The sequence below is a fragment of the Lynx canadensis genome, chromosome A3 (assembly GCF_007474595.2).
Source record: "Lynx canadensis isolate LIC74 chromosome A3, mLynCan4.pri.v2, whole genome shotgun sequence".
NCBI classification, from domain to species: Eukaryota; Metazoa; Chordata; class Mammalia; order Carnivora; family Felidae; genus Lynx; species Lynx canadensis.
The window spans coordinates 56,809,806-56,881,894 of NC_044305.1; the positions used below are offsets into that span (position 1 = coordinate 56,809,806).

At 38.7% G+C, this 72,089-nt stretch overlaps 1 protein-coding gene across 1 annotated transcript; it reads right to left on the bottom strand.

The window, feature by feature from the left end:
• Positions 1-3,283: 3,283 nt before the first annotated feature.
• On the bottom strand, positions 3,284-54,049 carry TMEM182 (transmembrane protein 182). Its single transcript, XM_030310316.1, has 5 exons — positions 53,754-54,049; positions 53,416-53,515; positions 51,644-51,742; positions 18,754-18,891; positions 3,284-3,705 (listed from the first exon to the last, which is right to left on the bottom strand). Exons 1-5 carry the CDS (start codon positions 53,883-53,885, stop codon positions 3,485-3,487), a joined length of 690 nt encoding a protein of 229 aa, XP_030166176.1. The 5' UTR covers positions 53,886-54,049; the 3' UTR covers positions 3,284-3,484.
• Positions 54,050-72,089: the final 18,040 nt, after the last annotated feature.

The following is a 72,089-nucleotide window of genomic DNA, read 5'->3' on the forward strand; positions in this document are numbered from 1 at the left end:
TCTAATACACTGTCTTCCCAAGTTTTTTTGGAATTTCTGTACCTACTCTGGGTCATCGCCGAGGAAATGTCTCTATGTATTTAATTCTTTTGGACAATCAACAAAAAATGTAGTTTCTATTTCATCTCTTTTGTATGAGCCCCTTCATTCCTGGTGGCCTTTCACCAAAATCAAATTGGGGACCTATCCTCTTACTCAATATATTTCTTTCCATGTAAGCCCAGTACTACAGGTCTTTCTCCACAATGCTACTTTCTTACAGATGTATGTACAGCTTATGTTTACTGGCACCTCATATCTGTCTAATCCTTATGACATTCTAAGCCTCTTTGTAAGCTTAATCTGGTTGCTTTTCATGAAAATATAAGTCAAATTATGTACTGAACTGAAGAGACCATCATCAATTGAGTAAAACAGTTAAAGTGGTACTCAGGGACATACAGCTATATTACTGTCCCCCGAGAGAAACGGATTTGTAAAATTTTGCTTATCTCAATTATATTGATTTCCATCATTCACTTTATCTCTTTGTATCCAAATTTATAATTCTGGGTAGACACACACACACACACACACACACACACACACACACTTATGTGTTGATGATAGATACACAGATAAGTACCAAATGCTGACACCTCATCCACCATGCACCTTTCTAAGTGGATTTAATATTCAACTTCAATAAATACATTTCATGTATTAGTCAAAACAGTGACTAAATGGCCAGGAATATCACACCTAGTAGCATTTTTTTAAGTCGTACCCTCCACCCCCAAACTGAACACCATCATTCAGCTTCTCTGCACAGTTTTTCCAGCCAGTTCCAGTGCATGTACCACCTGCTGCCCGACCAAACTGAACCCCCAGAGCAAATACAGTATGGAAAGACAACAGCTTTCCCCAAGTCCAAGGGCGTGAGGCACTGCCCTCTTACTTCACTCCTTCCAGGATGGCACCAAAAAGACATCTCATTTGTCACACTGAAACTTTATGATGCAAAATCAACACACTTACAAAGGGTTTTGACATATTATTTGGAAGCTTCTGAAAATTAATCAGTACACCGAATAGAGGCAAACACACTATCCCAAATCACACATGAGGCTGTTACGAGAATATACTGCATATTTCTGCTATTTTAAAGTATATTTTACTTACAGACACAGCACACAGAACTCACCTTCCTTCCTTCTGCAGATTGCTGGTAAGTAGATGGGGAAATGCATCTGAATTAATGTGATTGATGCATTACAACTATGAAATACTTCCAAAGTGTGTATCTGTGTAAAAGTGTCATACACATCAGATATTCAGCCAATTGCCTTGTGATAAATATATGGTAGCCGCATAAGTGTATTAGAAAACGAGGATAACCATCTGAAATTTATAAATATTCAAACCTTTACTGAAAGCAGCTTGTATGTGAAATTTAAATGACATATAATACACTAGAAAAAGGCTCCATTCCAAAGTTCTACAAAAAGGAATTGTATTTACAGATGACATGAACTAATCAAATACATCTAGCATCGTCTGGAAAACTCAATGGCATGCCATAACTTAATATCACAGCAAATATGCATAACAGAACCCATAATTATTTTTCTAATAATCAAGCCAAAAGCAAAGTAAACGGAGCAATATAAAAATGAAAACAGAAAAAGACAAAGGCAAGGATCACAAAAAACATTTATGATATAACTCAGATGGCTTGAGAAACCAGTTAAACCCCTGAAGCTTTTTTTTTTGTCTTGTATTCTTGTATTTGGTTTTTATTGCATGCGAATCCTATCTGTCACTAAACATTAAAATGCCCTCATGATTCTGCAGATACCTCAGACGGTGGCGATCCCTCCAGAAATCCCTCCCACTGAAACAGGTTAGGATATCCTAACGGAATATCCTTTAACGGATATCCAGGTTAGGATATCCTTTAACGGAAAGGATAAATGTGTAAGAAGACAGGCGATCTCTCCCATCAGGGGAACCGAGGAATGGAAAGCAATAGCCCCTCTATCCCACAGCATCTTCTCGGCGGTCACTCTTAATTTGTCTCTGAGTCCTGCCTTAGGTATTCACAACAGCCGCAGAGCAAAATGCTGTGTCCAGAACAAAGCTCTCATACCACACAGGTTCTCTGTTCCCTCACCAACACCAAACTGCTCCTTGGTGGAGGTTTCCAAGATGCAAATTCAACGTGGGCTTCTCAGATGGATTTGATTTCAATGAAAATTAGTGCCAAACAAACATCTTTGATATGCAAAACATCTACATGTCTACACTAGCAAGTAAGAAAGAATTATTCACCAACCAGCACAAAGTTTTCTTCCAGGAGGTTAAAGGAAATAGATCTGTAAATGTTAAAATACCTATTGTAAAGATGAAGGAACTGAGAGACAATAATTAAGGGAATCAAATTATCAGAAGAACTACAACCTAGAAAATCTTGGGGAAAGTTACTATTTCATGGTCTTTAATACAGCAAGGCTATTATTTCATGTGGAAATATTTTGAAAGTTTATAGCTAGTGCATATTAAAAGCACATTTCATCAATAAATTTTCACATGCTGAACATATTAGCCTATAATTTTAAATAGGAATTTTAAAATATCAAACAGAACTCTGAACTAAGCTAAGGTGCTTGGTTGTTACATATTTTCAGCCATGTTACATATAATTAATCCACTGAGCTCGTGAAAACCCAGTCTGCATCATATGTAATTTGGCAGTGCAGATTTGCCACTTTTAAACATAGTTTAAGGTTTATGTAAGCATGCACAATTAAGTAACCTAAGTGATTAAGTAAGTAACCAAACTACTGTTGGGGAGAATGTGGAATAAGCACACATTCTCAGTCTGGTTGTGGCCCATTTCAGCCGATGTGTTTAACTGATAGCACACTGCTATCTATTTTTAAGTCATAAATAATTGGCTCACAGGAGTCAGTGAATGTGTATGGGGATACGCATGTGTGTGGAGAAGAAATGGAGTAAGTTCTCTGACAGCATTTGTATTCCGTTCTTAATTATTCTCCAAAGATTTTTTTTTAATAGCAGCAGAAGTGAACGCCAAGAAGGAAGCTTTCAATCAAAGCTTCATTGGCCCAGGTGGTGGTGTTATGCCATTAACAGGCCTTTGTAACCTGCGTGAGCTTTAACAGGTGCAATGAAAGGGAGGCCCATGTTACCTGCTCCTTACAGAACTAGGTTCTTGATAGCACCTATGTGAGATGGACACATGTGGCTGTCGGGAAAGACTCTAGGACCTTCCTATTAGGGGAAATCACAAGTAAAATATAAAAGTGAACTTCAAATAGCAACTAAATAGCTCACCAACTAATTCTATGCTGGGATCACCAAAACAAAATGAAAAAAAAAAAAATTCTCTCTTCTAAAACCTCTCAAGAAAACATGGGTGGCAACAGGTTGATTAGTGATGTATCTGAATATGCTCAAGAAAACATGGGAAGCAACTGTTTGATTAGTGATGTATCTGAATATGCCGTCCAATAACTAGAAATAGTAATCCTGCTAGCAAAGAAAAAAATATCCCCGCTGGGGCCAGAAAAAATGACCAGCCATAGAGAACAGAAGGGGTGAACTCCAAGCAGTCTCTCATTTTCATGTTTTTGTAGCCTTCCATGTCAGCCACTGCCTGGACCCAGATGACATACAGCATCACCACCAGGGAAAACAGGATGCCTGGGAAGGACAAAACGAAAGACCTTTAGGCTTTATGAAGATGTTTTCCCAAGAATGCTAACCAATCATTTGCCTGATGATATGTCTCTAAAAATACAATCCTAGCCAAGTCACCTACTTTGTGTCAGACTTTTTATTTATGTGTTTTATATGTACATTGTCTATCTTTAATTTTCAAAGCATTGAGATGAGAGCTATGGCAACATAAGAACAATGGCAACAGCTGTCATGCATTTACTGAGTACTTACTGTATGCCAGGCTGTGTATTAGGCGTTTGTGAACATAAGAGTCAAAGATCCTGCCTGGTGGAATTTCTTCTAACATTTCCCATCTGTACTGTATGTCTGGTTTGGGGTGAGCACTGTAATATATTATTTATTGCAGTATACAATAAACTGGTAAAAATAGGTACCATTAACCCTTGGTTTTTAACTAGCAGTTTTCAGAACTGATTTTCAGCTCAGGTCTTTCTGACTGTTGTTATGTTATTATAACACAGCTGACTGGTGCTACGGGTAATTGTGTCAATGAAAACAGAAGCTGAAGTGAGTACCAGACAAGAACGGAGATGAAAGCACTGGACTAATGTAAAAGAATATACATGATTCTTTCGAATTGAAATATATACGGTAAGATGGATCACGGCATAAAGGAAACATTGCCTGGAAAAAGTTCAGTGGACTATAAAACCACAGGTTTAAGAGCAAGAGCCTTACCAAACAAAAGAAAGGAAGTAAAAAGAATGTGGGGATGTGGGGAGGGAGCAATATGACAGGAGAGCTTCACGGATGCTAAAATTTGAGAACACCACAAAGCATATACTTTTCCATGTGGCAGCTACTGAAAAAAAAACAAAAGGGAGCAGCACTTCTGAGCTGCAAACCCAGGTGAGTCAGCTGGCTGACTCACTCACTAGTGACAGATCCGGAGCAGGACGCAGCCTGAGGGATTCAAATCTGTCCCTAAGCAAAATATACTTGAGGTCATTTGCTAGCTGTTCAAAAGTTCAATCGAAACCTGTCAAGGACCTATTAGTTTTTGAATTAAGGAACAGAAGCATCAGGCATCAAATCTCCATATTCTAATTGCCAGTCAGTCTGAAAGGTAAACATAACCCTGGGACTGAGAGCAGAGATGGTGGCATATTGGTAGGACACAGTAGCTTTTAGGAGCCTAGCCATTAATCACCCTTCCCCAGTTGATTGTGCTCCTACAGTATTTAGGATGCCCTCTCTCTCTTGGGCCATCAATTGCATAAAGAATCTTGAGAAGCACTCACAAAAGAAGAAGGGCTCATAAATATGCCGAGGTGAGTCTCAAACTTTCTCATAATCGTGATACAAAGTACAGAGCAATGAAGAATCAACATAGATGCTTCACTAATAGGAAACATCCTTCACACTGTGGTCTGTAATGTAAATGCAAATATGGCAGCACAGAAGAGTGCAATTTAACCACCGAACAACAGCGATGTCAGAGAGAAATAGTAAAGTCATAGCCGGCGAGCAAACTCCTCGCAAAGCCGTACCTCAGATGTTGACAACAATATGGCAAGGCCATGTGTTGTCGAGCAACTCTGTGCATTTCAATACATTTTCCTGCAAATATATAGACACCGTTCTCTCCTAATGTAAAAGTTTGGCTTAGTTATTTGCATACCATTTGCCTTATGCAAACGCACTGCAAACCTTTGTTATTATTTGCGGATATGTTTCTTTATCTCTCTTCCGTCATATGAATCTCTTGTGCTTTCAGGTATTTTTACTAAAAAAAAAAAAAAAAAGAAAAAGAAAAAAAGAAAACTGCCTTTGTGAAAAACTAGAAGCCTTATTTGTATATCCTTTCAAAAGTTACACAACTCATTACTGAATTTAGAGTATTCAAAAAAACACATTGCAGGTAATCATGTGGAGATTTTTTATAAGGAAGAATTAACTTATACTTAAAATATACTTAAATATTAAAAAATATACTTAAAAACTGCTGTTATTCAAGAGCATTTGCATCCTGAAAGCAATGAAAATAGGCATTTCTATCACTGCAGTCTTTAACTTGTTCACCAACTGAGGATACTGTCCATTTAATTCATATCATACCAGCTTCTAATTATATCTTCCCATGGGGTAAGACAGAGTTTCCTTACCTATTAAAATTGCCAGTGTTTTATACCAGTGTGTGTATGTGTGCATGTATACACTTGCACATGGAGACAGAGACAGACAGAAAGAAAATGAACTAACAGACATTGAAAAGTAAGAATTTATGATGGGGAGTCTGCGTGAGACATCTGGCCAACAGAGGAATCAGGAGACTGTTACATAGGGGTAGACTGATGAAACAAATAAATATATTGAGGTTAGTTGGAATCATGTTCTTCACCGCCTGAAAGGGGAGTTACAAATTTGGAAAGGGGGAAAGTTAGAATAAATTCTATTCTATTTGTTTGGAGTTAAATATATCAGTGTGAATTTATGGTTCTAGGTAGATAGATAGATGATGGATAGATAGATAATAGATAGAGAAGTAAAAGTGTGTGTGTGTGTGTGTGTGTGTGTGTATGTGTGTGTGTGTGTGTGTGTTAAAATATACCCGTGTGTATATGCCTACATATATTACCTGGTTCTGTTCCCTGAGAGGGTGTGAGAGCAGTAACACCCCAGTAGCATGGAACATACCAAGTATCCAGATCTTCGCTTCTAAATATCAGACCCAAGCATCTCAAAGAAATAGTTGTATCCAGGCTGGGACAAAAAGTACCAGGTAAGTCAGGAACATCAGATGTGCTCAAGGAATTGTGGGAGTGTCTCAGAAGTGAGCTTCAGGGACTTCCCCAGACAGTTCTGAGGCAATCTGACTATCAAACAACAAATGATAATGGTACATTATACCTCACTGAATAAAATAGAAATCTGAGCCCACAGTGATATAAATAAATGAATAAATAAATTAGCAGGGAGACGGGAAAGCTTTTCCTTACAGAATGCTAACTTATAAATGTAGAAGGAATAGTTGAGTTAGAAATCGCCATTTGGCAATCATTTAAGTAATAATTCAGGCAAGAAACAAAAATGGATGCTAAAACTAGTAAATGAAATGTAGATGAGAAATAAATATTTACACAGGCTCAAAGTCTCTTCCCACAAGACACTTATCAATTTGTAAAGGGGAAAACAGTAATTTTATACTGAAGAAACCTAGCAAATATCACCTTATTCAAATGATCAAAGTGAACATCACCAGTGGCATGACATATTCATGTCACTAACCACCTTGTCAGACACAATGAGAATAGCACAGCATCACTGCTGTGATGCAGCCAAAAATGAAGAGCCTAAATCCAGCCATAGGAAAACATCAGACACGCCAACTCAGGAACACTGTAGAAAATCACAGGCCTGTACTCTTGTAGAGTCAAAGTCATGAAGGTCTACCTAGGATTTATTCTGGTCTGATGGAGATTCGAATGACACAACTACTAAATGCAAAGCCTGTTCCAGGACTGGATCCTTTTGCTGTGAAAGACATTATTGAGATGGTTAGTGAAACGTGAATGGAGTCTCTGGGTGAAGAGACTTTCAAGTTCAATGTAAATGTGAAAATATTTCAAAACAAAAGCCAAAATGAATGAATAAAAAAAAGTGTAGTGGGAATCTGTGGCTATGTGTGTTAGAAAGAACATACATATGCTCTATATATATGGGGGAATGGGAGGAGGGTATGTGTGTTCATATACCCAGCAAGATACATCTTCTTTCCGCAACTTTATTTGTGACTATTACTGAACAGTAATATTACTGATCCGGTTCACCTACCAAGTGGAGAGTCTCATCTGGGAGAATACTAACAGCAAAATACTATGGAGAAATCTTAATTATTATCCCGTGATATCTTAAAGGACTCTCATTCATGAAAATATAACTAATAACTGTCTTGAACAACAAGTGATTTGCATTTCAAGCTCACCTGCCACTATGATTTTAGCAGAACTAGAAAATATTGCTAGTATTTAGGTAATAATTTACTTCTAAAATTAAGCTAGATTTAAGTTTGGTCATATTTTGAAAGCATGATTTATTTCCAATTAAATTTAAAAATACCTAGTTTTTGGAAGACCAACAAAAATTCATAAAACAGCTCACTGGAGGCATAATCAAAGTAAGGTACCAAAACCCATGAAGATTTGTGATAATAAAATCATGGACAAATAAGTCACAAGAACCTGTTGGTTCCCTTATTAATTAGCAGTGTGAGGAAGAGCCATTAAACTTATGATTTCACATGGATTCTCTTACGAAGTTGAAAACTTTTCCCTCTAAATATCAAGAATTCAGGGAATCTGGGTGGCTCAGTCAGTTAAGCATCCAACTTGATTTTGGCTCAGGTCATGATCTCATGGTTCATGGGTTCGAGCTCCACATGGGGCTCTGTGCTGACAGCATGGAGTCTGCTTGGGATTCTCTCTCTCTCTCTCTCTCTCTCTCTCTCTCTCTCTCTCTCTCTCCTGTCTCTCTACCCCTCCCCTGCTCGCTCGCTCACTCTCTCTCTCTAAAAAATAAATAAACAAACATTAAAAAAATTAAAAAATATCAAAAATTCAATTTGGAAAGCATTTTCTCTGAAACAAAAGTCACATAAAATTTAGTCAAAAATGGCCATCAGGAACACAATTGCTAATGATAAATAATATGGAAATGATCACAATGTGGAAAAAAAATACAAAAGAATTTTCCCCAACACCAAGTCACAGACTGAAAAATAAAACTACATGTCCTCAATATTTCATAGAAAAAAGTATGGAAAAATAAGACACACTATGAAGATTTTGTATACTATCTTATAAAAAACAAATTTAAAAATGTAGTCCTAGGGAAAAGTTAGCCACAAGAATGGAAACTCTTCAAAAAGACAGGCAAATGTCAAACCCTTATACCCTTGCCTAGAAATAGACATATTTGTATTAAAAAACAAAAGCCTTTTGGAGTTACTGAAAAACAATAAGCTTGATCTTTAACTGCTTAGATGTAACTGAACTGCCTTGAAATGTGTTTTAAAACTTCTTTTTTTAATGTTTATTTATTTTTGAGAGAGACAGAGACAGAATGCGAGTGGGGAGGGGCAGAGAGAGAGGGAGACACAGAATCCGAAGTAGGCTTCAGGCTCTGAGCTGTCAGCACAGAGCCCGACGGGGGGCTCGAACTCCCGAGCTATGAGATCATGACCTGAGCAGAAGTCGGACGCTCAACCGACTGAGCCACCCACGCACCCCTTGAAATGTGTTTTAACAACTTGAATCACAAGCAGCTATTGGTCACTTGGGAAAGAATCATAAACTCAAGATGCTTCCATTGGCCTCTCTGTGTCATGCTCCCACACAAATTCAGTGGCAACTCATTTCAGCTTTCATTGGGCACTGAAAATGTCACAGAATTCCGTAGTCAAAAAAATGCATTATGTAGAAAGCTGAAGTGAACAATAAATTAGAATTAGAAAAAAATTGCCTTTTCTCTACCTGGAGGATGCATGTACTCTAGAGACAGGGCAATATTCAGCAAGGGAATCTACACAGAACTACAAAGTAAGCTTCAAAAAATTTTAGGATGGGGTGCTTAGTGGCTAAGTCAGTTAAGTGTCTGATTCAGCTCATGTCATGGTCTCATGGTTCGTGGGTTCAAGCGCCGCATTGGGCTCTGTGCTGACAGCTTGAAGCCTGCTTTGGATTCTGTGTCTCCCTCTCTCTCTGCCTACAACCCCCCAACCCCAGCTTCAGCTTGCTTCTTGCATCTATTTTCAGAAGATGAAAATGAGGTCTGCAGTAGTCAACTGCCACAAGGTCAAAGTAGCCTGTGGCATAACACAAACGGACACCCTGATACACCCTGATAGCAGGTATAACACACTAGGCTGAAGACATTCAAAAGACATTCTACAATATAGAGAAAATATTCCAAGGAGGTGGTGGGAGATGAGGTTACTTTTCTAGGTGGAGTTCCCTGGAGGGCAGGGAGAGGGTTCATGCTAATGACAGAAATGAAGAAAAAATCTGGAGTGTGGGTAAGAGTACAAAGGATAGCATGGCAACTGTGGATCTGACATGCCCAGAAGAAAGAACAAAAATGAAACAAAAAGCAATGCATTTACTGTCATTTTCTAAAAGGAAACACAGCAATTAATCAAGAAATACATAACGAATGCCTTCTTTGTTCTGCATAGGGACACAGAGAAGCATGACTGACAAAGTCCCCAAAAGGGGCTTTTGCAGAAGATCCATAAATAGTTTTCATACAAACATGTTTTAACTTATCCCGTACTCATATTTGAAAGTATTATATTAAGCCCCAAAGGTTTGAAGTTTGTTCCAATGTGTAAAAAGCATTCCAGGCTCATTGTTTCTCTTTCTCATTTTTTTAAAACCGAGGTATAATTCACATAGAGAAAAATGTACAAATTTTAAGTGTATGGTTTGATGAGCTTTGATAAATGTAAACATCAGTGTAGCCACAGTCCATTGAAAACAGAACATATTCATCACTGTCACTACAGAAAGGTTCTTCACGCCTCCTCACACCCCTCACCCAAAGCATCTATCACTATAGCAGAGTTTTGCCCTCAGAACTCCATAGGAATGAAAGCACGACCGCATGCAGTTTTTGTCTCTGGCTGTTCATACTCAACATGATGACTGAGAATTCACCCACGTTGTACATGGGCTAGCCATTCCCAGCTTTTTACTGCTGAGCACTGTCCCATTGTAGGAACAGACCACATTTTACTCATCCATTTATCTATGGGTGACCACGTGGGTTCTTTCTAGGTCTTGGGGATAATGAATTAAGCCACCACTATGAATATTTTGGTTTGCGATGCTCCAACTCAAACATAGAATCTTGAAGTGATGGCTACATCTCCTTAGACAAATGGCTTTGTCCCTTCCCTTTCATTATCTGGCCTCATGTTTTTATTTAGTCAACCAAACCGATACAATGTCTATCAGATTTCCCAAATATTTATTACTTTCTTAGATTGGCATGATCATCATAGGCATTAAACATTCTGCATATCCGATAGTCTGTTCTCTCTCGAGAAAGAGTTATTGATACAGAATGATCATGAGGGTTTATCCATCCATACAAGTCATTAGGGATTTCATCCGGAAAGCGGTTTTCGCTTAACTCCACGGAAGTATTTACTCACAGTCACACTCACTAAGCAGCAAGCGGCTGAACAGTACAGGCCTGGATTCTGACTGCCCTGGTTTTAAACCTGACCTCAAAGGTACACAGGTTAGAAAGCTTCACACTTTCCCAGCTGAGCAACCTTGACAAAGTTCTGTACTTCTCTCTGTCTCAGGGTCTTTGCTGGTAAAATAGAGATGGTGCCAGTGCTTCCCACAGAGAGCAGTCATGGAGAATGAATGGAAGTAAAACACTTAGCAAGGTGTCTGGAACAGGACAAGCATATAACAGGCATGGGCTAGTTTGGTTATTATCATTGTTTTTATTGAGCTTTGGCATGAGCTCCTGCTAATAGCTAGCAAATATTATTCTCTGAAATCTTTTAAAGCATCAGAGCTTCTCATATGACTGGGCTATTTCAGGACTGGCCAAGAGGCAAGAAGATAAATTGCCATGGTGCCTTCCAGTTCTGAGATTTCAGAAGTGAGGGAGTGCCCATGTCTTATTAGAATGCTCCACCAGGTGGCACCAGTCACCCCGCAGGCCCATTGCTGAATATTTCAGAAAGGGTAACAGGTGAATCCAGACTTACGCTCACTTCTATATACTAAGGACATTTTCTTTTTCTTTTTTTTCCCTTTTTAAAAAATTTTATTTATTTATTTTTTAGTTTACATCCAAGTTAGCTAGCATACAGTGCAATAATGATTTCAGTAGTAGATTCCAGTGATTTATCCCCTATGTCTAACACCCAGTGCTCATCCCAACAAGTGTCTTCCTTAATTCCCCTTACCCATTTAGCCCATCCCCCCACCCAAAACCCCTCCAGCAGCCCTGAGTTGGTTCTCTTATTTAAGAGTCTCTTATGTTTTGCCCCTTCCTTTTTTTATATATTAATATCTTTTGCTTCCCTTCTATATATTAAGGACATTTTCTGTTTTAAGTATCCAGTGAGCAAACTTCTTGTCCCTCCCCAACAGCACTTTAGTTATAGAAATTTCTATGACAGACTCTTAGCATATGTCAATCTGGTCATTTGGAGGAGTCTGTATCTAATGTGCTTCTCTTTCCTACAAGTAAGTATAAAGGGGGGAAAAGGCCTCAGAAAATACCTAAAAATTTTACTAAAAAAGGCAATATGCCTTTTTCATGCACTACTAGTTATTCTGAGCAATGTGACTATTTGGGGGAAGGATGTTGAACAAAACAGAATATCTGGAAAGAAATTGAGTCCCTCCTAGCTAAATCCCTGCCTCTAAATTGAGTCCCTCCTAGCTACAGATGTTAATGATACACATACTTTAAAAAAGGAGAATGAAGTGATGGAAACTCATTCTGCCTTCCCACCATAGCAAAATCTAACCCCACACCAGAGATGCCATTTATAAACAGGAAAGGATCTTGTCACCCTACACATCTGAAAATTCCCTTTTGGTGTGATTAATTATACTCCCAAAATACAATGACATATGAGTAAAAGCATTCATCTGCCAGGCCTGTAGCTCTAGTTCTCAGAAGGAACCACACAGATGCATTTTTAAAAGGTTATGGAGAGCATTTATTCATGTTTGCAATTCAAGGTTTTCCAGAAAGTCCCAGTAACACTATTACCGAACTGAGCTCTCATACCCTAGGTTTATCTGGGCAGTAGTGGGACCATCACCCTGGAAGTCTCCAATGAGGACACACATACACACCAAGCTCAGGGTGGAGACTCAGGAGCATAAGAGCTCTCTTCCTCACACTCCTCGTCCCTTCCCAGCCTTCAGGTGGCTGGGGTGGTGGAGATTCGCAGACCTGGGTCTCACTCATCCCTTGTGAACTCTCCTCTGGGGACCTGCCCCTTCACTCCAGCATCATATACCTACCACAGTGGTGCCCTGTTTGAAACTGAGCCAGGACACGTCTGGTCCTAACAGCCTGTTACACACATTCCAACTGATAAGGCCATGTGGGAAAAAATAAACTTTCAAAGAAGTATCCAAGAAAGAAAAGTAATAAGGTTTTAAAGTATTCTTGTAAATAAAAATTCTTCAGAGTTCTTTCCTATTTAGTATCGACCAAGGTTGACTTATTCCAGCACTTGACGTTTACATGAAATGTCATAGAGAGGACATTTAAAATTCCACATCAAAATTTGAAGGGAGGCCTTCCCACATTATAATAGTATCAGTATCCAAAACAATACTTTTCCTGAACAAATTCCCAAATATTACAACTGAAGGCACAAATCCTGAGTACAAGGCAAGTACTTCTAGAAAGTTGTCACAGCAAGTACGAAGCAGGTACTTAGAAAGCAGATCTCGTGTACTAAGCATTTTTACTGAGCAAAAGAGAAATCGAAGCTGTCATTCTGTATTTCATAAAAATCAGAGACACTAATTCTACTATAAGAAGTACATCTGGCTGACGTATCAGTATCCTACAGTTTTCATTAGTCCCCCCTTCCTTTCCTCCTCCACTCGCCTCCAACAAAACACAGCTATGAGTAAAATGTTAAGTCCTGGACTTTGGTAAAATATTCTGTTCCCCACTGGGAGGTCATGTTTGTGATCCTCTCCTAAGAGCCTACCTCTGGTGCACTAGGAAAGACCCAGAAGCTCTAGAAAAGCCATTCTGGCAAGCATTTGCCGGTCTTCCAGGTCTGTTATGCTAACACAGAGGCCCCTTTGCTTGTCCAGGGTTAAGTGGCTGTTTATAGCCTGGATCTCTCACTATATAGACATGGAGACAGCAGGTGCAAGCAGGGAGATGCGTATGCCTGTAAGTTTAGAGCGCCTGCCTCTAGACCGTCAGCAATTCTTCCCTAATCCCTTCCTGCCCATGGTCTTCTGTTTCCTCCACATACTCTTCTCTTGCTCTGCTTTATCTGGAGGAAGACGTGAGAAGCAAGGAATGACACTGAGTACTTCCTGGAAGCCACGTGTTCACTATCAGCCAAAAAAAAAAAAAAAAAGAGAGAGAGAGAGAGAGAACATCTGAAATATGCCCGTTGGCTTTATGACCTATTTTTTCTAGGATTCAGGTGAAAAAGTATTCTCAAAATACTTGCAACCATGACATCTATCTTATCTCATATAGAAATAAATGTGCTTAACTGATGAGCTACTACAAATTCCATTGACCTTTTGAAAGAAAAAGGAAAACAAACCACAAATCCGATTTAACTGATTCAGTATTTTATGTTGTATTTTGGATTCCGAATTTTATATTCCCTTCATATCCGCTCACCTTTCTTATGCTACTTTTTAAAAAGGGTTCGCATCACTACGCTTTTAGAAAGCACTGCCCTCCAGATCTGAAGGGAGCAGGGATGAGCTGTGGAGGGATGTGCTTCAGGCAGAGGATTTATACAATTCACCCAACTCACTCAGTTTGTATCCCTGGTGACCAGTAATAGCTTGGGCAACAGCTGTCTAGGTAACTCTGTGGTCACAGAATGGGGTGGGAGTCAAACCACTACTTTGCCTCCAGGGGACTAATTGTTCCAAAGGGCCAATCACACTGCAGAGGTACCATTTACTTCCATTAATACATCCTGGGTCTACTAAAACAAAGGCTGCTATATTCCTGACTTCTAAGAGGTCCCCGTAGTCTCACCAGCCTGAGGGTCCCACAAGGGATTTAGTCAAGATTCAGAAGCTTTTCAGGCACCTCTACCCAGGAGGGACTCAGTCTAGCTCTACAATCAGCAGAAAAACATACTTCCACTTTGTCACTCAGGAAGAGGTGATTTCAATTATGAAATAAAAATCTTTGTACCCTAATATGCTGCTAAGATGCTGATCTCTACATTTTATGGCTTGTCACCCAATGTCAGTGTCCCCGAACTTCCAGATCATGTCATTATTCTTTCCTGTTCACTTAGAAGTCTTACTCAGGCACAACAATTCCTGTATTGATATCACTTTGCCCAGGCACTAGGAATATTCTGTGGTATAATAATTTCCTCCATATAACCTAAATGTTTTGTAATGCGATGCCTACCCATTCTAACTTCTCCTGCATCTTTCCTATAACCTCCAATATCACAGGGTTAGGAGAAGACCAGTGTCAGCCCCCTTTGGATCTGAAAGTTCTCTGGGAGCCAACATTAAAACAAATTTCAGCACTTGTTTAGGCATTGTAGCGTGTATGATTAGACTCACTGAAACAGGTTCTGTAATATAACAATCCTGACAATTACCATGCACTTGGTTCATACCCGAACCTACTTGGGGAGCACATGGCCAGAGACTGCCTGAAGAGGAATCTGCCCAGCTGCAAGGAGTGGCCACATATGTCCTCTAAGTTTTGCTCTGAGCCTGTTGACAGAGCAAGAAGAATACCATGGACCCCACTCCTTACTCACACCAACAACTGTGACATCAGCATGACTCAGCTATGCATGGAATGCCCCAAAGCAATCTTCTTGCTAATGCCAAGGAGTCTTTCTACATGCACACACAGCCAGCAATGGCCATTTGGAATTTGGGTATCCCCTGTCCTAAAGTCATCTGTCCAAATAGAGAGAGTGTGCAATCTTGTTTGTGGCATTGATAAAGCTGCCACGGCAACCCTGGGCCCAAGCTGCACCTGTCACTAACTGCCCAGCAGAGCACAGAGCATTGGCACAGGCCAGCATGGGAGATTCAGGCAAGGAATGATGAGGTCCATAAAAAAAAAAAAAAAAAACAAAACAAAGAGATTGTACAATACCAGATGCATGGAATGAGAGCTCTTCATTTTGAAAATATAAAATCTGACCAAAGAAAGCATTATAAATTCAATTCTATTAAATTCAGTAGATGATCATATGCATGGGTCCATATTAAATGTGGTACACAAAAATCCGGCTGGCCCCAAAACCTAGTGTTTAGTACATATTTTCCTAGTGTTCATATAGCATAGCATGTAAGTTTCCATCTTCAGCTTTGAAAGGATAACTTGCTTATTAACATCACCTGAGAATGTCAATAATAGACAATTAAAAGGTTTTACAAATTCTTCTATCAAAGTACTCAAGCTTCAGGATAATTTATTAGCCCCATAACTGCCTTAACAAAATTGTGCTTCATTGTGGAAATTGCCACTGAACCATAAACTTTAGTTATTCCTGAGAACATCACTTTTTCTGCCCGAGCTAATAAAATGAACAGTAATATTTTGTCCCACCCAACAGAATATCTCTCTGTGTTTTGGGGAAACAAAAAGCCCTATATAAACACTAAAGAATTCTGCCCTTAAGAAAATTAAAAGTCAAATTTGAAAGGATGTGTCCTCATAATTGTCCAGTTCAGTTGTTTTCAGAATGGGTCCCAGAATACCATGGGCACCTCTCAATTCCCAGGGGCTATTGCATGAAGACTTGGCAAGGAGGACCTCAGCCCCATACCCACATACAGCAAAGATTCATTGAAAAGAGAAAACCCACTGGTCATAAGCATAGGAGTATACATCAAATGCTTTACCTTCCTATAGAGTTCTCAGCCAAATATAATTCTCTGAATATACTATTTTCTTGTACAATTTAAAAATGACCAACTTTTTCTTTTTCAAAAGCACTAAACACACACAGAGACACATAATTCTTCGATCAGACTAAACCAAGGATCAGGGCACCTCTGAGTATAAAGCAACTATGCTATCCATAATATGTACTAAACTAACGCTATTACAGTTAACCCTTGAACAATGTAGCATTAGGAGCGCTGACCTTATGCACAGTTGAAAATCTGCCTATATCTTTTAACTCCCCCAAATTTATCTGCAGTTGAAAATTTGCCTATAACTTTTAACTCCCCTAAACTTAATGAATAATAGCCTACTCGACCAGAAGTTTTACTGATAACAGTCGATTAACACATACTTTGTATATGTATTACATGTCGTATTCTTACAATAAATTAAGCTAAGAATAGAAAATGTCACTAATAAAAACATGAGGAAGAAAAAATACATTTATAGAACTGTACTGTATTTATCAAAAAAAGAAATCTGTGTGTAAGTGGACCCAAACAGTTCAAACTATATTGTTCAAGGGTCAACTGTACATAGTTCCCTTATTGGAAAAGATTAAAAAAGAAAAGCAAGGAATGAGAAGAAACAAATATTTACAAACGCTAGCAGACAGCTGCTATTTCTGGGAAGACCATGGAAAAATATAACCCTTCACTAGATCTTTGAATGAAGCAAAGGTAGAATGTGGTTTTCCCTCCCTCCTTGAGGGAGAAAAGAAAATTTTGGCTCAGAAAATGGTCAGTTTTAAGATATATAAGGGGTTTAGTCTTATGGAATTATGAATGAAAGGACATTATAAGTTATGAGACTGAAATGGACCGACACAAAAGGCCACACATTGTCTGAATCCATTTATATGAAATTTCCAGAGGAGGCAAACCCACAGAGACAGAAAGTAGATGATTGTTTACTCAGGGCCAGAAGGAGAAAAAGAGGGGAGATGATGAGGTCTCTTTGTGAGGTGATAAAAATATTCTGGAATCAGAGAGTGGTAATATTTGCACAACTCTGGAAACATATTTAAAAACACTGCATTGTATACCTTAAAATTTTTTTAATGTTTATTTATTTTTGACAGAGAGAGAGAGAGAGAGAGAGAAAGAGAGAGAGAGAGAGAGAGAGAGAGAGCATGAATAGGGGAGGGGCAGAGAGAGAGGGAGACACAGAATCTGAAACAGGCTCCAGGCTCCGAGCTGTCAGCACAGAGCCGACCTGGGGTTCAGACTCACGGACCACGAGATCATGACCTGAGCTGAAGTCGAATGCTCAACCGACTGAGCTACCCAGGAGCCCTGCATTGTATATTTTACAAAGGTAAATTTTGTGAAGAAATCCAGGCCCTTGAAAACAAGGTCCTTGAAAAAACAGTGAGGAAAAGAATTGAATATAAGACAAAAGAATGACAGAATGGGTTAAACAGGACTCTGATTTGATGGGGTTTTTTCTTTCTTTCTTTTTTTTTTTTTTGAGGTCTTTGAATGGAGGATCCGTATCTGATTATTCTTATTTTTATTCCCTCTACAGAATTAAGTACAATATTATGTAAAAAGCGTGCTCAAAGGAACTGTGAATTGACCATCGATTAAATGATGAGGGAACACATGAGGAGCTGTCTCTGAAATGATTTAGAGACAACAAAGCTATCCATCCTGTTTCTTTACTGTCATTACCATTTCTACAGAAACACTCTGTCCTTCTTATCTGACATTATAGTATAGCTTAGTCATGTGCAATTTGGTCTAGTGAAGTTTGTCTAATTTTCTAGAACTGTTATCTTTACCTGTGCGCTTATGTTTTCGGATTAGACTTCTGGCTTTTACTTCCCAATTAAATGAAAAAGATGGAACATTCACAAGACACACCTAGTCGATTATTTTTCTATTTGTGCTATGATCACCATAAGCAGGCATTAAAAACACTAGTTGTAAAGCCGACTAAAACAAACGCAGGTTTTGCCAGGGAGAGAATGTGTTTCGCTAATGCCCATGAACCACAGTTAAGAAAACTGAATGGGGACATTGTAGAAAGAGATGTTTTTTACCTGTGATAAATAAATCATGCCGGTTTGTAATATCATCAGGAGGTTATCTCTTTTAAGATCACCCAGAAAAGTTCACCCACATCCTGGTATTACAGATATGACCCCATTTTACAGAGAGAGTAAACAGGTTAATTTCCCTTCTAGTGCCCTCTTAATACAATATGGATACAGTGAGGAAAGGCTGTGGAGCATGTAGCAGGCACTCAAGAAATACCGTATATAAATATCATTGTATTACCACTACTAGAAGCCTGAAATCTGAAACTAGAAAAGGAGAATATGAAGATATAGAGGAAACCCATGGCTGGAAATCACACCCTTTGCCCAGTGCGTACCTGCAGCAATGTACCCGCCTCCGCCGGCTTTATAGAGAACATGGCTCGCGAAGGGGGCTGCACAGATGATCAGAAAGCTTGCAGTCACCACGGCGACGACCCCCAGAAGCATCAGGACTGCCCAGAAACCACGGTAAACTGGAGACCCGGGGGTAGGGTGAAGGAGAAAAGAAAAACAAACTTAGATTGTGAACACCGCTTAGATTGTACCAGGCAGTTTCTTTTCTCTTTATTGTTCTGTGGGCACAATCCCAAACCACAGATCCTGAATTACAGTCCAAGGGAAACCTTACTAGATAACTCCATACTCAATGATATCAACCTTCAATCAACTCATGCTCAGTGTTTGCACTGCGCACACATGCTCAGTATATTCTAGGAGCTCATTTTCCGGACCAGATTTTCCATTTTAGAAGTGGAGATATTCCAAAATTCTGGAAAGAGTACCTTTGAGTAAGGATCTAATTGGGTCACAGATAGCGTTCCATACCAAACGTACAAAGACATGAAGACGCATTCACATTTACAAACATGGCCTCTTACTACCACTATAATCACTAGAAGGTAATAGTCACCCAATCCCCTAACAAAAAAGTACACTTCTGTTTAGATTGTGATGCCTTTGGAAAGTAGCCTTCAGGTAATAAAAATAGAAAGCAAAAATAAAAATAAACATTTGTACAGACTGAGATTTTAAGTCCGATATATTTAAGGCATACTACTTTCTACCAATATTTTTCTTAGAAAGACTCAAAATGAGAAGTTAGAGTAGTCTCTTATGCATGGACCAGCAAGGCTGAATTAATGGATGCAGCTGGTGATAAATGGGTTGTGCGTTTGGTGATACATAGTAATCAAATACAGAGGAATTCTAATGATCATTTTTGAGCGGGATAATTACCAATCTATTAAACAAATTCATCATTTCCCAAGGGATAAAACACTAAAATAAGTACCTTTTGGTATAAATGAGAGAAAGCTCTGTGAAATAAACACATTAGTCAAGTTACCTTTTTTAAATTTTTTTTTAACGTTTATTTATTTTTGAGACAGAGAGAGACAGAGCATGAACAGGGGAGGGACAGAGAGAGAGGGAGACACAGAATCCGAAACGGGCTCCAGGCTCTGAGCTGTCAGCACAGAGCCCGACGCGGGGCTCGAACTCACGGACCGTGAGATCATGACCTGAGCCGAAGTTGGACGCTTAACCGACCAAGCCACCCAGGCGCCCCCAAGTTACCTTTTTTCATGAAAATATAGACTTTATATAAGAGAGAAAAAAAAAAAAAGATTTTATTTTTCTCCACAAGCCCATTTGGCAAAGAAAAAAACACGTCCATCACCTGCAATCTTACAGAAAAGAGGATGGGAAGGTGGAAACGTACAGGGAGAAGCCACTGCAGTTAAATGGGAAAGGCAGGCTGCACATTTTGTGTGGACACATCTGAAAGCCCAGGTACAAGGCCGACTTGTCCCCCATATGCCGTGCTATCCACCTGACAGTGGCTTCCTGGTCTGTGGTGTAGGAATATTCTGTGGCTGCGTTCAGGCTCCACAGGCAGCCAAGCAGTGGAGAAGTGCTGATCATATCTGAGCGTGGGAAGAGTGGCAGACTGTGAGCCAAACATGTGCCGTCCAGGTCTTACCAGAATTTGCTAGAGAATTGGCAAGCTTCGCGGTTTACATTTTCATTCACACACACACACACACACACACACACACGCACAAATATTCCCTTCACATTGGGGAGCCTCACATTTTACATTTGTATTCACTTCATTTGCTTTATTGTCTATCATGTGACAGGTTCTGAGGCAAGTGCTAGGGGTGAAAACGTGAATTAGAGGCAGTCCAGTGAGTAAGGAGCCCATTCTGTCGTTCCCCTGATCACGACTAAAACGTGGACCCACATGGCAAACAACTATCTGAGGAGTCTGAAATGTAAACAGTAGCAAGTGGATTAAGGAGAGAAGTCTAGCTAGCCTTAAGGAAAGATAAAATTGGCTACAAAGAGTTTTCTGAGTTTTTCCTTTTTTTCTCTTCCTAGATTGGACCTGAAGGCAAGTCAGATTGGGAACTTTGTAAAAGTGTAAAAGGTGCAAACAGAAAACAAAACAAAACAAAACAAAAATCCCCATATGATCATCATTCTCACTAGAGCAGCAGGAAAGGGGGCTGCTGTAAGCCAGAGTATAGGGAAAGTCCCCATGTTGAAGTCTTCTCTTTTTATTCTCCCAGTCCTGCCTTCAAGGCCTCAAAAGTAGATCTGCACTGCTACCCGAGGGGAGGCATGGACACTTAAGATCCCAAATGACGATTTAACCCTTTTGCTACAAGAATGAGAAAAAGGAACCCTCAATTTTCAAAGAGTGAGGGGAAAAAAAAGAGAGGTTTTCTCTTTTCTTTCACTGCTTTGCACTGTGCTACAATTGCATGGAACTGGGCCATGGCTCAGGAGGCCAAAACTCAGAAAACCTAATCTTTCCAGCCAGAAAAACTGGAAATGTGGGCCTTGGAAGCCTGAGGGTGTGGGAGAAACCCCACAGATGAGAGGGAGCCAGAGAAGAGAATCTCTAATTCTGTGTTTGAATCTACACAAGTGATGAGCTTACTCCCCAAGTCGTGCATGCACAGAAAATGCCCAGAGAAGCGCAGTGAAGGCTCTGAGAACAAATTACAGTATCAAAACCACCCAAGTACCAGAGCCCTGAGTGGCACATTACCCCAGGCAGACCCAAACAGCATAGCAAAGGCTTTGAAAACAGAATTGACCTTGCAAAGACTCCCACAGAAGAAAAGGACAGACGTGCAGGCGGATCACTCCTTCAAACAACAAATCAATATTCTCCAGAGAAGTTTTTACAATATGCAAAGTCTAGCAATGTATGTTCAAAATGTCTAGGCTATAACCCAAAATTACTTGATATACTAACATCCATGATAATCTGACCAATTCTCAAAGGAATGAGCAATCAGCAGACGCCAACCCAAAGACAGCTCAGATGTGTGAATTCTCATACAGACTTTAAAGCAGCTACTAGAACCATTTGCTATGAACTAAGGTAAACACTGTTGAAATGAATAGATAGAAATTCTTAGAAGAGAAATAGAGTCTTTAAAAAAAAGAACTAAACTGAAGTGAAAAATATAATATCTGAAATTTAAAATCCATGAAATGAACTCAAGAGCAGAATGGAGATGAAAACGAGCAGGCGAAACATGAGGAGAGAGCAGTAGAAATTATCCCAATCGGAATAACAGGAAGAAAAAAAGTGATTGGAACCAAAAATAGCTAGGGTCTCAGAGACTTGAGAGACAATATCAAAAGATATCACATTTGTGTCAGTGGAGTCCCTAAGGAAGAGGCAAATAATGTTGGTACAGAAAGAACATTCATAGAAGTAATGCCTGAAAACTTCCCAGACTTGCTATAGATGACGGAAACTCAACAAACTCCAAAGGGAATAAACAACAACAACAACAAAAAAATTAGCCCAGAAACATAACAAAATCACTGAAAACCATGGATAAAGAAAAAAGTTTTGAATGTAGTCACAGACAGGTGGGGGGCGGGGAATGACATATTAAATGCAGGAGAACAATAATCCCAAGGACGGAAGTTTCTCATCAGATATGACGGAGGCCAGGAGACAGTAGAACATCTTCAAGGTGCCAAAAGAAAAGAACTATCAACCTCGAATTCTGTTTCTAGTGAAGATATCTTTGAGGGATGAAGGTGAATTTATCAAAGCAGACCTGTTCTGTAAAGACATGTGAAAATGGATTTCTTTAGGTGGAAAGAAATGACGCCAGGGTTCACTTGAAACTTCAGGGAAAAGGAAGTGAAACAGAAAAGGTGGATATCTGCATAAATGCAGTCTAGTATTTTTCTCATCTTAATTTCTTTAAAATATACTTGCCTGTTGAAATGCAAAAATATATTGTCAGCAAAATATGGTAAAGAAGTAGAGCTTTTAGAGTATTTACCACTTCCATGGGATATAACCAGTTACTTAAGTTTCCTGACCAGTTACTTACTTAAGCTTCCTGAACCTCTAACTCTTCTGTAAAATACAGATGTCTGTATCCACCCTTTACAGTTACTGGAGGAATTATTAATAATGCATAGGAAGTGTGCAACACACAATAAGAGATCAATGAATGGCATTTATTTTGTGGTTGCTTTTATTCACATTATTATTTAAACTGTGCTAACACTATGCAGCGGGTAGTACTGTGTTCAATACTAGGAAAAGTGAATTACTTCCCTCAGAGATCCTTACATACTGCTTTTATGTACCATCGATGTTTAGAAATTCCTTTAGATTACTACACAGGATGCAGTAAAGAAGTTGTGTTTGACAAAGGTCTCTCATACCGTCTTCCTTGGGAAGTTTTCTCATCCCCTAACCTCCAAGAAGGCATTGGGCATGTTTTATAACATGTAACTCTATTTCTAAATACCTGAAATACAAACAAATGGGGTCAGACACCGAACAAAAGACAGCTCAGACATGGTGACTTCAGATCCATGCCTTATGACCAACGTTTTGTAAGGATGAGTTGGGCTCATCAGTGTGATCCCTGCAGAACTGGAAAGCTAGAAACATGAGGTGATTAGTAGCAGGGTTGAAGTTGAAGGAAGCATTGGTCATTGGGTCCAAAAGAGCCACATGTGAACAAGAAGGCAGGCATTATGAATTGGGCCACAGACAGAGCGGAAACAGCAGGACATGCCTCCCCACAGAGAAGAGCAGAAGGACTGAAAGAAGGAGAGAAAGTACCTGGTGAGGGAGAGAGAGAAAGAGAGCAAGACAGAAACGCAGATAAATGCTCCCCAGAGTTGCTGTCGTTCCTGAGAGCTGCCAGTTCCTGTCCTGTCATTTGCTCTAACAAAATAGCCTGACTTTTAATTCTGAGTCCCGTGTAAAAGGCAGGAACAACAGATCTGTATTTAAGGGAAGGGGGAACCTTGCGCCTGGAGAGTTGTGAGCATACAGAAATCGCTTCCAAGTGAGTTTCCTTATTGCAGTCACTGTGTGCTTTATTTTTCTGCTTGTGTTTCAGCATTCAAAAGTGCGTAACTTCAGGCCTATTTCAAAATGTTTTGGAACTTCCTGTTCCTTGGCTAATTATATTACCTTGTTTGCATATGTGGCACACTTTGATTCCAGAATTAAAATGTTCACTCGTAATTAAGAATCATCTCATGGAATTGGGTAGGGTTCTTTCACTGTCTGAAGTAAACCTGAGGCAATCAGGCAACCTTCAACATAAAGTGAATTAAGTATATGCGTTTTGGGAGTCAAACATGATATTGGGGCCCTTCCAATTACTAATTGTGTGACTCTGATAGACCACAGTTTTCTAAGATGGAAAATAATATCCTTCACATAAGTTTATAGAAAGAGTTGAGAAAATATAAGTAGCTGCATGCCGTAAGTACTCATATACATTTGCTATTACTAGTATTAATTAATACTCACCCTGTAATAAAATGTCAACAATATAGTTGACACATAAAAGACATCTTACTAACTTCATGGATCTAGGATGGACAAGATTTCAGTTGTAATATATCTATACCTTTTAAATTTTGGCAGGGAGCATGTTTTTGTTTGGTCAGTAGTTTGTATTATTTAAGTCTCCTAGACTGTGTATGTTTCTCAGAGATCACTTCATTTGTTTCCTGGTTCCTTATATGAGCCCGTAAAAACTGTGAAGTTTTGTCTTTGAAAGCTTTGGACTGTGCCGAGTGAAAACATCTCTAAAAATCCATTTGAACCATTAAGGACAATTCAATGCTTAACTTAAACCATATTGGATTTCTATTAATTCCTATTAGAACATGAAGCAAGATGTACAATGTAAATAGATTTACATGTAATCTATATCATCACAATTTGGATTAATTAAAAGAAAGCTTCATCTGAATCTGTGAAAGTCCAGAATTAACAGCTATTTTCAAAGCAATGGAGTTCTGTTGATTCTAAATAAATTGGTGAACTGACCTAACAAAGTGCCCCTTGTTCAGGTGTTGTAATGAGGATGAGTAGTAATTAGTGTGACAACAGATGTTATAGGGATGGTTCTTCTAGAGTATTCAGCTTATTTTCCTCAGTAGATGAAGCTTTTACCCTGACAGTATTACTTGCACCACCAATTTACTTAGTAACTCCATCTTCGTGGGTCTAGATTAAAAATCATCAGTCTCGGGTATGCTGAAATGTCATGTCACTATATCCTGTTTGTCACTTCACATTTTATAATATTTTCACTCACATATGATATTTTGTAGTTTTCTTTTGAGGACTATCCTGTTGCTTTTTTAGTGGAGAAAAGAGACCAGTCATTAGAGACTGTCTAGGGTGTTAAATAAGAGTGTTATTTGGAATGCAAAACTATGTTCACAATGTGTTTTACTCTTAAAAAGTACATAACAGAAAGAGTATTAACTGCATTGCAAATTCAAATTTCAGACTAAAACATGTACCAAGAGGAGCTCATATCCTGGGTATACCTAAAAGTCAAATTCCAAAATGACATTAATTAGAAACTGAAGGGAGACATCTACTAAGCATCCTTCAGGGAGAAAACAGAAAAATCACCCAAAACTGTAGGACAATGAAGGCCATGAAATAAAGTGGACTATTAACTGTGCACATCAGTATGTGTGCATATGTATGAGTGTGTGTGTGTGTGTGTGTACACATTTGCACTATGTGTGCAGGTTCCCACAGACCACAGACAGGAAGCTAATGGCAGAATTGGCATCTGTTCTGAATTCCATCTACATGGTTAGTATTTTTTTCCACTAAGAATGTAATAAAATGCACTAAAACCCATTAATTTTGATGATAGAGCAACCTGAAGTTTTAATTCTGGATTATTTTTTTAAGAAGTTCCATTCCAAGACATTCACATCCATCCAGTAATTCAAGCCGGCGTCTTACAAGGGACCGCAAAGAGAGACCCTGCCAGGCTTGCTTGGCGAATGGGGGTGTTGTTGACAACTATAAGTTACTTAATTTAGCAAACATATTTCTATGGCTCTCTAGGCACCAAAACCTGCTAGAGTAAGACACATTCCTTGCCCTCACAAGTTCAGTCCAGTGATGGAAAAACAAGTAAGTTTCACACTGTGTTGATAGGTGCCTCAGCAGAGGTATGCACAGAATATCATGGAGCCCGATGGACCACAGCCCAGAGAAGCCGCTATTTCAGGGCTGAATGGTAATGAGTAAAGCCCTACAGTTCTGATTCTAGTTGAACTGGGTCTTATTTGAACTGTCAGAAGGCAAGAGGGAAGGTCAGTCTAATCACAGTAGGAAAGAGTTCCACGGATCAGCAAACAGAAAACAGCTCCCTGCAGCTGCTTCCTATATGGATGAAGGGAACAGAAAACGAGGGATAGAAAGGTCGTCAAGGCCTTGTGTGCCACTCAGCAAGACAGTCCTTGTCATACTGGTCCTAGGGAGCCCCTGAAGGTCAGTTATCAGAAATTATAGCCACACCTGTATCAGAATACCGATCCTGTAGCTGTCCAGAGACAAACTGGCAGGAAAAAGAATAGAAGAAGGGAAACCAGTTAGGTAGGTGCCATAGTAATCCAAGTGGGGCCTAAAACGGGCAGTAGGGATAGAGACGAAACAAGCTTTAGTGAGAAGCTGTTGTTACAGGAGCTGAGAACCCAGCAAGAACAAAGTCTATCTTTATGGATTTTTCCTTTGCATGCCGGAATAGCGTGTTCTGTTAAGATAGTAACAAACCTCCTCTTGATTTTGTAATATTACAATGTACACATCAAACCTCCTTCCACACAGAGTGGAGAGGGAAAAGTCAACCCACACGATCACAATTCCAAATTCGTAGTGTTTTGATAGATTATTTTGTTGTGTATACAAAAATGTAAATATTGTATTTGCAGTTTAAAGATAAACTTAAGTGTTATTCATGTTTCAAAACTTGCTATCTTGCCTCAGACACCTCACAAAGCTGGTTCATAAAGCTAATCCTATGTTTCGATACATCCTCAAGCACACAGTGTGAAGTGCTATAAAATGTTTTATAAGAAGCCAAAACAAAACGCGCCACCCCCCGCCCCTCCACCATCGTCAGCAGCAAATGAGAACCTCCAGCATATGTTGCCGTTGCTTTAGGCAAGACGCTTCTGTTACACAGGCCAGCAAGCCTGTCCTGCATCTCCATACACTACTGGTCTTGGCAGCATTGGGCAGGTCTAAAAATACAGTCATCCCTTCACCAAAGCAGAAGGACAGGCTGTACAGTGTGTCCGCGTCTGAGCTCTGCAACTGTGGACGTGCCAAGTCACGTGCTCTACATGGTCCATTGATTTTTTTTTTCCAGAACAAAAAGAACATTGAAAGGCCTGATGGAGTTTATTTACTTCCCTACTGTAAACACAGGCAGTGAAGGAACGGCTGAGAGGGAGGAGTGTCTTGAGCAACCGGGGCAGAGTCCTCACCGTCCATGCCGGCTGTGACCTTGGGACAGTCCCCGAAGCAGGAGAAGCGTGGGTTTCTTCACATGGTTTCGTGGGCTTTCCAGGTTGGAGGGTGCGTCTATGGTCACTATCTTGTTTCTCCTCCTGACCATCTTGGGGGGTGGGAAGGGAGGCTTTGTGGGTGCTGGGCTTGGCGGTAGCAGAGGTAGAAGTGGTGGTGACCGCAGTGACAGGGGTACTAGCACAGTGCGGCTTGACCGCAGAAGCAGCCAGAATACTCAAGTCACAGCCAGGAGGAACTGAGGCACTCAGAAGTGAGGTGAAGGGGAATCAGAATGTGTCACCCCAAAATGCGCCACTTTGGGTAAGGATTATCTGAGCTGGAAGCGAGTAAGAGTCAGTGCACGCAGAAAGAAACCTGGGGGGAGTTTTCATCACCTGGCTTAAAGCAGAAACGTTTGAGACATGAAGTCTGCTCTTCGAGAGGAGTTTTATGGCCATGACAGAGACAGCAAGTCAGTACCAAGATGGGATGGCAAACACATCTACCAACGTACCCTTCCTGTCCATTAGTCTCTCCCGTACAGTTCCTAGTCACCATCCCACCGTTTACCACCTCTAGCCCAAACCCGTTTCCTCTGTCTTGTCACATCACCATGTTCTTTGTTAAAAAGGCATATAAGCTCTCAGGCTTATCTGCTTCTTTGGCCCTTCTTCTTCTTTTTTTTTTTAAGTAAGCTTCATGCCCCGAGCAGAGCCCAACATGGGGCTTGAAATCATGAAAATCACGACCCTGACATTGGGACCTGAGCCAAGATCGAGAGTCAGATGCTTAACCAACTAAGGCACCCAGGCAGCCCAGCTCTTCGTTTTTCCATGAAGGCCTCCATATGCATACAGACTAATAAATCTTTTCTCATCTCCTCTGTCTTTTTATAGTATAATTTGCAGGGCCACAGTCCCTGAACCGAAGGGGATAGAATAAAGTTTCCCTACAGAGGTATTGTATAAAAAGACACTCGGATTCTAATACAAGGGACCAGATTAACCTCCAGCTCCAGGTCTTGCTCTGACCCCTGCTGCCTCCAAGGGCCTAGATTTGCAGCCCCACCCCTGCCGGAGCATCAGAGCCACCTGCAGGTTTCTAATGTCATACCCAGGCCAGGATTCCAAACCAGCCCAATTAGGTGAGAATCTCTCTGGGTGGGCACATGCAATCATATTTCTTCCAGCCTCTAGGAGAATGGAATGTGCACCAGGTTGAGAACCACTGGCCTCTTGGGTCTCTCTGGAGCTGCCAACAGCATTGTGAAGGTGCTATATGCCATGAAGTGGCTCAGCCTTTCCAGATGTCCTTCCCTCTGTCATCAGAGCAATCCCTACTCTGTATTTTACTGATGAGGCTGGGGAGCTTAAGGAAAGTTCCAAAAATTAAAACAGCCACTAAATGATAAGGTCAAGATTTGAACTCAGGGCTGTCTGATCTCAGTCTGAGACACTGTTAGTCTCTGTGTTTCGGGGGTGTGTGTGTGTGTATGTGTGTGTGTGTTGCAAATAAATTTCCACTGCTCCATCAGAACTTCTAGGTTCAAATCCTCCCACTTTGGTTCCTCTCACCTTATCCTCCAGAAATCCTGAAATTATACTGAAGTTTCCTGTTGGGAAGGGGGAATGCTGTTATGCCTCTAGGCTTTTGTTTCCCCTCACTAGAATGATTAAACCTTCCTACTTGTCACTTGAGATCCGTTTAAACTGCTTCCTTCCTTGAAGGGACATAGTAGAGTTACTTCCTCACCTCCACCAAAAGGCAGGAGAGCCCTGAACCAGCTAGACGAAAGAGGTAGAATAATAACCCTAACCAGCTGTATGACCTTCAGCAAGTCACTTAGCTTCTCCGTGCCTTAGTTTCCTTTCCTAGAATGTGATAATAATGATACTTATGGTGTTGTAAGAGGACTGAAAGAGGGAAACACTGAGCAGAGTGCCTGGCCCCCTACTCAGTCAGTGTTCTTAACACACGCCAGTCCCTGGACTTAGCACTCTGTGCAGTCTTCTCACTTCTCACATCCTCCTCCACTGCTAGACTGTGAGTTGCTTCAGGGCAAAGACTCAGTCTTGCTCATTTTTCTAACACTAGGGAAAGCTCAAGTTACGCAGCCAAGGCTAGGGGAATATTTAAGGGCTGGGGGACAGAATGAAGCAAACTCATTCAAAACAGAAAGGAATCCATGGTCTCGTCTCACTACCACAATGGCTGGGGAGCCTTTATTACCTGAATCCCTACTAGGGAGAAAGAGGCCCTTGAAAATGAAGAGCTGAGGAATCAAGTAATGAGACACTAACACCTGGTGGCTAAGTAAAGGTACCAAGGACTATGTGACTGCCCTTCCCATGCTCCTGAATACCCAGTACATAGAAATTAAGAACATCAGGGATTCGTGTAAGTTTTCCCACTCAACTCTAAAGATGACAGAAAAGAGACACATTTCCTTATTCTCTGAGTCCCTTAAAAAAAAAAAAATCTGATCTACACCTGAAAAGTCTTGTTATCCTTTATATTAAGTCACGAAAAGAACATTTTTAGAACCGCTTTACTCATATACTTTTTTTTAGTGTTTATTTTTGAGAGAGATAGAAACAATGCGAGAGAGTGAGGGGCAAAGAGAGAGGGAGACACAGAATCCGAAGCAGGCTCCAGGCTCCAAGCTGTCAGCACAGAGCCCGATGTGGGACTTGAACTCAGGAACCACGAGATCATGACCTGAGCCAAAGTTGGACACTTAACAGACTGAGCAACCCAGGCTTCCCTATTCATATAGTTTTTTAACATTAAATTTGAACCTGCTTGCCCAAATCTTTTGTACAGACAAGAGAAAATAATTGTAGCAAAGACTTGCTTACTTAGCTGTAAGTATTGTATTATTATTATCCTAGGACTCCTGAGTCTTCATGTTCTTATCTTTCAGATGGTTTGACTCCACAAATCTCTAACATCTTAGAACCACATTTCTCCAGGGAATTTTGTGATATTTTATCATATTGACATTATATATCTAAGAACCTTTTCTTAGAGATGTGACTCAAAAGTAGTTTCCACTATTTCCACATCAGGAAAGTTGGTTTAGGAATTCCATAACAATAAAATGACTTGATATGTTCCCTCTATTTTTATCACAAAACACCCAACCAAAGAAGTGATTAACAACTAAACTGAATTCCACTCTTTCGCTTACCTATGCTCAGACATTGATCGAAAAATATCTACCTTGTATCAGGCACTATGCTAGGTAAGCACTTATTGGTGATATTCCATGAATAAAAGTACAATATGTTATCAAGCAGTCTAATAGGAGAGAATTGCACAATCTGATGGTTATTGGCTATGCCAAGTGCAAGGAGAGAATGCAATGAATGGTGTATTACACAAGAATAGAGTAAGGGTATTTGACCCAATCTTGGCATATTGCAGAGGGCTTCCTGGAGGAAGTGATGCTTAGAAGGGAGAGTTGGCATGCAGAAAATGGAGGCAGAAAGCACAAAGGAGACCAAGGCGGAATGCAGGTGTGTGCAAGGAGCTTAGTGTGAAAGCACAGAGAGAGCAAACCTTTGGTGGCAGGGGAAGTGGCTAGAGAAAAAGGTAGGAGGCAGATCACAATGGTCCATGTAGGATACAGTCATTTTCCAGTGGAATATTTTTGGCCCATGTTATGTAAAACTTTCCCTACAAATGACATAAAAAAATCACTGATTAACGTAAATCAAAATAGGCTTTTTGTCCCCACAAAGCTTCTGTCTATCAATAATCAAACCATTGGCAGGAGGTTTACAGTCTGGATTGTGGGGGGCAGTGTGTTCAGTGAGAAAGACAAAGAGAAAAACAGAAAAACACAAACCCCTTTTCTTTCTTATAGAAATTTGTATTTTCCTGGTTTTGTTTTTCTGAAGGAGTAAAATATCATGATGCAACCACCAAAAAAATCTGACCATACTTCTGGGAAACTAGCCTGCCCTGTGGCGAAAATTAAATGGACAAAGAAACCTTTTCAAGGAATTAGGATAAAAGAGAAATGAAGCAACCAAGTTTCTAGGAAGACAATGAAGGGATGAGAGTCACCACCAGCTGCCGGGGTGACAGGACTCAGCAGGCAACTAGTGGCCTGTCCCTGCCAGCAAATGCCTTGGAAAACTACGTGACCAGCTCTGGAGAAGATCATGCGTGGTTCGGGATGGGAACCCCGCACACAAGGAGTGTTAGCACAGTCAGCGAAGGTGAGTGTCACATGGGGACAGACGACATAGCTGGCAAGCCGCCAGCATCTCGGCAGGGCAATGCCTCCATTCCCTCCAGAACAAACGTTTGCACTTTGCTCGTCCATGAACAGACTGACAGTCGTATTTTCTCCACTTAGCAAGAAACACCGCCTTTGGTGTTCAAGGTCGGCATCCAGCAAGTATAGTACATAAGCCCTTCTCGGGCATCTTTCAATGACTCGGCATCCTCTAGGGGTCAATCTGAGGGAACGTGTCAGAAATGCTTACTGGCCTTGAGTTCTCACAGAACTGCCAACTATTTGCTGTGTGTGCCTTAGAACCCAGCCACGTAACCAGCCTCCCTAATTTTCTGTTTGATTCTTAATAAACAGGTAGCCATCTCAAGTCTCATCTCCAGCTCTTCCAGTTAGAGTCCTGGCAAGCATATGGTCGATATTTCCCTTTGATAATGAACTGCATAGATTGAACTTCCAAGTCTCCCCTTGAAAGGACCAGTCTTCCAAAATTGCCCATTTTAAGCAGAAATTCATGGAGAAGATCAAACATAGCATCCCCACAGCTTCTCTGTACATGGTCTAGTGGGGGATTTGGTTTTATTTATTTATTTGCAGTGATAGGATACATCTTTGGAAAACTTCCCTCTCTAGCTACTCAACATAGCAAACTGTTACAGCAAATACCCTTCTTATTGCATAACAACAGCTGTTGCTCTGGAAACAAGTTAACCCTTTGCTTTCCATAAAACGTATCTATATCTTCCCTTAAAAATACTGAATCAATGCTCCGTGGGTGTGAAGAATAGCCTTGGCCACGCACAGCCCTGAAGCAATGAATTTGTGGACTAGGAAAAACACTCTAAAGATCAATCATATTTTAAAATAAATATATTTTAAAAAGTCACTTTGGTTTTACTTCTGTACCCCTAGACTTGTTTGTAAAGAGTAATAAGTAGTAAAAGAAAAACCGACATTGGCTCACCACACCAAAACTAAAAAGTGAAAGAACAGATTATGTAATTAAGCAATGGATTTTGTTTCAAAGTATGTATTGCTTGCTAGGTAAATGAAACATAATTTCTCCTACAATGTTATCAAGAAGGTGGTTATGGAGAAGCAGGCAGCTCATTGCAGAGCCTGATCTTTGGGGTGAGAAACTTAAACACTCTCAGTTTCCTTGGCTTTGAGATGGCAGCAATAAATCCTACCTCGTAGTGCTGTCACCAGATCCAGGGAGCTATCTATGTAATGTCAAGTAAGTGGGCGAGCACCAGGATGGGCTCCCCTCAATCCATTTAACTTGTAATCAGAAATGAAATACGCCATTCTGTTGTGATAAGAATGATTTTGATAAAATAAATAAAATTAATTATTATCTATTATACATTAATATTTATTAAGAAATCAATATTTTATTGACGTAATAAATAAAAATAACAAAATGTTCCTTTAACATCTGTTAATAGTCTAGTGGGTTTAAATAAGCAGAAATAAGGAGAGAAACAAATAGCTTTGAAGGAATTATGATGGTGTCTCTGGGAAATGTATGGCCTCAATGACTGACAAATTCATTTGTTCTCATTCATGCCAGCACTGGAATTTATCAAGTAGTATTTGTGTTCATCATTCATACATCATCATTTACAGATGGAAGAAAGAAAAAAAAGAGTGCAAAAAAATATATAATCTGTGAAAAGGGAAATAAGAGTAGTGAGCCTCAGAAGAAGGAAGTCCAGGTTGTGAAACAGGAGGTGAAGTTGCTGAGGACAGCCTGTTCAACCCAAGGGTCGGACCACACTCCATACCTGCCTCTACCCCCTGGCAGCATTTAACAAAACTTATCACTTCCTCCTCTGAGGAAAACTTAACCATGGAACATCCTTGGCCTCAGTCCTTGGACTGACCTTCTTTCTCACTACACTCACTCCCCCAAATGGTCTCATCTTGTCTCATGACTTTAAATACACCGCCACACAATGACTCCCAAAGGTACACTTCCTGCCCAGACTTCCACCTTTAACTCTGGACTCTGTGATCCAAGAGCCCACATAATGTCTGCACTAGGCAGCCTCAATTTAACACATCCGAAAACTTCCAAAGCTTCCTCTTAAAGATCAGCTCCACCTCAGCCCTCTGCATCTCTAGTAATAGCAACATCATCCCTCCAGTTGGCAAAGACAAAAGAGGGTCACGATCAACTCTGCTCTTTCCCTCACACCCCACACCCAATCCATTAGTCAATTATTCCTCCATTATACAATCAGATATAGTGACCTTCTGCTTTTTTTTTCAGCCAGGACTAAAATCTCTGGAGATTATCTATGAAACAGAAGAGGATTCAGAAAGATAAATATAAGATGCAGATGTCAACAAGGTGGCTTAGAGCCCAAGTAATGGCACAGTGAGGGGGGGGGGGTTCCCTGGGTTTTCTTTTTGCCTCATTTCTCTCATACTTGACACTAGAGAAGTAGAGAGCCAGAAAATGGCAAAAGCACAGGTCAACCTGGACAAAGTGCCAGGAAGGGGGCTATCTATCATGACAGAAAACGTTTAGACGATAACTGTTCTACTGCACTCAAACACCACAGAAGATTTCAACACAGTCTGAATGAAGAGCCTACATTCCCCCTCATCAGACTACATGGACCACTTCAATACAGTGCTGGGTTGGTTTCAGGGAAGAAAGGGAGGTGAGACTTTCATCACCACCAGGTGGGAACATCCAGCCCCTATCCTGTGGTATTTGAGGAGATGGAAAAGCCGGACACCCAGAAATGGCAACTATCATAGGCAAAAAACAAACAAACAAACAAACAAACAAAAAACCCTAACAAAAACTGTTTATCTAAAGGACAAGGTAAGGGGCTGCCTAGTAAGGCAGGAAACTTTCAGGAAATAAGCATACTACAGTAGTAGAACTTGGGCTCCCAACCTTACTCTGATCAGCAAAGACCAAGAAAGGAGCCTAGACTTTGCCCCTTGATAGGCTGTAACAAGGTGCTCCAAACACTACTGCCTCTGTAATACACAAACACACACACACACACACACACACACACACACACAAGGATGGATCAAAGAAGGCTAAATAAGGAGTCAGGACTTTCATCTTTGCAGGGGTAATGAGGTTACCAATCACAGTGACAGGAGAGACCGTGTGTGGAGCCTGGACTTCCACCCCTAAAAGGTGAAAATAAGACATTCCTTCCACCTAGGGTGGTATCAGAGAAGGTAGAGTGGAGAGTCAGGACCACCCCTGCCTACTCTCCATGTCAGTGGAAGCCATTGTAGAGGCTGCAATGACTGAATCCTGCCCCTTCTGGATAGGATGGCATCAGGGAAAGCACAGTAGAAAGCCAGAACTCTCATTACTGCCCAGCAGTAGCACAGCATCTCCTCCCGTCAACACATACTAAGTGGGGAACCTGGAATTCTGCTCCTGCCTGACTTTCCCTGAGACAGTACTCATCCCTTCTCCTGCAGAAGCTGTGCCAAAAAAGCCAACCAAAACAAAACATCTAGAGTTTCATAACATAATACCCCCAAACTCCAGCTTTAGTTGAAAAAAAAAATGTCTAGTCATACCAAGAACCAGGAGAATCACCACTTAAATGAAGAACATCAGTCAATAGATGCCAACAGACAGAGTGGAGATGGTAGTATTTGCTAATGAATATTTTTAATGAGCCATGATAAAAATGTCTTGGGGTGCCTGGGTGGCTCAGTCGATTAAGCATCTGACTTCGATGCAGGTCATGATCTCACGGTTTGTGAGTTCAAGCCCTGCACTGCATTCTGTGCTGACAGCTCAGAGCCTGGAGCCTGTTTCGTATTCTGTGTCTCCTCCTCTCTCTGTCCCTCCCATGCTCATGCTCTGTCTTTCTCTATCTCTCAATAATAAATAAGTGTTACAAATTTTTTTTAATGTCTTAAAGAAAATAGGGATTAAATTGAAGAGAAAATTAAATCTTGGCAAAGAAATAGAAGATATAAAGAAGAAACAAAAGAAAATCTTAAGAATGAAAAAATATAGTAGCCAAAAATAAAAACTCAATGGATGGTCTGGAAAGTGGGATAAAGTAGAAAAAGGGGATATACTCAAAAACACTATAGATAAATCAACATGGAATGAAATTCTAAAAAAATTTAAATAACCCATAGTAAGGCAGGAACAAGAAAACAGAGAAATTAAAACAAAACAAAACAAAAAACAGAACTGAGATGCCTGGGTAGCTCAGTCGGTTGAGCGACTGACTCTTCATTTTGGCTCAGGTCATGATCTCACAGTTGTGAGATGGAGGCCCACACCAGGCTCCACACTGAGCGTGGAGCCTGCTTGAGATTCTCACTCTCTCTCCCTCTGCCCCTCTCCCCTGCTTGCGCTCTCTCTGGGGCGGGGGGTGGGGATCAAAGGTAAGAGAAAATAAAAATTTAAATGGCAGGGTTAATTCCTAACATATCAATAATGGCATTAAATATAAAGAGCATAAATACACTAATTAAAGAACAGCTTTACCTTAATGTGTATGTGCTTAACAAGAGAGTGCCAAATTACTTGAGGCAGAAACTGACAGAACTGAAAGAGAAAAGAATGGATCCACTGTTACAGTTGGAGACTTCAACTCTTCTCCATAAGAAATGGACAGCTCCAACAGGTAGAAAATCAGTAAGGTCATAGCTGGGCTCAGCAACACCATCAATTAACTGGATATAATTGACATCTATAGACAACTTCACCAAACAAGAGCAGAATACACATTTTCTCAAGCTTACATGAAACACTCACTAAGATAGATCACATTCCAGACCATAATGCACTCCTTAACAAATTTAAAATAGAGATCAAACAATGTCTTCTCTCAGACCATAGCAGAGTTAAATTAGAACCAATAACAAAGATAACTGGAAAATCCCAAAATATATAGAGATTAAAAACACACTTCTAAATAACACAAGGGTCAAAGAATAATATCAAGAGAAATGTAAAACATTTTCAACTAAATGAAAATGAAAACACAACTTGCCAAAATATGTGGGATTCGGAGAAAACAGTGCCTAAGGGAAATTTAAAGCACTAAATGCATATGTTAAAAAAGAAGAAAGATCTAATATCATTTATCTAAGTTTCAACCTTAAAAAACTAGAAAAAGTTGAGTGAATTAAATCCAAAGTAAGAAAAAGCAAAGAAGTAATATAATTATAATGAAAATCAATTAATTTGAAAACAGAAAATCAATAGAAAAAATCAACAAAACCAAGATGGTCTTTGAAATGATCAACAAAATTGATAAGCCTCTAGCCAATCTGTCTAACAAAAAAAAAGGAGGACAGAAATTACCAATATCAAAAATGAAAGACAGAACATCAGTACATTTTGCAAGGACAGTAAAAGGGCAGTAAAAATAGCTGGATTTATCATACTCATCACTTCATAATGTTGAATCACTAAGTTGTACACTTGAAGTTAATATAACACTGTCAGCTACACTTCAATAAAAAATTAATAAGCTGCCAAAAAATGGGATAATAAAGGAATACTATGAAATACTCTATGCCTACAAATTTGATAATATTGAGGAAATGGACTAATTCCTTGAAAGACACAATCTGCCAATACTCAACGTATAAAGACAAATGTCTATTAAAGAAATGGGATTAGCGGTTAATAATCTTCCTAAACAGAAAGGACCAGGCCCAAATGGTTCCCTGGTGAATTTTGCCAAATATTTAAGGAAAAAGTCTATCAATCTCTACAATATCTCAGAGGATAGAAACAGAGGTAGTACCTCCTAAATCACTCTAGGAGGCCAACATTATCCTAACACCAAAACTAAAGACCAATATCTCTCATGAACATGGATGCAAAAATTACCAACAAAATATCAGCCAATTGAATCCAACAATGTGTATAAAGAATTATGCACCATGATAAAGTGAGATTTATCCTAGATATGCAAGGCTGATACAACATTAAGAAAATCAATTAATATAATCCATCACATCGACAAGCTTAAAAAAGAAAAATCACATGATCATATCAATAGATGCAGAAAAAGCATTTGACAAAATCCAATAAAACATGGTCAAAAAACAAAACAAAACAAACAAACAAACAAAAACCTCTCAGGAAACTAGGAATAGAGGGGAAATTCCTTAAAATGATAATGTGCATGTACAAAAATCCTGCAGCTAAAATTATATTTAACAATGAGAAACTTGAAGCTATTCCACTAATACTCAAGAATGTTCCCTTTTACCACTCCTTGCCAAAATCACACTGGAAGTCTTTGCTAATGCAGTAAGACAAGAAAATAAAATAAAATGTATAAGGATTGGGAAGGAAGAAATAAAACTCTTTGTTCATTGATGATATGATCATCTATGAAGAAAATCTAAAATAATCTACAAAAAACAAAACAAAAAAAAAACCTCCAGGAACTAATAACAACAAGGCTGTAGCAAGATTGATACACAAAAGTCAACTGATTTCCTATATGCTGGCAATGAAAAAATAAATTTGAAATTAAAACTAAAATACCATTTACATTAACACCCCCAAAATCAAATAGTTAGGTTTAAATTGAACAACATATGTATAAGATCTATATGAGGATAAGCAGAAAACACTGTTGAACAAAATCCAAGGACTAAATAAATGGAGATATCCCATGTTCATTGGTAGGAAGATTCAGTATTGTCAAGATATCACTTCTTCCTAACTCGGTCTATAGAGGCAATGCAATCCCAATCAAAATCCCATCATAATATTCTGTGGATATCAATAAACTGATTCCAAAGTTTGTATGGAGAAGCAAAAGACCAAGAAGAGCCAGCAAAATATTTAAGCAGAAAACAAGGTTGGAGGACTGATACTATTTAAGTTCAAGATTTACTATGAAGCTATAGTAACCAAGAGAGTGTGGTAATGAAAAAATAATTGACATATTTAGATCAATGGAACATAATATTTAGCCCAGAAACAGATGCATATAAATATAGTCAACTGATCTTTGACAAAGGATCAAAGAATGGACAAATGGAGCAAGGAAAGTGCTACTGGAACAGGTGGACATCTGCATGCAATGAAATGTATGTAGACACAGAACTCACACCCTTCCTGAAAATTAACTCAAAATGGATCATAGACCTAAAAGTAAAACACAAAACTATAAAACTCCTAGGGGCACCCAGGTGGTCAGTCGGTTGAGCATCTGACTTCAGCTCAGGTCATGATCTCACAGTTTGTGAGTTTGAGCCCCACGTTGGGCTCTATGCTTACAGCTCAGAGCCTGGAGCCTGCTTCAGATTCTGTGTCTCCCTCTCTCTCTTCCCCATCCCCACTCATGCTCTGTCTCTCTCTGTCTTAAAAAATAAATAAAACATTAAAAAAAATTTAAACTCCTAGAATGTAGGAGAAAACCTAGATGTCTTTGGGTATAGTGATGGCTTTTTAGATACAACACAAAGGCACAATCCATGAAAAAAATACTTGATAAGCTCAACTTCATTAAAATTAAAAATTCTTCCGCAAAAGATGCTCAATGTCCGTCCTCATCAGGGAAATACAAATGCAAGCTGGTGCAGCCACTCTGGAAAACAGTGTGGAGGTTCCTCAAAAAATTAAAAATAGATCTACCCTATGACCCAGCAATAGCACTGCTAAGAATTTACCCAAGGGATACAGGAGTGCTGATGCATAGGGGCACTTGTACCCCAATGTTTATAGCAGCACTTTCAACAATAGCCAAATTATGCACTTGACCTTAGCCAAAAGGCCGAGAAGCGATAACAATAGCCAAATTATGGAAAGAGCCTAAATGCCCATCAACTGATGAATGGACAAAGAAGATGTGGTTTATATATACAATGGAATACTACTTGGCCAAGAGAAAGAATGAAATCATGCCATTTGCAACAACGTGGATGGAACTGGAAGGTATTATGCTAAGTGAAATAAGTCAGGCAGAGAAAGACAGATACATATGTTTTCACTCATATGTGGATCCTGAGAAACTTAACAGAAGACCAGGGGGGAGGGGAAGGGAAAAAAAAAGTTACAGAGAGGGAAGGTGGCAAACCATAAGGGACTCTTAAATACTGAGAACAAACTGAGGGTTGATACGGGGTGGGGAGAGGGGAAAGTGGGTGATGGGCATTGAGGAGGGCACCTGCTGGGATGAGCACTGGGTGTTGTATGGAAACCAATTTGACAATAAATTATATTTAATAATAAAAAATTCTCCTGCAAAACACAATGTCAAGAAAATGAGAAAACAAGCCACAGAATGGGAGAAAATATTTGCAAAAGGCACATCCAATAAATGACTGTGAGCCAAAGTATACAATGAACTCCTAAAACTCAAGAATAAGAAGACAAAAAGCTCAATTAAAAAGTAGACAAAGATCTTAAGAGAAACAAAGAAGATATAAAGATGGCAAACAAGCTTATGAAAAGATGCACCACAGTATTTGTCATTAGGGAAGTGCAAATTAAAGCAACAAGATACCACTACACACCTATCAAAGTGGCCAAAATTCAGAATATTAACAATATCAAATTCCAGAGAGGATTGGAGCAATAGGAAATCTCAATGCTAGTGAGAATGCAAAATGTTTTAGCCACTGTGCAGGAGAGTTTAGAAGTATTTTATAAAATGAAAGATATACTTGCTATGCTACCTAGCAGTCATGCTCCTTGGTATTAAAACTTGTGTCCACATAAAAACCTGCATGCAGATGTTTATAGCAGCTGTATTCATAACGGCAAAAACTTGGAAGCAACGGAGTTGTCTTTCAATAGGTAAACGGATAAATAAACTGTGGTGAAGTCAGCCAATGAAATACTACTCAGTGCTAACAAGAGATGAACTACCAGGACATGATAATAACATGAAGAAAAACTAAATGCATGTTACTAAGTGAAAGAAACCAATCTGAAAAGGCAACATGCTCTATGATTCCTACAATGTGACATTCTAGAAAAGATAAAACTATGGAGACAGTAAAAATATCAGTGGTTGCCAGATGTTGGGGTGGAGCAGAGGGGTAAATAGGCAGAGCATGCGGGATTTCTAGGGCAATGAAATCATGTTATGTGATAATGTAATAATGGATACATGTCATTATACATTTGTCTAAACCCGTAAAATGAACAACATCAAGAGTAAGCCCTAAGGTAAAAAAATGGACTCTCAGTGATTATGGTGTATCAATGCAGGTTCATCGGTTGTAACAAATGTACCACTCTGGTAGGGGGATGCTGATAACGGGTGAAGCCTGAAAGTGTGGGGGCAGTGGGTAAATGAAAAACCCCTGGACCTTCTCTCAATTTTGCTGTGAACCTAAAATTTCTCTAAAAAATTATATTTAAGTTGAAAAGAGATAGCTTAGCAGACTCGATTAAAAAAATCTTCCAACTATATGCTGTGTATAAACTCACTTCAAATATAATAATATAGAAATATTGAAAGTAAAAAAAAATGAGAAATTACATACCATGTAAATACTAATTCAAAGAATTAAGGAGTGGAGATATTTTATCCATATCAGATAAAATAGATTTTAGAATAAAGAAAATTATTGGCAACATTAACTAATGATAAAAGGGTGATTCTACCAAAAAGACATAGCAACACCAAATGTGTAAGCATCTGACAAAAAAGGAGCAGCATATGTAAAGCAAAAACTGCTACATATGAAAAGAGAAGTAGATAAATCCACAATTATAGCTGGGGACTTCTATATCCCTTCTCACCAATTACTAGAAAACCTAGACAGAAAATCAGTCAGAATATAGAAGAATTCAACAATGCCATCAACCAATAAGCTCTAACTGACATTCACAACACATTCCATTCAACGGCAGTACATTCTTTCAAGTGCCATGGAATACAGAGAAAAATAGACCATACCCTGGGCCACAAAACAAATCTCATTAACTTTAAAATGATTTAAATTATACAGAGTATGGTCTTTAATCACAAGGGAATCAGACTGAATATTAATAACAGAAAGATTGAAAGGAAATCTCCAAACTTTTGGAAACTAAACAACACACTTCTAAATAATCTAGGAGTCAAACAATAAAGTATCAAGAGAAATGAGACAACACAGAGTTGAATGAAAAGAAAAATAAAACATATCAAAAGTGTAGGAAGCAGCTAAAGCAGTGCTGACAGTGAAATCTATACCCGTAAATGCTTATATTAGAAAAGAGGATAAAAGACCAATAACCTAATTTTCATTTCAAAACGAAGAGCAAGATAAACCTACAGCAATCAGAAAGAATGAAATAATAAAGAGCAGAAATCAATGAAATTCAAAACAGAAAATTAATAGGAAAACAAAGAAACAAACAAACAGAAGCAGGATCTTTGAAAAGTTCAACAAAATTAACACTGTTTTAACAATACTGACAAAGAAAAAATAAGACACAAGTTTCCAATATCAGGAATGAAACATGAGATATCACCACAGATACAGCATACATAAAAAATAATAAAGGAATATTTTTAACAACTCTCTCTCTATATATATTTTTTACAACTTAGATGAAATGAACCAATTCCTAGAAAAACACAAACCATCACAAATCACACAATGTTAACTACATAATTTGAATAGCCCTGTAACTATTGAGTAAAATGAATTTATAATTTTAAATTTCCTGAAAGTTAAATCTCCTGGTCAAGATTATCTCACTGGTGAATTCTATCAAACATAAGCATTTAAAGAGAACTAACACCAATTCTCCACAATCTCTTCTTGTATACAGAAGAAGATACTTCCCAATTTACTTTATGAAATCATTTTTACACAGATACTAAACCCAGAAAAAAGAGTTAAAAAAAGGAAAACTATAGACCAATATCCTTCATAAATACAAATGAAAAAATCCTTACAAAATATTAACAAATAGAATTCAGCAATATATGAAATGAATTATTTATCATGACCATATGGAGTTTATTCCAATGGTAAGAGGCTGGTTCAATATTTGAAAATCAATAAATGTAATATGTGATATTAGTATGCTAAAGAAGAATAAAAATTGTGATCATATCAACTGATGCAAAAAAATTAACAAAATTCATCATTCACTTATTATAAATACTCTCAGTAAATAAGGAATAGAGGGGAATTTCAAGTTAATAAAGAATGTATGTAAAAAAAAAAAAAGGCCTATAGCAAACATCATACTTGAGGAGAAAATACTGAATGCTTTCTCCTAAAGACTAGAAATGAGGCAAAAGTATCTTCTTTCACTGCTGCTATTCACCATGGTACTGGAAGTTATAGCCCATGCAACAAGGTAAGAAAAGGAAATAAAAGGTATATAAATAAGCAAGGAAGAAATAAAACTGGTTTATGTGCCAATGACATGAATGTTTATGTAGAAAATCCAAAGTAATCTACAAAAAAACAAATACAAAACCTCTTAAAACTACTAAGTAAATTCAGCAAGGTCTCACTATACGATATACACATTAAAAATCAATTATATTCCTATTATCAATAAATATATGGAAACCACAATTAAAAATATATAGCAGTTATAATTTCTAAAAAAATTTTAAATACTTAGATGGAAATCTAACAGCATAAGCTGAAAACTACAAAATGCTGGTGAAAGAAATTAAAGATCTAAATAAATGGAAAGATATACTGCATTCACAGTTTGGAAGGCTCAACATAATAAAATGAATTCTTCCCAAATTGATACAGGCAATTCTATCATCCAAGAAAGGCTTACTATAGATATAGATACAACTATCCTAAATTTTAATTTAAAGGAAAAGGATCTAGAATAGCTAAAATAATTTTGAAGAAAGAACTGAATAGGAGGAATCATTCACCCCAACTTCAAGATACAGCTGAAGTAATCGGGATGGTGTGGCTCTGGCAGAGGGACAGACACATACGTCAATGCAACAGAATACATAATCCAAAAATAGTCCAACACAAGTATGACCTACTACTTTTTAATGTGTGCAAAATCAATTCAATGGGGGAAAGATAGTCTTTACAAAAAAAAAATGGTGCTAGGGAAATGGGACACATGTTTGAAAAATTATAAATCATACACTTTATACAAAAAGTACCTCAAACTGGATCATAGATTTAAATATAAAACATAAAACTATAAAACTTTTGGAAGAAAAGAGGAGACAAACTTCAGAACCTGGGGTTTGGTAAACAGTTCTCAGAGATGACACTAAAAACACGATCCATAAAAGAAAAACTCCATAAACTGAACTTCATAAAAATTCACAACTTTTACTCTGTGAAAGACCTGTTTTCAAGGTCTTTTCAAGATGATGAAAAAAGCTACAGAGCGGGAGGAAATGTTTGGAAACTATGTATTCAATAAATGACTTATACCTAGAATATACAAAGAACTCTCAAAATTCACAGTAATGATCATTCAATTAGAAAATATGTTAATAATTACTATGTTTGAGAGTTTCTACAATAAAATACTTTTTTAAAATTTAAAAAAAGGGAAAATCTGGAATCCAGGACTGATATTTTAAGGTATATAGCAGCCTGGACATAAGAGTTTTTTTGTTGTGTTGTGCTTTGCTAATGATACTGATAGATATTCTTACTGGTTCGAAACAATTTTAAGGGACCATGGCAGATTCAAACAAATTTTCACCTTTTAATATCTTTTTCTTAGCCATCTGAAATATAGCAAACCTCCTAACTAACTAGTCCCCTGATTCCACATTTGACTAGTCTGTTAACAATGCAATAATCGGAGATATTCTTTTACAACACAAATCAGGTCAAAATCATCCATTAGCCCCCTTCTTCTCTCATTCAGAACATGAGCCAAGGTCTTTACACTGGCCCAACCTCTCCCTGAACCCACCATCTCTCTGATCATCTCCTCTACTCTCTACTCACTCAATCTCTTCCTGCCATACTGGCTTCTTTTGTGCTCTTTGCACACATCAGCCATGTTCCAGCCTCTGGGCCTTTGCATCTCATGTTCTATCTGGAACACTCTTCTTCTGGATATCACACAGCTCACTCCCTCACTTTCTACAAGTCTCCACTAAATATCATTTTCTCAGAGCCAAGCTTTCTTCTTAGCACATTACAGAGTTTTTATCACCCTCACTTCTGCCAGCTTCTAGTCTCCAGCCTCTTTTCAGGTGTCATGCTTTTCCAGAGCACTTTTCATCTTCCAACATACTATAAAATTGACTTATTTTATCTTGTCTTGTGTGTCTCCCCTCTCAAGACTGTCAGCCCCACAAGGACAGAGATTTCCATCTGTTTTTGTGCACTGCTGTTCCCCAGAACCCAATGCCTGGCACATAGTATGTGCTCAATAAATATTTGTTGAATGAATTTTAATCAAAATTACTAGATAAAAAGTGACAAAGCTTGGCCATTACAGATGGTAATATTAAGTATCTTGTACTAGGATGAGGAAAGCCACTTTTGAAGCCCTTATTCTTTGCCAGAGCTCTACCAAATGCTTGATGTCACTGCGCACACACACGCACACACGTGTATACACACACACACACACACACACACACACACACACACTACCCACAAACACACACACACACAGTCCAGAGAGCTGGAGCATTTCACTAGGGAGAAGCCATGAGGAATTAACGTGCCCTCATGAGGACTTATCATCAGTGCTCTAAATTGGCGTATTGCCCTAGAAATAGCTGACATTTATTGAGTACTACATAGCAACTACTCTGCTAAGCATTTGTATTTTTACCTATTCTCATTTTAACAACTGTGTGAGTTGATACTATACTAATTTCCCTTTCACAAACAAGTGCAGGGAGTTTTGTTGAGATAAAGAAGCCAGAGGCAGGAAGTGGTGGCTTCAGGTAGTGAACACAGATACACTGACTGAAAGCCCAGCTTCTAACTCCCATAGAACCCTTACCACAAGCCGGCTCCACTGCTAAGTACTCTGTGCACAGCATCCACCTAGCCTCAAAAGAAGGATTGTGAACCATGACAGCTTAGCTGGATGACAGAGCCCCATTCAACCAGGGCTGGCCAACTCAAAACACACATCACCTTCGCTATGAGGCCTGTCACCTTATTTAATATTGAGGTTGCTTCCACACACACTATACCCCCTTTTATTTCTCCCCAAGTACTTAACTGATTTATTTTGTTTGTCATCTGCCTCCCCCCATAATGAAAGTTCCATAAGTGTAAGTTTAGGGCTGACACTAAAGCCTGCAGAACAGTGCCCAGCCTACAGCAGTCATTTGATATTTTTTTCCACTGGAACTAGTAAATATTTTTTCTATGACAAGATCCACAACTTGGAGTAGAAATGGTAATATTTAAAGATGAGAGAGACCCAGACCAGATCCTTGCTCCTTTTTTGGGATTATCTGGCCACAAATGTCAATACTGCCAAGGCACCAAGAGATTCTCTATGATTGGAGAATATTTCTACTTCTGAGTGTGGTTGACATTTCAATAGCTATCACCAGAAGCCTCTGTAGAGGCTAGAGCCTGTCCTCCATGAAGGAAAGTCAAGCCACACTATGGTAAATAACCACACAGTCTTGTTTTCAGAAGGCAATCTCCCCGCATTAGTGCAGGGATGTCACATAAGCTGTCAATCAATCCTTAGATGTCCATGAATCAGTTGTAGAGAACACAAAATACCCTCTGAAAAAGTGATTTTTAATTACAGCTTTGATATTGGGACCTGGACCTGAAAGCCAACTGTATCCTCATGACCTGCAGCTTTGGAAGACGGGGCGAGCTGCCCTATGAGTGCCCTGTGATCTGAATGCAGGGGAGCCTTCACTGGGTCACAGGTGAAAAGTCAGCCAAAAATCGGGAATTGCAGTCACCCTGTAATATCACGCTGTGTCTGTGGCTGTGGCTGTGTAATCCCAAATGTCTGAATGAATAGTAGCACATTGAGTGAATGTCAAGGTATTTCTAAATATCTAGGTACTTGACATTTTTGACCAAAAAACAAAACAAAACAAAAAAGGAACTGATTTCCATTATATTTTACAATGTATGTTTTTTTGCTATATAACTAAAGCAGAACAGAAGGAAATTTGGTAAATTTAAGACAACGTCCAGATTCACCATATTGAACGTGGGAAAATTCGTAAATAGGACCCAGCTACGGAAGCATAATTGATCTGGAAGCAGGAGGTCATCCCAATGAAATCAGGTGCCTCAGGTGTGTTGATGTGCCTTCGTAGTTATGTAAGTGTTTGCATTAACTTTAGACTCAAATCTAAAATATTAAAGAAATAAAATTGTCAGATATGATGGTATTTATATTTTATTTTGCCTTGCATAGCAAAGCAAGATGGTGTGTGTGTGTGTGTGTGTGTGTGTGTGTGTGTGTGTGTGTGTGTGACTGTTTTTATAAGGACTTAGTATTCTCTGTAAATGTGTACTCTTGGGAGCTACTCCAAGTCCAAGTGCTGGCTCCTCACAAAGGTCTCAACTTGTTCATTGCCCATCCCCTAACCACCCTGTATGAGGTTTCATGCCCCCATCATTCTGTGGCTCTGCCCCTTTATGAGCATCACTGCTTTCTCACCTCTTCTCCTGGGACAAGTGAAGGAGGAAGAAGCCTGGGATAGGGCTAGGCCCTCAGGAGGACTGTTGGGTGACAAAATGTGCAGGAAAATGGAACGGTTCCTGGAGGAGGAAGGGCATTGCCAGGAAAGAGGGCAGGGCCCTCAGGTCCCATCTGAGGGAACAGGCAGTGAGCAGGAATGGGATACAGAGCAGAAGGCCTCAGGTCTCAGGCCAAACCAGCAGGGCATTGTGGGTTTACATTTAGAAAGAGATGCCTGTAAAGAGCCTTTGAGGACCTCTGTAGCTGAGCCTTCAGTAGGCACAGCTATGAGTGGCCATGGGAACCCCTGCATTATCAGTATTATCCAGTTCCTTTCTGCTTCTGCATTTGTCACTGAGGGACACCACCTCCTTCCCAAGACTCTTCCTGTCTACCCACAGGCCCCTGGAACAGTGTTGACAGCCTGCTCATCAGCTTCTTTCTCAAGGCTTCTTTCTCTTTCTCCTTTGTGGGCTGCCTTTGCTTATTTTTTCTCCTCCTAAATATAATTGATATTTTACCACCTCCTGTTCTATGATTTTTTTCTTAAAGATTATATCTGATATCAAAAACTACCTCTATGGAAGGCTTCCTTAGAAAACTGATGTATGGGGCCCCCAGGGTGGCTCAGTTGGTTAAGCATCCGACTTTGGCTCAGGTCATGATCTTGTGGTCCATGAGTTTGAGCCCCATGTTGGGCTCTGTGTTGACAGCTCAGAGCCTGGAACCTGCTTTGGTTTCTGTGTCTCCCTCTCTCTCTGCTCCTCCCCTGCTCATGCTCTCTTTCTCAAAAAATAAACATTTTTTGAGAAAAATAAACATTTAAATAAACATTTAAATAAACATTTAAAAAAATTAAAAAAAAAACAAAGAAAGAAAACTGAAGTATGTATTAGCTCAGAGAATGGGCCTGCTTTGTTAGAGAAGTGAAGGGAGGAGGGGTTGGGAAAAGAGGAACAGCATTTGGGGAGGAGGGACGGCAGGTACAAAGGCCCTAACGCAGGAGGGCAAACACTGATTCTGAAGAACTCAAAGAAGGCCATCATGTATGCATTTGTTCCAACTCATGAAGGAAGGGACACATCATGTTCAATATATTCTGCTGAATAAGAAGGCCAAGGAATTTTTGCACTTAGTCATTCCATAGAAATATTTAAGCACTTACTAAGTACCACTCACTATACTAGGTTCTGGGGGTATAAATATGAGTATGTTACATCCTGTGTCTCTAGGGAGCTCCAACAAATAATAAAGAAACTAAGGTGAACAATTGCAGTTACATGCAATGAGCACTTTGATATAGGTGTGGCCAAAGGCTATGGGGATAGCAAGAAAATTATTAATTCACTCAAGAGCTGAATTATCTTGAAAATTAATCTGTGTTCTATACATCGTCACCAAATGATACCAAATAAATGAATTGTTATTGAGTTTAATCATGAAGCAAACCAGAAAATCTAAATTCTGACAGATATCAAAAGGCAATAGAATTGTTTAAAGGATGTCAAAGTGGGGCGTCTGGGTGGCTTAGTCAGTTAAGCATCTGACTTCAAGTCAGGTCATGATCTCACAGCTCATGGCTTCGAGCCCCACATCGGGCTCTGTGCTGACAGCTCAGAGCCTGGAGCCTACTTCAGATTCTGTGTCTCCCTCTCTTCTGCCCCTTCCCTGCTCACACTCTGTCTCTGTCTCCTTCAAAAATAAATAAACATTAAAAAAAAATATTAAAAAAAAATAAAGGAAGTCAAAGTATACAATCCTACCTCAAAACTTCTCTAGGCTTGGGCAACCATTCAAATAACTAAAGTTGAGCATAATTGAATTTTAGAATGTGTACTTGAGACAAAAAATAAATAAAGGAAACACTGAATTAGACCTGACTGTATACACAGGTCAGGATCAGATAGAAAAGGAGAGAAAGGCAACATAAATTTAAAATTGCTCTTTTGTTGAAATCCAACTAAAAAACTCATGCTTAGAAAGATTTAACGGCAAATACTAAGATTTGCCTTTTCATTCACTGTAGTTTATAATAAGATTATCAATAAATAAAATGCAGAGACTTGGACCTTTGCATTAGTTCTGCCAAGGATCAGCTGTGTGAAAACCAAGTCACAAGGTTCCTCTGAGTTTCAGTCTCCATATTATGAAATAGAACAATTTCATCAGTAGCATTCAATGATTGTAAAATAGTCTTTCCAGAACAATCAAACACTGCTATATTATTTTCACTGATTTCGACACTGGCTAACTGTAACTGCAAAAACTAAGGAAAATACAAAGCTATTTTACCAATTATATTTGCCAGGCTGGAATGCATCCAATTTTTACAAACAAGACTGAATTTACCCAAGATAAATTGGCAAATGTATAATGCCTGATAATTATGAGGCTATATGAAACCCAAGAGTACATATGGGGTCTGGTGAAGACTAGATAGCCTCACTAACTAGGAAACACTCACTTTTCAGTCAGATAAAACCTTTCTCACAATATCGATGGCCCTTCTCTTAGATAAGGGAACCATAAAAAAAATCACCCAAATATAATGTCAGATACCATTGTATGTTACTATGAATGTAAATGAAATGTGTATAAGCTGTTTCTTTGTAGGACATCCTTCCTCCCGTCTTGGTCACGTTTGCTAAAATGTTTGATAAAGCTGCTTAAAGTGAATAGGGAGTTACAATATGTGAGCCAAGGGGAGTGTGATCATTTAAAACAAAAAAAAATTGGAATATGGTTTTGTCATTAGATCCAAAAATGACACAGTAATTATATGCAGTGCTACATAATGATTCTAACTGTAATTGCAGTATAATTTTTGGGGCATGCACGTACACTCCACCTCCATCATAATTATTATGTTTAGATCATGTCACCTTGTGTTTCAAGTTCTCCGCTAATTCCTTGAGCTACAGACTCTTCAAATATGTAGATTCATTTAAACATATATAGCGCCCATGATACCTATCCGATCATCACAGGACCTGAACATATACATGAGTTATCAACAGAACACTAATAGCTATGCAAACACCTAATGTTGTGGAAAGCCAACCCTGTTCTACTCTGCTACTTCTTGGTCAATTTTACAAAAGTAAGAATGTCAGGGAAGGGATACCTTTTTTGCAACTTTTTGTGAGACAGAATAGTTTATACACTCTCCTATGTCATCTCTTCTCTTATCAGTGAAAAGGTCCATGTCACACAATGCAAAATGCTTTGACAAATGGAAGCACCTTTTGCAGTTATTAATGGGAAGGAACATTCACACCGCTCGTTCTCAAGGCCAAAAGCCAGAGCCCTTTTAAGCACAAGCGACTATGATGGATAAGCATGGCTGTATGACAGCTTATCTCATTTGCTATTCAGACCCCACTTCCACTCCATAAAGTGTCATGTTAATTGTGTGATATGAGCAAATGCTACATCCTTTGACAAACTTAAAATTATAAGGCATATAATTTGCAATGGTTAATTTTATGCATTAATGTGGTTAAACTACCCATAATGGGGGTGGGCCTCATCTAATCAGTTGAAGGCCTTAAGAATAAAGACTGAGGTTACCTAAAGAAAAACTTCTACCAGAGTTTCTAGGCTTCAGATTCAAGACTACAACAGCAACTCTTATCCAGACTGAAATCTTGCCCTATAGATTTTAGACTTGCCAGCCTCCACAATCACATAAGCCCATTCTTTAAAATCTCTCCATCAATCCATCCATCCATCCATCATTCTCTCTTCCCAACCCCCACCCCTACCTATATATCTCCTATTGATTCTCTGGGGACTACTAATATAAGTTTATTCAGAAAAGTAAATATGCTGCTTACTCTCTTTGAAAAAAAAACAAATATTTTTTTGTCTTTATTTATGACATTGGTAAATAACGAACCAATTCTTAGTTTTAAGATTACAAGAAACACCCTTTGTTAAAAACTTCATGAAACCAGCTGAGAATCAAGTTGTCATATTGAGCTTTTGTACTTTGTATAAAACTACATTTAAGTATATATGATATATTTTCCATACCAACTAAGTTTGTGTACCTTCCATAGGACAAAGAGGATGTAAATACCAAGGAACTCGGTAATCACGACTCTCAGCTAATGACATCTGACTATTCTTTGTTGAGATATCACATATAAGGAAGTCCAGTCATTTTGCAGGAAACCAGTAGCATAATCATATTCTTATGTGTAACAATTACAAAAACTATGTTTTTAAAGCAGGGTGTGGATTATAATATTTCCCATTATAAGACTAGCTTTAGGTCTGTTAAACCCACAAGAAGCAGTTATTCCTAATAAACATCATTATTTCCACACCAGAAGACACATTTAAAAAAAAATCTTTATAAGCAGCAAGCAAGTTACAATGGCTTTACTTTTAACTCTGAGCTATATTCTATTAGAGTTATAAATATTGTATTAAAAATGGTATTTTATTATTTATATATAACAGATTGATTCCAGAGAAAATGTTGAAATGATATATGTTAAATTAGTTTTTTTCAGAAAAGCAAGTCTTTCTTGGAGGCATTCTCTAGACAAAGGTACTTACTAACAGCAGAGTCATAGGAGGTTGAATTGTGTTCCCCTCTCGTGAAGGGATATGGTGACAGGTAAGCGTGCATGCAGTTCTTGGACGGTGGCTGATTGGCTAGGAAGGAGAGCAAATGATGGTAGTTGTTATTGAGATGCTGAGTGAATACTTCCTAACAAGAGACATACAGGACCTGGGATACACAAGTTAAATAAACTGTGGGTGGGAGCAACAGATTCAGAGAACTGATGAGTGGGGGGGGGGGGACTCACATCAAGCAGCTCAGGGGACCTGGAAAGTAGATTCATCCAAAACATCTAGTTCATGACATAGTTCAATGCTGGGAATGCCCCTAATATCACCTTAAGATTAAAGGCACTACACTTCATTTATTTTCACAGCCATATTCTCCAGTTCCCAACATGATGCCTAGCACATAGTATTCAAAAAGTAATTGTTTTAAAACTCTAATAAACTTAGATTTACCCATTGTCAGCTCTGATTAATATAAAATGTATCCTATATTCTATTTTTAGGGAAAAGCTGGAAATGATAGGTCATACAAGCTAATAATTTAAATGCATTTTTAGTATTTGGAGAAAACACAAGAAAAAAACTTTTATGTTGTTGGAAAACTTGAAGCTTTCACTGTGTACCCTTTAAGGAGGAGTGAAATATTCTTTCTTTCTCTAAGTCCTTGGCAAAATCTTCCTCTTGCACAGTCTGACTTACTCTGCCAGAGTCTGAATGCTTTTCATTGGCAGATTCCATGCTCATTCTCCTCTCCAAAAGGACTACAAGATAGCCTACCAACTATTTCTTGCAAAATTCCATTTCATCATTACTTTGTTCCTTTCACATATGCCAACTTGCTGTCAGCTTGCTTACGTCTTCCAAGATCTCATCTCTTTATTATATATTATTTTATCATATAATCTTGACTAGTGTGTAAATGCCATATTTTGATATATCACAGGAGTATTGGATAAGGAGACTAATAATTTCAACCTACAATAACCTTGAGGGTAATAAATAGTTCTTTTATTGTTGAATGCAATAAGATAAAAGCTAGTTATTTTCAATGAATTTACTTTCAGAGATTAATATAATATAGGAAATACAGTGAAAAGAATGTACTGTATTTTTAAGAAGCTATTCTACATCAAAAAGGAACTCTCAAGTTTCTATGAGAGAACACAGACATCAGAAGCCAGGCATTTCTTGATAATTCCCACTACCTTGGTTAAAGCCCAAACAGTGTGCTTTCATCCACCGCTGCTGGTAAGTAAGTTTCATTATAAAAAACAAAAACAAAAAAAAGATATTTTTTAACTTTAAAGCCACCAATATAAAATATCTGATCTCTATATCTTAATTTTTAAATTTGACATTTAAAGGGTTGATAGCCAAAAATAAAACTAATTTATTTGCAACACAGCAATAACAGACACAGCAATAATAGACAAGAAAAATACTATAGGTAATACCTAGTTTTTTGTTGTTGTTGTTGTTGTTAGGGTGAGTGTATTTTAAATATGAGCAAGGAAACAGAGATAATTCAGTTTTGCCATAAATATTCAGACCCCTATTTTAGGTTAGAAAATAAAATAATTATTAATATAGCCATTTCTACTTACTGAAAAAGAATCACTTCATGAATCTTTTGAAGACATTCTATCAGGATTCTACATTTAAGAATCCAATCCTATCTTGTAAGTGATCTATACTAAATAAGAAGCTGCTCATTCTTATTTTAATGACGAGGGGAAATAAAGCTAAATTGCACTTACTGTACCAGAACTTCCAGATACTGGAATCATTCTCTTCCGCAATCCCATTAAACCAACATCTCCAGAAGAATCCTTCATGGTGGAAAGTGACATTCTCTATCTGTACAGAACACAAAGAAAGTAATTTGCCATCAACACAAAGCACATAACCTAAATTATCACATCCAGGAAAATATTACAACAATGGATTTTATCCCAAATAATGATGGTCAGTAGCTTGCTACCTATCTCTTCTGTGAAGAAATAGGCACTCCACCACTATTCTCTGATTTCAAGAGGATACATAAGGCTACCCTCATCCCTACCAAGTACATCAGTATTTGGAAGAAGAAACGCACATTCTGTTCACCTGAACACTTCCCCACTTCAGTTGCAAGAAGCCAGTAATCCGATCCAAAAGCCACCAAAAAGAGTAAAACCCCCAAAGCACCAAAGAGAGCCCCAAAGAAGATGGCAATATTTAGTCTCATCTTCAAGCCACTGGTTTCCCTTTAAATAAACTTAGAAATTAAAAAAAAATGGCAGACACGTAGCTTCTCAATTAAAAAAAAAAATAAGAAGAATAAGAAAGATTTTTCGAGTAGGCAGGATCTTCTTTAGAAGCCTCTCCTAGCTCATGTTTTGGTGACTTCTCACTCGCACCCAGTGGGTGGATTTGTATTCCCTTTGCTCTCCCCTGGAGGGACTCCAGCCCAGCAGCTGAGAATGGCCAGCTATTTTAGGATACTGATTGAGGAGCTGTCTCTCTCCCGTGGGGATCAAAAAATAGCTGACCTTCCCCTGACTGTAGAGAGGAATATCAGGGGCTGGCTAGAATGACCATTTTTGCTGTTGGGTAATCCATAGAAGTGGAAAGAAGATGAAGTGGTATGAAGTCATTGGCAGTATTGGCCCAAAGTCTTAAGTGTCTGAACAAGCTCCTCAGTCTAGAATGACCATTACAACACCAAAGCCAAAGACACTTAAGACTCTCTTTGAAGACAGATAAAGAACAGCTATAAGGAACCACAAAGAGTTTTCTTGGATATAATTAAAGTTGTAATTAATTTCTTAATTCCTTTTGGATACTTTAGGGATACAAAATAATCTGCGGGTCAAGTGGTCTAACGTATCATGGAGTACAGCTCAAGTGTATAACCTAGACATTCAGATGTATACTTAAAAGATCAAGAAAAAAGTAACATAGGCTATTTAAAGTACAAAAAAGTACCTTCATGCTACCCACACTATTGACATAAAAACAGCACTTTCTACAGCAGCTCCAATATCTTGTACAAGTTACTCCAAATAACCATCCCTAAAGTGAACCGAAGAAAAACAGAGTCCCAAAGTATATTGTTGTCTGGATTAAGATGAAAGAATCTGGTCTACTCTTTATTTTTGTTTCCTTCGTTTTAAATGTTCAACTTCGTCAAAACATCCTGGATTCTGATACAAACCACCTCATGAATCTATACTTTCTCCATGCCTTATCTCTATTGTTGTTTTCTTTTCATGTCTGAGTATACAAGAGAGTATTTTTAAGTACTTGTGTAGCATTTTAAACTTTGTACTGTCTCTATGGCTACTGTTTTTGGTTTTTCCTTCTAAATATATATTCTCAACAATAATGTGAGTTAGTGCATCTTCTGAAGAGGCATCAGCTCTACCAGCTTCCTTCACCACTTCTGCTTGGTATGGGACAGATCCTTAAATACAGATTCACGGAGGGCAAAAGATGACTCTTCAGTAGGGAGGCAGGGCCTTCGCCAGTTCTGGCTATATGTAGTCAGAGGTACCCGAAGGTCATGAATGGAATTCTAGGTCACAGAATCAGTGGCTGCGAGGGCTAAATGGAATTCAACACAACACCTCAGCTGATTCCTTATCTAATGGTCAAATCTCTTTTGTAAGAACCCCCACGGCATGGAGCCATGCCATCTCTAGCCTGCTGTCTTGAAAGACATCAGGAATGTCCACACAGCCCAACCTTAAGTTCTGCCAAAAGCTGCTTTCCTAAAGTTTCCAGTATTAATCCTATTTGGTCCTCTGAGATTGCATAGCACAGGTGTGCAATCTTCTGTCATGTGACAGAATTTCCTGGTATTTTTCTGATGAAGAAGCAGTCATCCCAAGCCTCCTCAAACCAGAACTGCTACTGGACCCCTAAATTGAGGTCTTTTTCTTCTAAGCTAAACATCCTATTCTTTTAAACATCCTAAGGGTTGGCACAACTCCAAATTTCCCTGTTATTCTGGTTCTTTGCTACAATCTTCAAGGATTTGATTGAAGTGAGGCATAGTATAATCTTCTGCATAGAGCCTAGCACCTGAATACCACCACCTTTCTGATTTGGAGGCTGTGATAAGCAGAATAATAGTCTCCCAAAGATGTCCACACCCTAATCCTAACTGTAATCACATAATCTGTGAATAGGTTATGTGGCAATATCCTGGATTACACAGGTAGGCCCAATCTAATCACATGAACCCTTTAAAGTAGAGAATCTCTTCTAACAGAGTAGGCAGAGAAAGGAATGTGGCAAGAAAAAGAGTCAAGGAGTTGCTGGTTTGAAGGGGTCACAAGCCAAGTAATGTGGCTGGCTTCTAGTGCCTGGAAGAGGAAAGAACAGATTCCCCCTGGGCCCCTCCCCCACTAAGGAAGAAACATAGCTTTACCAACACCTTGATTTGGGAGGTTTCTGACCTCTGGAACTGTAGGGATAGTAAATTTGTATTCTTTTAAGCCACCAATTTTTTTTTTTTATTAAATTTTTTTTTTCAACATTTATTTTTTGGGACAGAGAGAGACAGAGCATGAACGGGGGAGGGGCAGAGAGAGAGGGAGACACAGAATCGGAAACAGGCTCCAGGCTCTGAGCCATCAGCCCAGAGCCCGACGCGGGGCTCGAACTCACGGACCGCGAGATCGTGACCTGGCTGAAGTCGGACGCTTAACCGACTGCGCCACCCAGGCGCCCCTTAAGCCACCAATTTTTTATTCATTTGTTGCAGCAACAATAAGAGACTAATACAGATGCTGTTCGGTAATTAATGCAATACCAGATCAAATTAAGGGTTTGGGGGGGGTGGGGGGAGAAAATACATCTTGAAGAAGTGCTTATTGAGAACTTGCGAGGGCCCAGGCATTTTGCCAGACATTAAGGTTATAGTACATAGGCCCTGACCTTGAGGAATTCATGCCCTAGTGGGAAAAAATAAGTGATTCATTAGAATGAAGTACATAGAGGTTTAATAATGAGCTTTGGGCCAACCTGGACACATTCTCCTCCTTCCCAGCCCACCCCTCTCCCAGTGTCAGTGTGGTTGTGTAGTTGTGGTTGTGTAGTTGTGGTCATAGACACCAACACTGCTCTCTGGAGAGGAGGAGGAATTTCTTCATGAAGATTTTATTTATTTTATTTATATCCCAAAGGTTTATGGTAAACATCTATGCATCAATACTAAATCTTTAACACACACACATTAACAAACATACACACATACAAACAACTAGATTTTTTTAAGTAAGCAGGAAGGAGTGTGGAACTTTGTCATTGTTATAATTCATCTCAATTTTGGTCTTTGTCACACACAAAAATCATCTTTCTGGATTAGGTCCATCAACTAATGACATTTTCTCACCATTTCTGGTTTATCCAAAAATGCATAAGCATCATTATAAAAATGTGTGTTTATTAAATCAATTATGAGTAAGCAATCTAATTATTTCCACCATTCATTTGTGTGCATCTATTTGATATCACAGAGTACTTCTCACGTCATGAAACTAAACTGCTTTAGCTCCATTATCCCCAGTGCTTATCACAGTGCTTGACATGCAACAGGCACTAAAATAAAATAAAAATCAATTTGTATTAGGACACTTGGCTGAGATACAAGTCCATGACCTTCTGAGCCATCCAACTGGTAATCCGTCCCAGAAGAAAGCGCCCCGATCTGGCATGGCCTGTTCTTTGTGAAACCTGGAGGGATGGATTTTAGTGGGGTGTGTGTTTCCTCTTTTTGAGAATCTCCATTAGACTCTTACTGATAAATGCAATGAAACTTACTCTCCAGGGGTCAAAACGTGTTTCCTTTCTTTAGAAAACTGGGCCATTTGCTTGTCATTTGCCACTCCCCTAATTTTGCATGATTCTTAAAATATGTCCAAATACTTTTTTTAAGTTTATTTATTTTGAGAGAGAGCATGAGCTGTGGAGGGGCAGAGAATCCCAAGCAGGCTCTGTGCTGTCAGTGCAGAGCCCAACATGGGGCTTGAACTCACAAACCACAAGATTGTGACCTGAGCCCAAATCAAGAGCCGGAGGCTTAACCGACTGAGCCACCCAGGCACCCCGTGCAGCTTCCTCAGGTTCTTTCAGCAGCCTGAACAATTGTCCATGCACCAGGAAGATGCCTAAAAAGCTGCTGGGTTCTTATCATCTCCACGGATTTGGGCAGAGGGCCTCTTTTTCCCTTCACACTCTTTTCTGGTGAAAGGCCAAGAGATGAGGAGAAACAGACATACTCAGGCACCAACCTCAACTTGTAATACCCTATAATAAAACCACTCCATTGCCTATCCTTTAGGTGAATATTGAATCTATTTTTATGTTGATATGATTATCACACTGAATCTGCAAGACCACAAACCTAAGCATAGTATCTCAGGTTTGATCCTGTGGGAAAGCTGGATTTTCAAAAATGTGAACTGAGGTCAAAAATAACAGCTGATATCCATGAGCATCTACCAGGTAGCAGATAGAAACCTAAGCACATTAATCCACTCAACAACCTTGAATATAGGACAACCTTCAGTAGACAGACTATGAAACAACCACTTTCTCTATGGGCGTCCACTCTCTTGAGCAGGAATCTTAGCATCTAAAAGTCTTTTTGGTGGTAGGAGTCAAAGATGGTCTAGGTCACATGAAAGATGGCCAGAGGTAAGCCAAGAGAGATCTGCTTGGAGTCTCACTGCCAAAGGCAATTCTCAATAATTAACGGGTTATGTTTCTACGTTTGGACCCTAGAGGTGACCCCTTTGTTATGATGCTCAATTGTTCTCTGTGCCCCCAAGGCTAAATGAGGAGGCTAGGTGGCTGAGTGCAGACTTAGGACCGGTCCTCCAGAATACAACAAACCTGGACACAAGAGCAGGAGCCAGCTCTCCCCCACTGGCAGTTTTCAGAATGAGGATTTCATTGAATTAAGAAGAGTGGGAATTGTCTTTCATAGAAGATGATTTGTGCTTGGGCAAATCACTCAAATCTCTGAGCTTTGGCTTCCCACATGGAAAAACAGGAACAATGCTTCAGAGGATAATTGGGGATATTAGGAAAGAGGACGTGTCAAATGAGTCGGTGGAATACCCACATTAGGTTTCTCTTCTATCCTGCCTTTAGCTGAAGACCATTTTTTGATGAAATTTTTTTAAAAAAAATCATAATACAAGATAAAACTCCCTCTGCTAGCATTCCAGATAGGACTCGGGTTTATTTCAACAGACTAACCTCTCAGCAAGTGCCCCTAGCCCTCCCCACACCCATATACATCATTCTCTCCCCTAGGCCACCTGCAGCATTTTCCCAAATCCTTGCCTATCCTGTTCCCTTCTGATTAGAACTCTCTTCTCTTCCACCTGTCTGATGAACTCTTCCTTAATCCACTCAACAAATACATAGCAAGTCCCTACTCTGTGTTACATGTTCTTGTGGGTGTTGAGTACTAGCAGTGCTCTCCAAGAAGACTGTATTGTACAACCTATAACACTTCCCCGTATTTAATTACACTCTTGTCTTCTATAGACACTTTTTGAATCCCTGCGTCTTGGGAAAACTTGGGTCAAGACATGTTTCCTCAATGAACAAATTAATAATGAATAAACAAATAAATGAAAGCCCCCCCATAAAATATGCCCCATTATTCTTCAAAATGTTATCAAGAATGTTAGCCCCTGTATCTACAGTGCCTTCTTATGAAGACCAGGAGGAAATTTCTGAATACTGAAAGAAGTTGTGTTTCCATAGACCACTGCTGTTATTTTTAATCTTAGAGACACTATAAATTGTATCCTTTTGATAAATATTTATCAAATGCCTGTTTTAAGGCAGATTGCTGTGTCCCAGAATGATGGTAGTGAATAAAATGTGCTCTCTAACCTCAGTGAGCTTATATTCTTATGACACCAAGAGTACTTCTGTCTCCACCCGGGTACCTGGAAAGCTCAGAGACAAATGTACAAAGGTGATGTCCCAGCTTCCCACACCCTTCCCAAGGTGCCTTCCTTAGTTTCCTTCCTGTGTGCCCCCGACTTTCTCTCCCACACACACTTGTTTAACATGTCATTTTATATATGTTTATGTAAGCTGCTTCAAGTACTTTTGAGAACAACATAAAGAATAAACAAGGAAACAAACATAGACACTTTGTGAAATCAGATATTAGAAAACATGATGTAACTGCCCCAGCCAAGAAAGCTGGTCTGGTTTTATTGTTCCATTCGAAAAGCTCCCTGAACTCTTTGGTCATCCCTGCCTTTTTCCTCTCATCCTGATCATTCTACTGTCACAATTTCATTTGGAGAGCCTCCTGACTTCGTGGAAATAACTTTCCTTTTAGAGTCTTTTGTCACTTAAAGAAATTGACAAAAACCTTTTTAATTTTTTTAATTAAAAAAAAGTTTAAAAATCAACCTTCTAAAATCTAGAGTATAGGAAGATCATTAGCACTCCAAGTTAGGGTGGTAAGTTTCCTTCTTGTTTTTTACAAGTTAAATAAAACTTGACAACCAAAGACTGGACAACTAAACAATGGAAGGCTTTGATCCACTATTTTGATCCAATGTCTTTTTTTTTTTTTTTAAGTTAACTGTGTTTTTTTTCAATTGGTAAATACACTGAAACTTAGCAGAAATCTCAAGTCATGATAATGAGCAAACATTCTTTTTTCTAAGGTCATAATTTCTAATCCTGATACTGTAATACTCTTAATTATCTCAAAATATCTAATTAAACTAAGCATTTTGAAAACAAAATTAATTCTGGTTCACTTTAGCTTAAAAATATTCAAGAATGACAATACCCAGGACCTAAAAATGGTAAACAAATTTGTAAAGAAATATGGGCCTACTTCAGAGATATTGTGAGTTTGGTTCTAGACCATGGCAATGAAATGAACAAATAACACAATAAAGCAAGCCAAATGAACTTTTTGGTTTCCCAGTTCGTATAAAGGTATGTTACACTATACTGTGGTCTTGTAAATGCGCAAGAGCATCATATCTAAAAATACAATGTACATACCTTAATTAAAAGATACTTCATTGCAGGGTGATTAGGTGGCTCAGTTGGTTGAGCATTTGACTTCAGCTCAGGTCATGAACTCACAGTTGGCGAGTTCCAGCCCCGCTTCAGATCCTTTGCCCCTCTCTTGCTCTTTCCCCCTCCCCTGCTCACACGCTCTCAAAAATAAATAAAACATTAAAAAAATATGCTAAGATATGCTGATCATTATCTGAGATTTCACATCATGGTTATCTTTTAAGTGTGTTGGAGGGTCTTGTCCCCATGTTGATGGCTGCTGACTGATCAGGGTGGTTTGCTGAAGGCAATTTCTTAAAATAAGACAACAATAAAGTTTGCCACTGGGATTGATTCTTCCTGTCACAAGTGATTTCTCTGTAGCAGGCGATGCTATTTGATAGTATTTCATCCAGAGTAGAACTTCTTTCAAAACTGGAGTCCAGCTTCTCAAACTGCGGCTGTTGCTTTATCAACTAATTTTATGTGATATTCTAAGTCCTTTTGTCATTTCAACCATCTTCACAGTATCTTCACCAGGAGTAGATTCATCTGGAAAAAACAACAAAACAAAACAAAACAAAACAAAACAAACACTTTCTTAGTTCATCCATAAGAAGCAACTCCTCATCCATCAAAGTTTTATCATGATATCATGATATTGCAAAGTTTTATCATTTATATACAATTCAAGTATAATAATAATGAAAACGTTTGAAAGATTGTGAGAATTACCAAAATCTGACACAGAGACATGCAGTGAGCAAATATTACTGGAAAAATGGCACCAACAGACTTATTCGATGTAGGGTTGCCACAAAGCACCAATTTATAAAAACCACCATGTCGTTAAAGCACAATAAAGTATACTCCAATAAAACAAAGTATGCCTGTATATAAATCAAACTCTCACAAACTTCTATAGACTGAGAATCCATTTTCCAAAAAAAACTGGAATGGTTTTCTAGAGACTTGGGGTTGAATTCTTTTTTGTCATGGAATAATATAGATCCACAATATTTATCTGCCATTCAAAAACCTCTGAAAACCAAAAGCTGTTGGTAAAACAGACCTATGGGCATAAGGGTATATATAAATTATAGTGTGAATTTCTCATGTATTTTATTGCAGAAGTATGAATGTGTTTGATTACAGGGCTCCCCAGCTTACAATGGGGGTATTAGGTAATATATAACATATTACTTTTCCAAAATCCCCAAAATTATGACTTCTAAACACACCTGGCCCTAAGGGTTACAGTAAGGGACTGTGGGACCACAGCCCTAAACATAAGACAACAGACCTGAAACATCAATTGCTTCCCAAGATCATTATTGAAACAGATTGTTACTGCCAGTGAAACATTGCCATCTGTCTCTGTGACTCTACTGACCTTTTTAAGTTCTGTTTTTATAATGGTTCTTGGTTCTTGTGTGTGTTCCTCCTGACTACTCTCCCATCCACCAAGATGACAACAGGACCACATCCTGTAGTTTTAAGAGATTATTCACAGGCCTTGTCATCTTACACATAGTATGTAACAACAAATAAACTCACTGGACATTATTAGTGGTTCTGTTGTTGTTTACTGCTACACCCCTACCAGCTTGAGGTAGGTGCTCGGGGGGAAAAACTTAACTAACCAAATAAATAAGCCAGCAATCTTATGGAGGTGAACTGAATTGGGTTGAACACTGCCATCTGCTGGCCACAGGTAAAATTTGCATTCTCTGGTCCACTATGGTCAGTTGTGGGAATTTTTATATAATACAAATATTCTACAATACAAATACAAGATTTGCTGTTTTCACAATAGTATTTGATGCTGATCAGCCTTTACTAAGATGGTTCCACCAAAGTACCAAGGCCCTGATGAACAGCCTACACTGAACGCAACTGCAGCAAGATCCATTGCCTCACTCACCTCAATAATTTGGGCAGTTAGTATTCCATTAAATTGAGAGCTACTTACACAAGTAACTCACACAAAGGGGATTATATTACAATGACATCCTTTACTTTGAAAGGGAGTTCACTATCTAGCTTCATAGAGCTCCATAAGGAACTCTATTAGTGAACTTAAGTGCATCAGCTCCTGAAAGAGGTAAAAAACTGAGAACTTATTTGTTAAAAACCTGCCTTCAACTGCAATCAAAACATAATAAACAATTTCAAAAACAAAACAGTGAACTAAAGGGGAAATATTTTTGATTTGTAAAACTAGAAATCAAACAGATATAACTTATCAGAATGTATCTATTATACAAATATACATCTTAAAGAATTGCTACCTTGAATTTACTCATCCCTTTGTTTCCTTGCAATTCTCTCTTGAGGGTACATGCTACACTCCACATGCCAGAAACCTGTGAATAAAAAGTTTCCCTTCTCCTGTCCCTCAGTTGTGAAAGTGCTTTCCATGAATCTTGTGTGCCATGATTTGAATCTTCATATAGAGAAAGACATGTTTGTCTTGGCTCTGGGGAGTGTTGCCTTGTCCTTCCACACCTTGGCCACTGGTCTTCTTTCTCAGTAAAAATGAAGATGGTCTTTTCATTCCCACTTCAGATGACTTTCCCAAAGCAAGAGGTTCAAATGGGCTCAGGGTCTGCAAGCCAGTTCTGTGCCCCAAAGGAAAGACAATCCAATCCAGGAGTAAGAGAGTGCAGGGTGGGGAGACACATCCATGTGACCTTTGTGCTACCAAGTCTCAAAGAGGAGAAATAGCTGGTGTTGCATTGGTGTGAAAATACAGTCAGAAGCTGTCCAGGGAGAGGCCGCTGTCTGCAGCGCTGTTAAAGGTGCTGGTGGTTTCTGCATGGAGGGCTGCACAGACTTATCTTCATGTTTTGCTCAGCCAAGTCCTTTAAGTTCTGTAGATTTAATTCCATAGGAAGTATGGGGTAAGCACTTGAAAATCAGGACATATCAGGATACTCAAATAACACAACAGCTAAATAACAAAAATGACCACAGTGACAAATTAATAGCACCCAGCACTTACGTAGCGCTGGCTCTGTTCTAAGCACCGTTCTAAGTGCTTATTAACGCATTTAAACTTTACAATAACCCACTGTAATAAGTGCTATGATTTCCCCTATTTTATCAATAAGGAAACTGAGGCATCTCTCCATGGCAGGGTTTCTCATTATGCTAGTTTGTGTGCCCCCCAAAATTCATATGTTGAATCCTTAACCCCATTGTGACTTTCTTTGGATATAGTACTTGTTAGGAGGTAATTAGGATAAAATGAGGTCATAAGGGTGGGACCCTAAAGTGTTACCCCAGAACATAAAACTAAAGCCAGGAGTTAGATGCTCTTTGCAGACTGCAGTTCAATAGCAGTTGTCAAAGAATTATAGCAATGTAAAAAAAAAAAAAAAAAAGAAAAAAGGAGTAAGTTCCATTTTCATCTTGGAAGTGTAGAAACTGGAAGGAACATTCTGCCACCCTTTCTACAAACAAAAGGTTAGACAAACTTTAAATGAATAACTTTTCTTGAACCCATGAGAGAATTGAGATCTCAGGTAAACAACTAACCAATCTGTATCTCTTGGGAAAGACACGTGCCTCCAGGAAGAAAAAGGACCCATGCATATATAGTGGATCATGCTGAGTGGCATGTAAATTAGCTACAAATTCCTTATGAATTGCTACAGGCCAAGCGTGGCTAGCATAAAGATCTACCCATACACAGGGGGATTCCTATCAATTTGTTTCCATCAACAAACTCTTCCAGGTATTTCCAAAGACTGGGGAGAATCTCCATCCTCTCCTACCTCAGTATTGCCTGAGGCATCAGAAAAGTAGCCACTGCCAAACTCTACTGACAACTCTCCTGTGGAACAAAAGCCTAAATCCGAATGGAGAAGAGCAACAAAATTGTCACCTTAGGGCATTAGAGAAAACCCTTTGTAGCTGAGAAAAACAAAAGGGTTTTGTGTGTGTGTGTGTGTGTGTTTTGTGTGTGTGTGTGTGTGTGTGTGTGTGTGTGTGTGTGTTTTAAGCAAGAAAAAAAAAGGAGGTAAAAAGAAAGGAAGGAAAGAAGGAAGCAAAGAAGAAACTTTACCCCAAGAGAGAAGCAGGAGTAAGTAGAGTGTGCAGGATTGATAGAACAGTGAGGATATTCTGCATGATAGTATAATGCTGGATACATGCCTTTATGCATTTGTCCAAACCCGCAGACTGTACAACACAAAATGTAAACCATGGGCTTCGTGTGACCATGATGGGTCAATGCAAGTTCATTGATTATAACAAATATAAGCTGTGGCACAGGATACTGATAATAGGGCAGGCTCTGCGTGTGTGGAGGCAGGGGATATGTAGGAACTCTTTATGTTCCATTTATTTTTTCTATTAACCTAAAACTGATCTGAAAAATAAAGTCTATTAAAGAAATCTCTCTCCCTGAGTGAGGAACTAGAATATTGGTGTCAGGCCTAGCATACAGCAGAATGAAAATGTGGACGCTTGTGAAGGCCACACCCCAAGCCTCAGGTTCACAGAGCCTGGCTAAGACATAGTCAGAACATCAGAGAATGCTCCCCTCCCCTGCCAGCCACCCACAAGCTAACACGCATCCAAGTAGAAATAACAGTGGAATATACCTAGGAATTCCAAGAGAAATATGCTCTCTGAGGGACCGTGCAAAGCTGGCCAAGAGGACAGCAGATATAATAGGAAAACCCTCTAGCAAACTATGTGGAATTTCAGGTAGCTCTAGAGTAGTGTTTCCTAACTTTGGCACTACTGACATTATGTGCTGGATCATTTTTTGTTGTGGGTGCCGTCCTGTGAGGTGCAAGATGTTCAGCATTATCTCTGGTCTCTACTCACCAGAGGCTAGTAGCAACAGTCCCAGGCAGTCCCAAATGTCCCCCAGAAAGCAAAATCATCCTCAGCTGAGAACCCCTGCACTCAAGACCATGAAGTCTATGGTACAGAGAGGGTAACCAGCAAAGTAATTACTGAGGGTAACTGGGCAACAACAAACTTCCAGCTCAGTCAAGCTCCTGACTAGATTAACACACACCTTCACACTGAAGGATCAGCAGAAGGAAAGTTGTGCTCACCTCCAAGTATATAAGCAAAATGCACATATATATTTATATTTATCTCACTAACTAGTGTCCTATACAACATGCCAAGCATTTAACAAAAATATTACAGAACATGTGAAAAGCAAGAAGAAAATGGAGCCTGAGTTCCACTTCTAAAGTGGCAGCTTGAGGAGCTCCGTCGACCCATTCCCCAAAAACACAAGCATAACTGGTAAAAGCTATTTAAAACACTCAGCCATTTACAGTCTGAGGAAATTGTCCTAAAGGACAATTACATAAACCAATGTAGAAACATTTAGTCAAAAATCTACTAAAAATTTGATACAAACAGCAAGAGTTCTTGACATTTGAGACATGGCCCACCCCCTTCCTCCCCTTCTCACAAAATACACAAAAATTTAATTCACTATGGATCAAAGGCCTAAACTGAAGAGCTGAACTATAAAGTTCTTAGAAAAAAAGTGAGTATAAATATTCATAACCATGGATTAGTCAATGTCATTTTAGATACTACAACAAAAGCAAAAGCAATTAAGAGACAAAAAATAAACTGGACATCCTCAAAGTTAAAAACTATTGTTCATCAAAGAACACTATCAAGAAAGTGAAAAGACAACCTGTAGAATAGGATATTAATAATACACATATCCATATGGAGATATAATAATAATCCGTATAAGAGATTTACATCTAGAATATATAAGGAACTTTTACAATTCAATGATAAAAAGACAACCCAATTTAAAAATGGACAAAGTACCTGAACAGACATTTCTCCAAACAAGATATGCAAACAGCAAAAAGGCACATAAAAAGATGCTCAACAGTGTTGACCATCAGGAAAATGTAAATCCACACAACTACCATTAACTAATAAATGTTTGAGGACACGGAGAAATTAGAACTTCGATCCACTGCAGGTGGTAATATAAAACAATATAGCCACTTTTGAAAACAGTTTGACAGTTCTTCCGATGTTTAAACATAGAGTTACCACGAGCAATTATACTTCAAGAAAAATAGAAACATGTATATACACAAAAATTTGTACACAAATGTTCATAGCAGTATTAAACCTGTATTATCCCCAAATTGGAACAAACCCAAATGTCTATTAATCAATGAATGGATAAATAAAATGTGGTCTATCCACACAATGTCATTGGCATCCATGCTACCATAAGGACAAACCTTGAAATCAATATTAATAGAAGCTAGTCACAATGGAACACATATTGCATAATTCTATTTATTATTAAATGTCCAGAATAGGCAAATACATAGAGGTAGAAAGTAGATTAGTAGCCTCCTGGGGCCTAGGAGGGTTGGGGGTTTGCAGGGTGATGTCTAAGATGTACAGGTTGTCTTTTCAGGATGACTACAATATTCTAAAAGTAAGTTTTGTGTTTTTAAATTTATGTATTTATTTTGAGAGAGAGAAGGAAGAGCAGGGGAGGAGCAGAAAGAGAGGAGAGAAAGAATCCCAACCAGGCTCCTTTCTGTCAGTGTGGAGATCGTCCCACGAGCCACTGAGATCATGACATGAGCTGAAATCAAGAGTCGACCTCTTAACCAATTGAGCCACCCAGACATCCCTAACCTAAAATTGATTGAGGTGATGATTGCACTATCCCATGAGTATTCTAAAAGCTCTCGAATTGTAGGTGTTAAATAGGCGAATGGTATAATATGTGAATTACCTTTTAAGAATGTTGTTGTAAAAGAAAAAACAAAGTCTGAAGAGACAAAATAATCATCATAACCAAGCCCAGACATAACCCAGATGTTGAATCTATCATAATATGGAATTAAAATAACAGATAAATATGTTAAAGATTATAATGGAAAAGGTAGACATTTAAGACTTGATATACATCTTCAGCAGAGATATGTAAACTATAAGACAGAATTGAATGCAAATCTAGACATCAAAACACAGTAGATGAAGATTGCCTTTATCAAATTCATCAGCATACAAAACACAGCCAAGGAAAGAAACATTGAACTTAAAGACAGATCAATAGAGATTACCCAAGTTGAAACGCAAAAAGAAAAAAGAGAAAAAAATAAAAATAAACAGAACACACCATTCAAAGTCTGATGGGCAGTAATAAATGGGTCTATGTATCACTGGAGTCCCAGCAGTAGAAGACAGAGAATGGGGCAGAAGAAATATTTGAAAAATAATGGCTGAGAATTTTCCTAAATTGGAGATATACCAAACAACAGATCCAAGAAACTCAGAGAATATCAAGCAATATTAATACCAAAAATAGAAAAAAAAATAGACCTACCGTATTCAAACTGTTGAACATAAAAGACAAAGATAAAAATCCTAAAGGCAGCCACAGAAAAGAAGGCAAATTACCCAGAGGTTTAAGAGTTACAACAACTTTTCATTAGAAAACACAAGGGATGAAAAAACATGGAGTGAAATCTTTTAAGTGCTGGAAGAAGAAAAACCCACATGCCATACCAGAATTCTATACTTTTTAGAAGTGAAGGAAAAGGGGCCCCTAGGTGGCTCAGTCGGTTGAGCCTCTGACTCTTGATTTTGGCTCAGGTCATGATTTCACAGTTCTTGAGTTTGAGCCCTACATCTGTGCTGACAGTGCAGAGCTGCTTGGGATTCTCTCTCTCTCTTCCCCTCCCCTGCTTGCGCGCTCTCTCTCTCAAAATAAATAAATACATAAACAAACAAACAAACATGAGAGAAACAAGCAAACAAACACGGGAATGTACTGTGAAATCCATTCAATAGGGTTTCTCAAAAACCTATGAACAGGATTCTAAGGGATGAAGTAAAATTTGAAGGTGAAACAAACAAACAAACAAGTTCTACTCCTTGAATATGTTCAGAGTTAGAAATCCACTGGCAACAGGTCTACTTAAAGGGCATTTGGCTAAAAGGTGAAGTATGTGAGAAGTTACCAGAAATCTCCTTGGCTAAATTCCTCAGGGTATGATTGACCTGAAGGTAACAAATGTCAAGAAGCACCTTGAGAATATGTAGGAGATAAATTCAGAAGAGGATCATTTAAAATAAGTAAAGTGATAATGGGGCACCTGGATAGCTGTCAGTTAAGCATCCAACTTCAGCTCAGGTCATGATCTTGCAGTTTGTGGGTTCAAGTCCCACATTGGGCTTTGTACTGACAGTGTTCTCTTTCCCTCTCTCTCTCTCAAAATAATAAACTTTTTAAGAAGTTAAGTTTAAAAAATAAGTAAAAGGAAGGAAAGTTTTAAAAAGTTTAACAAATAAATAAAAGGAAGGAAAATCAAGCCTTTTCATACAATATAGAGAATTCAGTGCCAGCACACCTACATTTATAAGAAATGTGAAAGGAAGTTCTTCAAGAAAAGAGAATGTGATATGGATTAGAAAATTGGTTCCAAAGAAATTAAAATTGTTCTTCCTTTAGTGTCCTAAAATGTTAAGCTTAGATTGTTGATTTTAGATCTTTCTTCTGATACATGCATTGAATGTTATAAATTTCCCTCTGAGTGCCACAATTGTTCTATTTCACAATTCTGAGAAGTTGCATTTTTATTTAGTTGAAAATATTTTTTAATATCTTATAAGACTTCATCTTTGACCCATGTGCTACTTAAAAGTATGTTGTTAGGGGTGCCTGGGTGGCTCAGTTAAGCGTCTCTTAACTTTGGCTCAGATCCTGATCTCAGTTCGTGGGTTTGAGGCATGTCAGGATCTGCGCTGACAGTATGGAGCCTGCTTGGGATTCTCTCTCTCTCCTTCTCTCTCTGCCCCCACTCCCGTGAAATAAATAAATAAACTTAAAAAAATGTATGCTGTTTATTTTCAAGGGTGTTGAAAATCTGGTAATTTTGTTATCAATTTCTAGTTTAAATCCATTGTGCATACTTTTTTATTTTTCTAAAGTTGTTAAGGTATATATTAAGGCCCAGAATGTGGCCTCTTGGTGAATGTCAATGCAAACCTGAGATGAATGGGTATTCTGCAATGCTAGATGAAGTATTTCATAAATGTCAATTAGATTCCCTTGAATGTCATTGTTGTTCTTTGGTTTTCTGCATTTTTAATATACAGCTCATGTAGGGTTTTTGGTACTTATCCTGCTTGGTGTTCTCTGAGTCTTTTGTGGTATGGTCTCTGTCATCCATTTTGGGAAATTCTAGACCATTGTTACTTCAAATAATAATTCTCTTTCTTCTTCCTCTGGTATTCCAATTATGCATATCACATACTTTTTGAAATTGTCCCAACGGTCTTCAATATTCTGATATATTTTTAAAATTCATTATTTTTTTATCTTTGCTTTTCACTTTGGGCATTTTTTATTGACCTGTCTTCAAACTCAAGGATTCTTTCCTGAGCTGAGTTCAGTCTACTGATAAGCACATCAAAGGCAATCTTCATTTCTATTATAATGTTCTTGATTTCTATCATTTCCTTTCAATTCCTTTTTAGAGTTTTCATCTCTGCTTGCATTGTCCCTCTGTTCTTGCATGTTGTCTACTTTCCATAAGAGCCCTTAATGTATTAATCATAGTCACTTTAAGTCCTCTGATAATTATAAGGCCTGTGTCGTATGTGAACCTAGTTCTGACGCTTGTCTCTTCAGACTGTTCATTCTTGCCCTTTAGCATGCATTTTAAATTTTTGTCAAAAGCCAGGCATGTACGTATTGGGGAATAGAAGCTCAAGTGATTAGGCTTTTAAAGTGAGGTTTTATATTAATGTTGCTAGGAATTAGGCTGTATTTAATGTGTTTATGGCTGTAAGTTCCAGAGGCTTCAGTTTTCTCCAGTTCCCGTGTTTTTTTTTTGTTTTTCCTGCTATATTTGGGTTTCCTTAGAAAGTCCTTAAATAGGGTGTATGTCTTACATGTTTCTCAGTTGTAATGCACTCTTACTGAAGGTTTGTTGATATTTTCATAAGGTGTAGGAGAGGGAAAACATTCTATAACCTTATGATTAAATCTCAATGCTTTAGTGGGTTTGAGTCTTTGGATTATGACTTTTGGAAGCATATGTTGGCCTTTTTTTTCCCCCTCCTTTTGTGTGAAATAAAATGTTAGAGGGTGCTAGAGTTGTTTAATTGTCCTTTTTCAAGTCAGATAAGGCTCTGGTAGCTTACCTTAGATAATAAACCTTTGTTATAGACAATGCCCTCAGTGTATTTCAAAATGGTTAATTTTCCTGTGTTAACTTTTAAATTTTCTCCTCTCCCTGCTGAAAACATACAGGGACTTTTCTCAAATCCTCACCATAAAAATCTGGCGTGGAGATTCTGTTGGTAAATACCATGAGAGTATGGGTATCCTTGAGACTGGGCCCCCAAGATTTAACTCTCATGCCAGTCAACTGTCAACCTCCAATAATTCATCAAAATTACAATGGAAGTGTTCCTGCGGGTTACTAGTTCCAGCAACTTCTGCTGGTATTAAGCTGTGTCTGTATTAGGCTCTCTCCAGATTCCCAGGTGATGGCTTACCCTGTGACATCAATTTTCAGATGTCTCCATTAAAAGTTATTTGTTGGGGCACCTGGGTGGCGCAGTCGGTTAAGCGTCCGACTTCAGCCAGGTCACGATCTCGCGGTCCGTGAGTTCGAGCCCCGCGTCCGGCTCTGGGCTGATGGCTCAGAGCCTGGAGCCTGTTTCCGGTTCTGTGTCTCCCTCTCTCTCTGCCCCTCCCCCATTCGTGCTCTGTCTCTCTCTGTCCCAAAAATAAATAAATGTTGAAAAAAAAAATTTTTTAAAAAATTAATAAATAAAAGTTATTTGTTTCAATTTCTCCATATTTTTTTACTTATGGTAAGAATGGAAGTGTCAACTTCCAAGCTCTTTACATGTTGGAGGTGAAACAAGAGTTCTGTGAAATCTTTACATGAATGAAATCCTACATGTATTCCTTTTCATCTTATCTCTTCAGTCAGCATAATTATTTTGAGATTCATCCATATTGTGGTATGAATTCATAGTACCTTATTGCTAAGCAGAACTCTACTGTATGGATTTACCACAATTTGTTTAGCAAGTTCACCTTTTGATGGATAGATTGTTTCCAGTTTGTGGCTACTACAAATAAAGTTTGTATGGACATCTGTGTACAAAACTCATTTGGATATATGCTCTCATATATACTGTGTAAATATCTCAGAGTATAATTGAAGTATACATGGTAGGTGTATGTTTAACTGTTTAACTTTTTAAAGAAATTGCCCATCTCTTTCCAAAATGGATGTGGCATTTCATATTCCCATTGGAATTATTATTCCATATCCCTCCAACTCTTTTCATCTGTAGCCATTCTAATGACAAGCAGTTGTGTTTCAATGTAGTATAC

What these genes read in the sequence shown, in the direction of transcription:
- TMEM182 (XM_030310316.1), bottom strand. Translation starts at nt 53,885, where the DNA reads ATGAGACTAAATATTGCCATCTTCTTTGGGGCTCTCTTTGGTGCTTTG. An exon ending in TATCTGGAAGTTCTGGTACA is followed by an intron (nt 51,743 to 53,415) that starts GTAAGTGCAATT and finishes TCTCCTTCCTAG; the next exon opens with CCAATCAGCCACCGTCCAAG. An exon ending in AGGCGGGTACATTGCTGCAG is followed by an intron (nt 3,706 to 18,753) that starts GTACGCACTGGG and finishes TGTCCTTCCCAG; the next exon opens with GCATCCTGTTTTCCCTGGTG.